General features: G+C 43.1%; 2 protein-coding genes and 3 long non-coding RNA genes across 8 annotated transcripts; 3 read left to right on the top strand and 2 right to left on the bottom strand.

Annotated features, from left to right (window-relative positions):
* Positions 1-3,017: 3,017 nt before the first annotated feature.
* LOC144391356 (nucleobindin-2-like) lies at positions 3,018-17,829 on the bottom strand. Its single transcript, XM_078097976.1, has 6 exons — positions 17,740-17,829; positions 15,821-16,009; positions 15,565-15,655; positions 7,293-7,333; positions 3,657-3,764; positions 3,018-3,128 (listed from the first exon to the last, which is right to left on the bottom strand). Exons 1-6 carry the CDS (start codon positions 17,827-17,829, stop codon positions 3,018-3,020), a joined length of 630 nt encoding a protein of 209 aa, XP_077954102.1.
* Positions 10,936-12,239, top strand: LOC144390966 (uncharacterized). The gene is made up of 2 exons (XR_013454813.1): positions 10,936-11,038; positions 11,625-12,239. It is a non-coding gene; the product is annotated as an uncharacterized LOC144390966 (long non-coding RNA).
* Positions 17,830-23,816: 5,987 nt separating the features above from the next.
* Positions 23,817-28,242, top strand: LOC144390961 (uncharacterized). Its single transcript, XR_013454801.1, has 2 exons — positions 23,817-24,114; positions 26,958-28,242. It is a non-coding gene; the product is annotated as an uncharacterized LOC144390961 (long non-coding RNA).
* A 24,690-nt stretch (positions 28,243-52,932) lies between these two features.
* Positions 52,933-56,034, bottom strand: LOC120812740 (ras-related protein Rab-8B-like). 3 transcript variants are annotated; one of them, XR_013454800.1, is made up of 8 exons: positions 55,772-55,974; positions 54,970-55,030; positions 54,642-54,878; positions 54,469-54,558; positions 54,303-54,368; positions 54,156-54,206; positions 53,592-53,773; positions 52,933-53,064 (listed from the first exon to the last, which is right to left on the bottom strand). XR_013454800.1 is itself a non-coding variant. In XM_078097459.1 (8 exons), exons 3-8 carry the CDS (start codon positions 54,818-54,820, stop codon positions 53,681-53,683), a joined length of 381 nt encoding a protein of 126 aa, XP_077953585.1. In that variant the 5' UTR covers positions 54,821-54,878; positions 54,970-55,030; positions 55,772-56,034; the 3' UTR covers positions 53,232-53,680. The 3 variants fall into 3 exon arrangements, 2 of the variants coding, with proteins under 2 accessions (XP_077953585.1, XP_040024845.1); XM_078097459.1 differs by lacking the exon at positions 52,933-53,064 and having other exon boundaries at positions 53,232-53,773; positions 54,642-54,719; positions 54,818-54,878; positions 55,772-56,034; XM_040168911.2 differs by lacking the exon at positions 52,933-53,064 and having other exon boundaries at positions 53,232-53,773.
* A 349-nt stretch (positions 56,035-56,383) lies between these two features.
* On the top strand, positions 56,384-57,515 carry LOC120812742 (uncharacterized). 2 transcript variants are annotated; one of them, XR_005710720.2, is made up of 4 exons: positions 56,384-56,467; positions 56,928-57,036; positions 57,115-57,172; positions 57,273-57,515. It is a non-coding gene; the product is annotated as an uncharacterized LOC120812742 (long non-coding RNA). The 2 variants fall into 2 exon arrangements; XR_005710721.2 differs by having other exon boundaries at positions 56,426-56,693.
* Positions 57,516-60,948: the final 3,433 nt, after the last annotated feature.

The raw sequence follows: 60,948 nt of genomic DNA, 5'->3' as shown, positions 1-60,948 counted from the left end.
TGCTGCAGCCGTAGTCTCAGCTGTTTTAAAATTACACCAAGTTTATTTCGGATTATTCCAACGGAAGATACAAGACGCAGGGAACGTAGAGGTGCGTAAACGCTATTTATAGGTGCGTAAACGCTATTTATAGGTGCGTAAACGCTATTTCCAAAATTCTAGAGGTGCGTAAACGCCGTTTACGTGCGTTTACCCTCCACTACAGCCCTGGTTGTTATTCTGTCTGTGGTTATCACGTTGTTTGTACTATTCATTTTTTGTTTCTACAGTTGTCCCAGGGAAAAGGGGACCGCACAATGGGAGTGTGTAGGTAAGAGACCCTGGGGTTTACATACTACTACTACTACTTCCGCTCAGCCCCTTTCCCCCCACTACCGTATTATAGGTCAAATAAACCTTGTTTAAACGGTACTTTGTTTTGTTGGTCCTGCTTGTGCGCCCACGCAATTTTTTCACCTCACCCACCTTTTGGCCAGCTCACGTGTGACGGCGAGTTACGCTATCCTCTCTTTAGAGGAGGGCGTAACAAGGAGAGAGAAGTTCACCATTTCATAGAATTATGCCTATTCAGACAATTACAGCATTGTCTCGGTTGAAAGACATATATCATAGTAAGAATTGAAAATAAGAATTGTTTTTAGGAGGCTAGAAGTTTTTGTATGTGCTGTTTCTATTTCACTCCAAACAGAGCTGAGATGAGAATGCAAGTGAATCCACACAACAAGTGGAGAGATTTTGTCCATTTATGGAGGGAGAGTAAACTATGAAGGGCAGGGTCTCAACCGTTGACCCACTGGTCATGTTCTTCTCCTTAACATGTGTTTTCAACCTGAAGCATCACTGTGGCACTGCCACATATAGAGCGGTTATTCTGTTTGATGACGTCAACCCTCCAGAAACAACCAGGGATGGGAACATTTTTTGAAAGTCACATCCAGAGCTGCCCCTGGGGCGGGGGGGGGGGGGGGTAAATTTTATGTCCTATAGTGTTTTTCCTTTAGTTTCAGATACCTTGTCCCTATGTAATGTGTTGATACGTGTTGAACTTTAAGCTACTGAGACCAAATTCACTAAGGGATCCAGAGGAACATCTTTAGGAGGTTTTCCCAACAGCAGCCAGGAGGGGAAAAGATTGAATAAGGAATTATTTGCAGGGATTGGTCGATACTGCACTTAGTGAGACTAGTACACAGGGAAATCAGTTCAAATCAGCAAATAAATGCTGGAGAAGGACAGTCACTGTTGGCGGATACGTCTGTGTGATGATGGTTCATGGGTTTATTCAAGTGATGCTCACAGTGAACTGTGAGCAAGGAAGGAATTGTTTGGGTTTTAAGTAGAAGTGAAAGCCTAGTCATGGAATTTATAGTATGTGTAATAATGTTTAGTGTTAGAATTGTAGTTTGTGTTATTAGATATTAGTTATTACATTAACATATTAGATGATACAATTTATAGTCATGTAAATCATATAAACACTGTACACGTTAACATTCTGTCACAATGTGATGTTAAAACCTGGGGACGAATGCTAATTGACGTTCTTTATGGATTTCTCCCAATTTTATCCCCAAAGAGTTTTTTGGGGGAGTTTTTTATCCTGTCAGGTAGTAAATGAACAACTTAATGCAAGGCAGCCGACTGAGGCAAATGTCTTGATAATTCAACCACATGAACTGTCTTAGATCTTATGATGAAGTGTGATGAACGGTGATCATTAATGATGTGTTGTAATTAAGGTGTACTAGTTATAAGATGAAGACTTAAACAATGTATGCTTTGTTATATTCACTGATTGAGGCATAAAGCCAACTGTATCCAGATTGAATGTGTTGGAATGTGAGGAACAGATAGGACAGAGAGATTTCAGGTTACAGCTGCAGCTTCACACCTCGACGTGAAGGGGACAATCCAGGAAGAGACACTCTGAAGAAGAAGCCAATGACATTGAAATGCACCGGCTTGCGTGTGTCGTTGTATCCCAACAGCCCGGCGGCGCAGCACCCTGTCAGACACAATTTAGTTATTAATATCCATCAAGAAGAATGAGTATCCCGGTGGTTGACTTTGTCACGTGCAGCCTGCGTGAGCGAGACGTCCCTGACAGACAGATGAACAACCTGTGCGAACAGCTGGAATCCGTGCTCACCCAAGTTGGTTTCGTGTTTCTGGAGAACACCAGGATGACTCAGAAGGAGGTGAGAAAAGGCAAATGAAGAGGGCCTCGGTTTAGTTTGTCCCACTCTGAAAAGTACTGCACAGCAGGCAAAGGTCATACATTCACATTCTTACATCAATTTGAGTGCTGCTTTCAAGGTTGTACTCATTAATCCTTCATATCGCGTTTTCAGATTTGTGGTGAAGCATTTTCCAGCTGATCCAGGACGCCCAGTAAAAAATGTATTTAGAATCGGAATGAAATAATCAGCTTAATGGAATAAATATTTATATTTTACAGTATTTTCTCTACCTGACCAGATCAGTGATAAGAAAATACAATGTGCTCTTAACAAAAAAATCACTTCTTCAGACACCCCACAACTCTTTCCCATAGAGAACAAAGTCCTCGCTGTGATGAAAGGACCAAAAAGACGAAAACAAAAGGGTTGAATGTTCACGAGGAACACTGGACCGGCTCCACATTTCTGATTTACGCTTCCCACATTGAGCATAATGGGCACTAAAGCCTGAAATCACATTTTCTCATGTGTTCCTAATATTTCGGCATATTCTTTGTCAACTAGTGTTCTGAAAATCCTAAAAACAAACAAACAAACAATTGGAATCATCACAAGACGTGCTCACGCTCACTGGCATTCACTTCAGAAGCACTAAGAGTGTCCCGGCACTGGTACATCTCTCTGCTTGTGAACCAGCGGGGGCGGGGAGGGCGACCGTCTCCTGGTACGACCGTTACCACAGGTGCACCTTCAGAGGTTACTGTGTGAAGGAAGTAATCCTGCGAATAATTGTTTGTTTTAGTTCACCTGCTGCAGCCCGATCTTCTGATTATTGAGTTATTTCTGCTTCCTCTCCAGCTCCTCCCTCTGCCTGTACAGCTCCTCAGGCTTCTTGTTGATGTCGTTCTCCTCGTTGACCAGATGCTGCTCATACTCCCTCATCTTCTCCTCCGTGTGTAGATGGGTTTTTGATCCAATGTCTGTGCGGGAAAGTGAGGAATAAAGTAAATAATAGGATGGATTTAAAAAGCCAAATTATTGTGTGACATGGTGGAATAAATTTGTTTTTACTTTTATTTAATCAAGTTCTAAGTAGCTCTGATACTACGTTTATTTAAACAAAAGGAACCGACTCGGCCCTTTTGTTCCACATTTGTGTCCGAATCCATCCAATGATTCTGTTAAATGTTTCACTTAACTCCCACTCGTCTTTTTCATGAATATACTTTCAGATTCATTCAGTAGAATTTGTCACATTAGGGTCAATTTCTCCATTAACTGCAGTTCAAGAGATATCTGACACACTCTCTTTTTGGTTATTGTAGTTTTTGCACTGGAGAAATGCATAGAATGCACTTGGAATATTCTAGGGCTGAATTTTTCCTGGAGTAAAAGTTTACTGCCTGATGACAGCTGACCATCACTGTGTCAACAACACACAACAGAGGGCTCTGCTCGGTTGTCATGGTGACTCACCTCATTCATGACGTGCTCTCTCATGCGCAGCCTCTCTTCCTCCATCTCAAACATGTTGTCTTCTTCATTGCTCGGGGTGTACACCTTCTCCATTTTTAAATACAAGGCAAAAGCACATTTGAACCCCAGGGGGCTTTTCCATTTCAATTTCACACCGTCTTAAATCTCAAGGTACATATAAAGTTGCAGAAGTAACCACGCACTGTGTGAAAGTGTGGTTAAAAGAGGACAAATTAAGTAATTGGATACATAAAACGCACTGCGCTCGCTCTATCCCGCCAACATGAAGAACCCTGGTTGAAGTCAGCAAAGACTTGTCCCTGCTGTCCAAAGAAGTACAGTCAGATTGTGTCAAACCCATTGTTCGTCCAGAAGAAGAGCCCGAGGAGGGGGACGAGCCCAGATATTGGTTAAGATCGAGGAATATAGAGTAAATGAGACTCAGAACGTTGGTGTCAGTAAACTAAGGAGCCGCTACTCCGTTTTTCGTTGCTGAAAGAGGGAGTCGTTTTCAGGCTCCCCATAAGGAAATAATCCCTTGAGGATTATTGAAATCATTGCCCTAATAGTAATCTACATCTCAATAAAAGTATCTTGCATTCTAAAAGTTAATCAAGCTCTGAAATCATGAGAATTCCTCTAGGATGTACTGGGGCTAATATGGGATTAGTACTCCTTTTCATTACTCTGATAGTGTTTCTGCCTTTTCTCTGGTGGGAATTACAGCTGAAAAACTTAGAACAAAATGTTAACAATCTGACCGCGCCTCAGGTAGAAGCAGAAGACCAAAATATCAGGGGACTCCAGCGGAGGGTTAGGGCAGTGGGTACATACCGCAAGGTGGACGGTGTTGTGACATTAGAATTGAATAAAACCTACAGAACCCAAGTGTTCCGAGTAGATCTGTGCTCACTGATTGGATGTGGACCAAATGAACAGAAGTGGAGGGGATATGATGTATACATGTGTCTGTTCCCCTGGGGGAGGCTCATAAAACATTGGTGTACATCCTGGGACATGGTAGGATGGAACACAGGCCCATATGGTTACACATCGCCTTCTTTCAAGAGACAATGGGGTATTAGAACTCCGGGGGTGGATTTACAAAAAGCCATTACACTGATTCGAGATCAATCGGGGGCTCGGGATAAGGGGCACAATCCTTTAATGATTTCTGTGACCGGATTAGCAGAGTCACCATTTGCTCCAAGAGCAGTGGGCACCTATTACGGTATGAGTCATGAGAAGAGTGATCCTACTCAGTGGTATATGGTTATAGGAGTAGATGTAGCCGATAAAGATCCATTGGCTTTGATTAAATTTAAATACGTGTCACCTGACATTGAGGGGAAACCCACTACTGCTGAGGCTGAAGAAGTCACTGAGAACCCCAAGGGCCAAAATATAGCAAAAGATCTAGCTGTGATCCACGACAAACTTTCTGCAGAGACGGGTTTCTCCCAGACAAATTACTGGGTGGACTGGATCACAACTGTGTCCCAGCGAATGCACTCCGCTGACTGTGTGGCCTGTGCAGGTGCAAGACCCAGCCTATGGACAGTGCCCTCGGTCCTTAGCCAGGCCGGTAACATTGACTGCCTGATAGAATTACATACTAAAGAGAATCCAAGTGAAGGTTGCAAGTTGTGGGTAACTATTTTTCCAGGATCACAACCACAAGCAATCCCTCCCATGTTCACTCCCATAATTGGTGATTATACCTGTTTCACTAAGCATCTTAAAGGGGGACTGAGGTTCCTTAACCGATTCATGGTGCAATGTGACAATTGATGTAACCACCTGGACAAATATGACCAAATTGACCCAGGCCCGCTCTGATATCTACAGGTACTGCGGTGGTAGGAGATTACTTATTGTACTGTCAGCTGAGTGGCAGGGGAAACGCACCTCAGTTTCCCTCATCGTTCCGCTTAAAATAGTTCCAATAACCGCTGAAACATTGAGTAACGAGGCAAAAAGGCGTAATTCATTCAGTCGCAGTAAAAGAGAATTTAGCCTAACAGAAGGATCCCCTGTTTATTTTTGATGCTATTGGGGTGCCGAGAGGGGTACCTGATGAATACAAGTTAACGGATCAGATAGCGGCCGGATGGGAATCATTGTTCCCTTTTATAACTGTAAACAAAAATGTCGATCGACTAAATTATGTACATTTCAATATCCAGCGCCTCACCAATATGACGAGAGATGCTCTGGAAGGGGTGCACAGCCAACTATCGGCCAACCGAATGGCTTTGGATATGTTATTAGCTGAGGAGGAGTGTGTGTGATGTTTGGCCAAGCGTGCTGCATTTTTATCCCCAATAACACCGCCCCAGATGGATCCTTTACTAGAGCATTACACGGACTAAGAGCCATGTCTACTGAATTAGCTGAACACTCTGGTATAGACGACACTGTTGGTAATTGGTTTGGTAAATACTTTGGACAATGGAAGGGCTTCTTCTTGTCAGTTTTTCTGACCTTAGTAATCGCAATAGTGGTTTTTGCCCTTTGTGGATGCTGCTGCATCCCCTGTATCAGACAACTATGTATCCGATGCATCACCTCTGCAATAGATGCTAAAATACCCCTGCCATACCAGATGGCTTTGTTACATGAGAGGATCCAATTGTAAGGGCCGGAGGAGATTGGAGAGGAGATAGGTATGGTAAGAACCGACTTCGAGGGACCTGAAGAAGAAATCCTTTTAGGTTCAACATTCCTGTCCGTGTGATTTGCTAACTGTTGCACACATCATATATAGTGGATGCATACACATAGATGGTTTGATATTTTTAGGCTAGGATGTATTCTGTGTCTATTTTTTAGTATTTTTTGTACTGTTTAGGGATTTCCATGACTGCTGCACCCGTATTCACTGATATAGATTTTTAGCGTTTAGATTAGTAGTTTCTTTTGATTTTTTTGGGTTTACATAATGAATTATGCAAAAAGGGGGAATTGATAATCAAAAGTTCTTTTTATGGGCTTAGTTGGGGGTTCGATGTCTTGTCTTGATTTAAGAGTTAGGTAAGGGGGGAAGCAGGATGTGCCGAGCAGGCAGACACGAGTCTGACAGGATGGGGAGTCAGTTTATGTCCTGGCTGAGGAATGCAAGATCTGCGGGTCAACTAGTAGATGTGCCAGCCTAAGGGGTTTAGAGACACACCAACACTATTCAACATACACACTCTGTTCGTCGATGTTTACGTTAAGTCAGGAGCCCGGACATTGGATGTGACCGGATCTTTAGATGCGGGGGGTGGAAGGTCCTCCTCTACGCCAGTTCAGGACCAATAGAAATCTTTCCTTCTCTGTCTTTCAAGGGTTATAAAACACAATGTTCTTGCTGATGTGAGTTAGTTGTTCTTCCGGCCTGTGTGCTGCCTGAACTGCTCCTGCTTTTGCAAACGCAGCGCTGATACTTAACCTGTGATCTGACAAATAAATATCCCAGAACGAGAGAAGTTGTTGCTGAATTTTTGAAACCCCGAATAGGCTCCAGTTCTTGAACACGTATTCTTACAGTTCAGACAAACTAGAGTCCGTCTGCACGGGGTCTGAAGCTCTCTTCACTAAAGAGGTGAAAAACGAACCCGGGTTCTGGCAAACTAGAGTCGGTCTGCATGGGGTCTCAAGCTTGCTCTCATCCAGGAAGCCGTCTCCCTTGCTGTCTGCAACACAAAACCAGTTGTTAAAGGAGCTCGGTCCTTTTACCTGGGCTACTGTGGTGCTGGATTGCCCCCGGATAGGTCTGTATGACACGCACCTTCTTCCAGCCTTGGTCACCCCTGCGTTCCCCTGCTTGCAGGAATAATCAACCGACACGTTCTTTGAGTGGTTGATCTTGTCAAATTCCAAGTTTATTTTGCCTTATAATGTTTGTTCCCAGCAGAACCCACACTCTCGTTTTGCGATAGCGGTCCAGACCCTTTCGCTCTCCGGGCCCAACACCTGATACCAATTGTTACCTAATCAATTATATAGGTCCACACAGGACCCAAGAACAGCGCCACCCTATGTACTGAATAAAATAGACGTTTTGGCTCTTACACACCGGCCCCTAATTGTTAATGCAGGCAGACATAACAATTCGAACAAAACACAAAAGGAGCAAAAATGTTTCCCAGTACAGACAAATCAATTTACACCCCCTGCAGCAAAGACAATTTTGTTACTGGTCTTACAATGATGCTAGATTTTGTCTGTAATCTCACAGAACGCAAAAGTCCCTTTGTGTCAGAAAATACTTTACCATAACCTTGCCAAGTGGCCAAGAACCACGGGGAGCTGATGGATCCATGATTACCACAATATCTCCAGTAACTAACTCTTTTTCTTCTGGTGAAAACATTTGTTGTTAAGAAACGGCCAATTAGTGATCTCTTCCGGTGTCATGATGTTATCAGTGGTGACTGGCATTTTCTTCTGTGCGAGCACATCGGGTAATGTATGAAACTGTTTGCTGTCCATGCCAGATATCTCCAACCCAGCCAACGTATATGCTGGCACACCAGCTTGCTGTCCCATAGTCTGCAACAAGATGTTGGTTATTTTGCCTGTAATATGCAGACTTTGCATTAGGTGTTCTGAGCAGAATATGGCAGAACTACCGGGATCCAGGAAGGCGTATGTTTGGATAATGTGATTTCCTTTTTTTGCAGCGTTCACCTTGACGGGGATGATTGATAGAACACAGCGGTCCTTACCGGCCCCTGTATGTCCACATGTTTCCAGTGAAGTCGGATGGTCATTATATGGTTCCTTAAACTGTTCCAGAGCGGATAACTGCCTCTCAATATGAAGCATAGTGGGGAGACCTTTACCACAAACTTTGCAAGACAAGCGCCTTTCGCAGTCCTGACTCATATGACCAACACTTAAACATGCAAAGCACACTCCTTGTTCCCTCAGGATGCTAAGTTTTTCCTTGTGGTTCCTTTCTTTGAATACTTTACACTCTTCCAATGGGTGATTATGAGCACAGCAAAGGCATAGAGTTTCCTCAGCCTTTCCACTTTCTGGTACGGATTCTGTAACTCTCTCAGGGCAGTCTTTGGAAGTTACTGTTGTGGCAACAATATTTCCCCAGCCTCTGTTACTGGGCTGGGAATTAAACCTGTTGAACAGCCTTGTCCCAGTAACACCGGTTGCTGGGTCCTGTATGTCACCAAAAAGAGGGTCAGAGAGAATTCTGACACGACGCTCAATAAATATGACTAGATCCACAAAGTGGGTTCTCTGATTGCTGGTTTCCATGATACCGTGAGCTGTGGCCCTCCATTGTTCTCTCATTTTGAATGGTAATTTTGACATAATGGCTCTCATGTTTACAGGCATATCCAATTCCTGCATGTACTGGAGCTCCTCCATGACATTGCAGTAGCCACGCAAGAATAAGGCATAGGCCTGAAGCACTTTAACATCCTCCGATTTTATCATTTGCCATGCTAAAGCCTATTCCATGTGTGCAGCTGCAATCTTATACTGGTTTCCAAAGTGTTCCTGTAGAAGTCCCTTAGCAACTGCATAGCCACGCTCCGGATCCATATGCTGGCAACTTCGCACCAACTCTTTGGGCTGTCCAGCTGTAAACTGTTGCAAATAGTAAATACAATCTGCTCTTCCTGCCTTTTCCTCAACTCCTTGTTCAAAAGCCTTGATAGATGCTCTGTACTGAAGAGGGTCTCCTTCAAATACAGGAAGAGGCAGAGATGATGAGCGCTTTTGATGCACAAGAGTAGAAGTTATTTCATTTTGCCTGTGCATGATGGCAAGTATGTCTCCAGATGCGTTTGGATTGTAGGTTGAATGCCTTTCTTCCTTCTTTAACTGCAGAGTCCCTGAATGGTATTGCCCATGCTGGATTCCCAATATATTGTTCTCCTGCTGTTGGCCATTGGGGCTGCACTGATGTGGCGAAGCAGGTTTCGCCCATTGCTCCGTTTCCGTTGGTCGGACATCCATGGACTGTGGTTTATCGGGAGGTACCGGCCATTTTGTCAAGTGGTGTTGTTTCTTATCCTCTTCTTCGGGCTGGTAGTCCTCTGCCTTGGGCTGTAGTCCTCTTCCATATAGGGTTTAAGCAGTCCAATGGTTGCCCTTCCCTTCCTTCAAAATAAGAAGCCATGCCATCTGTGGGTCCGCGTGAAACACTTCTTTGGTCTGAGGCCTGTAATACTGCCAACATAGCGGTTGAAGCGGCTAATTCGTTATCCAGATCGAGCTGCTCTCTTTTAATCCTCAGCTGCTCTCCTTTCATCCTCAGTTGTTGCTCCTGCTCCTCCAAAGCATGCCTTTCCTTTAAGGATGATGCACGTGCAACAAGTGCAGCTCTTTTTGCCTCCATCCTTAACTGTACAGAGGAGGTAATACTTGATTTACCACTTTTAGTGCTCCTTTGACTTGAGTGCTGACTACAAACATTAGAAACACTGTCATTTGGATTAATAACATCTTCAACATTACCATTGTTGGGAGCGGCTAGGGGGTCGTATTAGGTTACTAGCAAATGAGGAACTAACCTATGGACATTAATATAATTATTAATAATCACTAAGATACTTATCAGAATAAATAAATAGCGGGGCACCACCCTGAGCTAACAGTGACCAATAACCAATACTATAAATGAAGTCTCATAATTGATATTCACTCCTTGAGAGTGAAGATGTTGGAAGGATTTAAGTTTGAGCACTGGCAATGTATGTCAACTGTCACCACCATATGCACAAGTAAACACAGGAAAACGGTTATTTAAAGTATAACAGGGTTTATTAACTCACAGAAACACAGATCAAGATCACCTATAACTGCAATCAGCAATCCCCATAACACTTATTTTAAACCTACCCAGTGAGCACAAGACGTAATTTCAACGTTGAAATATGGTTGAAATCGGGTTGAAATGAGGTCTGAACGTCTAAGACCTCATTTCAACGTCTTTTCAACCGTCTAAAAATGGGATGAAACATCAACGTGCCAGAAAACGTTAATTTGTTGATAAATGTGTCATGTTGTAACGTAAGGTTGAAAGAGAGACGATATTAACGTTAAGATTTTCAGAATAATTAATGAACTGGTCGGCGAAATTTGGTCTACGCGAAGACGTAATTTCAACGTATTTACTATTTCGCTTAAAACGTCATAAATATGAAACTACGGACTGCGTGCTGTCAATAAGATGCGTTTAAGACATAATAATGCGGGCAGGTTCAAACATTACTTGTAAACACGTAACTCCGCTCACATCTGTAACGCGCATGCGCGAGTTCTTAGACGCCTGCAGAGCTCCGACCGGACGCAGCACGAAGCGAAGTTACGGCAGCAGAGCGACATGAACGGGCTGATAGAACCACGACTACCGGCTCCACTGCTCTGTAAGTACGGGAGTGTTTGAATGAAGCACACCTGGAACTATAACCGGGTGTTTTACTTGTGCTGCCGACTCGATACAGGAAAGACGGCCCTTTTTGTTAAGCTAGTTAGCGTTAGCGCAGGTAGTTTGCTAGTTAGCATGCTAGCTTGGAGCATGCTAGCGTGCAGCATGATGACCTGGACCAAAAGTAAACATTCCAGACATTTTTGTGCGTGTTTGGTGTTGCTAATGCGTTAGATTGTTGCTGTACCCATAAATATTATTGCATTTCACATTGAAAAAAATACGTTTTTAAAGCAATGGTGGCTAAGTTGCATTGCAAGGGTGAAGGGCTGAATTCAACAAGTTGTGCTCTGTAAACAAGAGGCCGAAACATTGTAAGTTACTGCTGCTTAAAGCATGATACTGTGTAATATACCTGGACATGTTACTCCAGAAATACCATAAGTTGCAGATGAATTGTTATCTTGTTTACAATGTAATAAGTAAACCATCTATAAATGAGTGTTCTAACGCACCTGCTAGTTTATTACTGTCATCATAAACCCAAATGACCAACTTTGCCTTTGTGCTTTCCCTCCTCACAGGTTTCTGCGGGTGGTGGTTGCATCTGATGGAGGTTACGTCTGATGATGGTTGTCCCTGCACTGGTCCTGCCTTACCCCTGGCTTAATAATCCACAATATTAGAATCATTTATGTTGTAGGAATCGGATGTACTGTACATCTTTTAAGTTGTTCACACCTTCTTCCCTACTGTTTTCCCCTCAGGTTTCTCCAGGTTGAAGGTTTTTTACATTTTGGGGTTTAGGGGAGAGGGTGTTGCATGTTTACAGATTGCAAAGCTGAACAAAATAAAATGATTTGAATTGAATAAACACGTTGACCAGAGGAATCTGCTTTGTGCACTCTGACTCCCTTTACACAAAGAATCCTCAAGTGAGGATGAGGGAGATGCAGCTGATTTCAGGTATACTATCCCAACTCAAGTGAGGCACATCTTGTTACAGAATCTATAATGAAGTTCCAATGATTCAGAAAAATGGTCTACAAACACAGAATTGTTGAACACAGAAATGTTGTTTCTGCACTTTTAATTCCATAGTTAATTTCCCTGAAATATATATTTTATTTTTGTATTTTTAATTAGGAAAAGTGTTATATGTATAGTGTTATATTTATAATAAATGCAAATGAATAAAATAATGTGTTTGTCCTTGTTAAGGGCTGTTAACATGACAACTGTGACTAAGTATGTAACTTGTAAGTTTCCAGCGAGCAATTTATCCGTTGAAACAACGTTTAAAAGACGTCTATGGCCCGACGTTGAAAAGAGGTTGCAAATTGGTTCAAAAGTGAAAGTTGTTTCAACGTCTATTCATAGACGTTGAAAAGACGTTTACGTTTAGACCACATTTCAACCAGCGAGCATTTCAACGTTGAAAAGACGTTTAAAAGACGTCTATGCCCGACGTTGAAAAGACGTTGCAAAATGGTTTAAAAGTGAAAGTTGTTTCAACGTCTATTCGTAGACGTTGAAAAGACGTTCGCGTATAGACCCGTTTTCAACGTGATTTATAATATCAGTGGGAAACTTACAAATGTGGACGTAGTTTCTTTTTAAACATCACAATGATATAGCACACAAGAGAGGACGAAATATTACCGTATTAAAAAATCACGTTGAAATGTGGTCTAAACATAGACGTCTTTTCAACGTCTACGAATAGACGTTGAAACAACTTTCACTTTTAAACCATTTTGCAACGTCTTTTCAACGTCGGGCCATAGACGTCTTTTAAACGTCTTTTCAACCAAAAAATGCTCACTCACTAAACAAACAATCAAAACAGAGTGTGTGTGTGTGTGTGTGTGTGTGTGTGTGTGTGTGTGTGTGTGTGTGTGTGTGTGAGCGCGAAGGGGGGTGCGAGAGTGAGAGGGGGAGAGAGAGGGGGACGCAGGGAAGAACGACGGTGGGGTTGCGCGCAACAATAAGCGGAGTGCCGATTATCACACTAGGGGGCGAGCGAGAGCAGCGGGGCGGAAGTGAGACCGTTAAATCAAACCACCGAGGAAGACGGGAATGTTAGGCGGTGTAATACGACTACTCGACGCGAGGGGCGAGCGAGAACGAAATGCACGACTGCCAGCGTGTGTTCCACGTAGTAAAGCAAAGAGGAAGACGATAATTGCACCACTATGGCACCGCTATCTGTTACTAGGGACCACGGCTTGGACGAAGGGTGGGGGGGGGGTACTTAGACGCGACGCGAGGAGATTCTGACGCGCAACCAGCGGAACGTAGATCAGCAATGTGAATCAGTATGGTCGGACTTATGTGTGTGCAGTTACGGGAACAAACGATGTGGCTCGCGATACGAAATAAAACCACAGGCAAGCGGATCTCGCGGCGGTGACCCGGGAAAAGCGATCTAAGATCGAAAGAAAAAAGGGGGAACTATTCTGACCATGAGATATCATTCAACAGCGTAATACAGTTGGCGCTTTCACTCCCTTGCAGAAAAGCGTATCACAGTATCAGATTAACAGGACATTACGAAATTTGCAGGTACACATTCAAACATAAATCAAAGGTAGCGGATTCGTTGATCCGGACTATATCGTACCACGTTATAACTGAACAAATCAAATAAACCTCAAGTTTATATAAACACGCTAAATTAATCTGCCCAGGAAACCAGTCTCTTACCAGTCTCTGTTTGATGGGCTCGATCGACGTAGCGAACGGTCGATGGTTGGTTATCAGCTTCCAGCTGACTGATGTGAGTTGAGCTCCGTTTAGGAAAAACTCAGTGGGCAAAGATGATTTGGAACTTCTCGTTCAAAGCTGTGTGTCCAGTCCTCCGGGTTGCAGTGGCAATAAAGTCCAAAAGGGGCGAAAGGAAGGCGGAGAGTCTTGAGTTCGTCCAGCAAGATTAAGACTGAAACTTGGGAATTGGAGGGAAAAGAAAAGAAAACGACGCTGTGGTGTCTCGATCTATTACTAACGGAAGGTCAGGCGAAAAAGATAGATTCTTTGGCTCAATCTCTTTTTATAAAGTTGAGGTCCATAAATAAATGTCACTGTCCTCGGCCAATGGGAGCGCTCTGTGTTCTTTCCTCCTCTTTTTATGGCCAGGTTATCAGCCCCTGGCATCAGGCCACGGGGGAACCCCTATATTTTTTTAGATTAGATTAGATTAGATTCAATTTTATTGTCATTGCACAGGGTACAAGTACTGAGGCAACAAAATGCAGTTTATCATCCAACCAGAAGTGCAAAATAGCAAAAAGTGCAGAGTATGTGCATATGTAAAGTGTAATAAGTGAATAAATAGATATGTACAGCAAAAAATAGTTGTGCAATATGAACAGTAAGAAATGGATATACAATAACAGTGCAAATGTTCAGTGGCTGGAGGACGGTGTGTGGCAGTCAAGCCAGGGTGGAGGGGGGAGTACAGTCACTGAGGGAGATGTGTGTGTGTGTGGGGTGGGGGGCAGAGTTCAGGGGGGGCAGAGTTCAATAGAGTGACGGCCGCAGGGATGAAGCTGTTCCTGAACCTGCTGGTCCGGGAACAGAGCACCCTCCTAGAGGGAAAGAGGGCAAACGGTCTGTGGCTGGGGTGAGAGCTGTCCTTTTCGATGCTGCGTGCCCTCCGCAGACATCTCTTGCTCTGGACAGCCTCAATGGTGGGGAGTGAGGAACCAGTGATGCGTTGGGCAGTTTTCATATGTAGTTTTCATATATATGTTTGTGTTTTTCCTTTGTCCTCAGTGAAGAAAAGCGGGGTGAGGTTTATTAGCAGGGTGGAGGGCCCAACACCATTTTTATACACATTTTCATTTGACGAAAGCCACAGTTTTGCATTAGCGATACAATCATCATTAGGTATCATTTTTGCGTTAAACCATACGTCATGTTTTTCCTTTTCATCAAATGGTAATAGATTCAACAAAGATTCATGCATGCATTTTGCTTGATCACACAGCTCAGTCAATTCTCCAAGTACACTTTGAACCTGTGTTTTATTATCACTACACATTGCATTTTGTATTAATTTTCTAGTGACATTTGCTTTACTTAACTTAGTTTTTCTACCGTTTTGCAACGTGTCCAATTTAGCAGCAAGTGCTTTTGCCGTTGGCTTAACTACCCGTTTCTGCGTTTGTCACTACTTTGTCCAACTGCGTCGCTAGTTTCGTCCGACACCGCTTCGCGCTGCTGCATAACAAATAGTCCATGCGCCGCTATAAACAGTCAAATGCCAAGTTTATTTTGCCTTATAATGTTTGTTCCAGCAGAACCCACTCTGATACCAATTGGGGTCGTCATGGCGAGGGGCTAGAGAAGGTGTGCTGGGAAGCACAAGGTTGGTGGTTCGAGTCCAGGCCGGCCGATGTTCCATGTCGAAGTGTCCCTGAGCAAGACACCTAACTCCTAATTGCTTCCCGGGCAAAAATGTGAAAAAGCCATGGGTTTAAAGTGTAATGTAAGTCACCGGAATCGGGGGGGTTTTCTGGTTACCGTGTATTTTCAAGAAGGTCTTGGGATCAAAGTTGTCTAGGTCCAACCCATCTGACTCCTGCCACACCTCCTTCAGCTGGTCTTCACTGCCCTGCACACAAACACAGCAGATGTCAGTTCACCCTGAAGCACAAACTTCCTTCAGGGCTCCAACTGTTTTAAGTTGCCTCCCGTTGCCATTTAAATAAAACCTGTTTTTATTTGCACCATAATGTTTCCGGTCAACAAATAACTTTTTAGTTCTTCTTACTCCTACTTTGAAAGGGTGGTTCACTTTGGGATGCTCGCCGTGCTTCTTTCTCATCTCCACGTAGCGCTGCTCCTCCGCCCTGCGCTCCTCCTCACTCATGGTGTTCAGCTGCTCCTTCCTCTCGTCCGCCTTCAGCATCTCGTACTTCTTGAACTTGTCGTGGCGGCTCTTGTTGTAGTGCAGGTCTTTGGTCGTTTACAGTTGGAGAACAAGTGGTTTTTTGTTCTGCATCCCTGGTGAAGCAAAAACTGAAAAAATAGCCAACAAAATGTGGAAACCGGTATCCAAGATACACAGAGTGTGTGCGGGTCGGCCACGTGTCTCTGCAGGGAGTCTGTGCTCCAAGTTTAATGTATTTGTTCTAATGGAGCAGTGGGGATGCTCTAAGTCAACAGCAGTTCTTCCTGGATTTGATATTGCCTGACGCAGATCTGTTCGATCAATACGTTGATTTTATTTTTTATCCAGCATCTGCTGAAGGGTTTATGGATTAACATGGACTGGACTATAGCAGTAAAATTACTTTTGTCTATTCAGTGAGCTCATCGCTGCCTTTTATCGACTGGAAGGAAGGGATTAATGAGGCCTTCACATTTCACTGTCTAACGGCCACAGCTGGAGGAAGTTAATATGTGAAACTGATCTTTTACTTATTTTGCATTCACAAAACGAGATTATGTCATTCAAATGGGGTGTGGGTTATTCTTTGGCATGAGTTTATCTGAGACATTTTGTGCTCCAGTTGCTCCATTTACATTGGGAAATGGTAAAGTAAGAGTTAAGCCTAGTTTATGCTTCTGCGTTTTCAGAGCGACGCAAGGGACACGCAAGAGCACCTTGCGTGTCCCTTGCGTGCCTTTTCACACCTCCTTGCGTGCCTCAATCCATTTTTCTAGGCTTGCGTCTGTAGCCAGTGAGGAAATGTCCCTCACGTGATACCATAGGTTTAAGCCCCTCCCACTTCCTGGTTCACCAATTAGTCTGGGTATAAAGGCCCGTTTGGAGCTGGTACGTAGTTTTTACCCTTGTTTTAGAAAGAATAAATTTTCCCTTAGTGACGCTCTGATTTTTTGCCCCAAGAACTGTGCCTGAACTCAGGTCTTTCTTAGGTTTTGCTAGTTATTATCAACGCTTTGTGGAAGGATTTGCTAAACTTGCTGGCCCTCTTCACAAAACAGTTGCTGATCTTATAGGCAAGAAAAATCGCAGAGGACGGGGAGTTGCGCCGAAGGAGGCCTGGACTCCCCAATGTGAACAAAGCTTCAAGGAGCTAAAAGCAAGGTTGGTGCCGTCACCTATTTTAGCTTATCCTAATTTTAACCTTCCTTTCATTCTAGAAGTGGATGTCAGTCATGATGGTCTGGGGCAGTCCTTTCACAGGAACAGGATGGCAAGGTTCGGCCCATCGCCTATGCCAGTCGTAGTCTTCACCCCGCAGAAAGAAATTACAGCTCCATGAAATTGGAATTTCTCGGGATGAAATGGTCTATGACGCAAAAGTTCCGTGAGTATTTGCTGGGTGTGTGGTGTGGACCGATAATACCCCCCTCAGCCATTTAAGCACCGCTAAGTTGGGGGCCACAGAACAGCGCTGGGTGGCCGAGCTGGCAGTCTTTGATTATACCGTTCGCTATCGACCAGGACACAGTAACCAAAACGCAGATGCTTTATCTCGGCAAAACCCATCTAAATGCGGGGAAGTTGGCGGCCCAGATCGCCCTGGGACTGTGATACCAGCGGCTGTACAACGTGCCGTCGAATCAGGATCGACTGTTCAACATTCTATCTCTGCGGTTCCCGAGCGATCAACTGAAGACCTGATGGCTTTGCAGGTAGAGAGACAACGCCTCCACCTTGCAGCACGAGGGTTACTACGCCAGTGGGGTTGCATCACAATCCAAAATGGACTCCTGTACAGGACCTACCAGCGGCCAGATGGTGGAGAGTTTGTTACCCAGCTGGTACTTCCTGAAGGCCTGAGAGAGGAAGTGTTCCAGCAGCTTCACACTAATCATGGTCACCAAGGTATTGAGCGCACTACAGACTTAATCCGTCAGCGGTGTTATTGGCCAGGAATGGGGAGAACAATCAAAGACTGGTGCCAAGCCTGTGAGAGGTGCAGTGTTGCTAAGAATACACTGCCCCAGGTTAGAGCCCCTATGGGCCACTTGTTAGCCTCCAGACCCAATGAAATACTAGCTCAGGGGTATTCAACTAAAATGTTAAGAGGTCCAGTTAGAGAAATTTTCTTGAAGCAAAGGTCCAGAAGATCATAATGTCTAACTATTTAGTGTGATATATATTTAAGTAGCCTGGTAGTTGTATAAACATCTGCATATAATCAATACCTTTCAAATCAAAGGAATTCGGTACGATTAAAACACTTTTTAACAATATTTATTATCATGTAACATAGAACTGAACTTATGTGTGACTGCAGATATGTATAATGCTCTCTCATGAACTAAATAAAAGTAGGGCTGCATTTTTAAAATAAAATAAATGCAAAATGAAAATGGTGCATGCAATAATAAATAATAATAATCAAATAAAGTGCTTAACTTCAGAAAAAAATAAATAAAGGGAGGAAAAGCTTAAATGTCCCCGTTTCTGTTTCAGTCTCAAACGATTTTACAGATAATAAATCTTAACACATCTTAACAATTTAACAGTTTTAGAGCATTAGTCTTGCATCCCACTTCCCCACTTTGTTGGTCAGTGGGAGAATTTGAGTCCTGCCAGGACTTTACACCTGGGCTTGAATGGAGTCAGGGCCATCCGCATGCACATGTGGAGGTGCTCATTGGTGAGCCTCGAACGATATTTATTTTTGATGATATTCATCGTGGAGAAAGCTGCCTTGCAGTTGTAGGTGGAGCCAAACATGGTCAAGATGTATATGGCAACATTCCTCAGACCTGGAAAAGCTGTCTCAGGGACCGTTTGGAGCCAGAAAGTGGAAGGGTCAGTTCTTAGAAACTGCTCTCTCAGGGACACATCTGCTTGGAGATCAACCAGTTGCATCCGGAGAGGCCCAGGATTTACCCATTTAAAGTGCTGTGTGACTTCCTCTGAGAACCCCCTGACATCCGTGATGATAAATGGGTTCTGAATGAACATGGTGAGTTGCTGTACAAAGCTGAAGCTGTCAAAACGGTTGCTGAAGTTTACGATCAGCTTATCAATGAAGTCAACAAAAGAAGACACATCTCTCTGTCCCTGTACCTGTTCCTGCACTGCTGGGAAGTGTGCACAGTCTCCCTGCAGGTCTTCCTTGAACAACTCAAGTTTCTTTTGAAAGGAGCGGACAGCGGTCATCAGTTCACAAATTGAATTGTCCTTGCCCTGTAGCCTCAAATTCAGTTCATTCAGATGTGTAGTGATATCAACCAAAAAGGCCACATTATCCATCTGTTTCTCATTTCTTAAAAAGAGAGAAAACTGCGTTGCCTTCTGATGTCTTAGCTCTGCCAAAAAAGATGCTACTTCCCTACTGATGGACCAAAAGCGTGCTAAGACCTTCCCTTTGCTGAGCCATCTCACATTATTGTGCAGCAAAAGATCATCAGCATTGGCATCAACTTCTCTGAGGAATTCCCTCAGCATGCGATGCTGGGTGGAAGAGGATGCCCTGAGAAAATTGATCATTTTCATCATTGTATTCATCACTTCAGCATGCTCATCTGACAGGAAGGCACAGAGGACAGATTGGTGAATGATGCAATGCTAAGCTATGAGCTCTGGATTGTCCTCTTTCAGTCTTGCTACAGCTCCTTTCTCTCTCCCTATCATAGCAAGGGCTCCATCTGTGGCTATTGAAACCACTTGTGTTGGCTCTATTCCTCTCTTCGTTAACATCTCCTTAATGGCCAGGTAGATATCTTCTCCTCTTGTACTGGTTTGAAGGGGAGTGACACCTAACAGGTCTTCACAGAATGCTTTCTGGTCTGTGTTGAAAAACCTGACATACACTAACAGCTGAGCATTGTCACAGATGTCAGTGGACTCATCCACAGCTAAGCCTACACATGGTGCCTTATGTATGGCTTCATTTAGCTGGGTTAGCACATCATGAGTTAATATTTCACCTTTCTTTGTGGCAGATGATGCTGACATGGGTATTTGCTTTATCTTATCACAAAGCTCTTGTTTTGGTTTTCCGTCAAGTAATGTTTCAGCGACGACACTCATGCATTCTTTGACAAGCCCTCCATCAGTAAATGGCTTTTTGTGTTGCCGCAAAATCCAAGCAACTCTGAGGGAACACTCATGAGCACGTTGTTGGGCAGTGAACGTGTGGCTCAGGATCCTGGTTGACTGTTCATATTGGGCTGTGAGGCCACTTATTTTCTGTGATCTCACTTCGGATTTGAGTGGGTATGTTTGTTCAAAACCTTTATGTTTTGTCTCATAATGGCGTTTCACATTGCCACTTTTAATAAGTGCCACGGTTTCTGAACATATAAGACACACTGGTTTTGTGCTCCCTGTGGGAAGTATGAACAGAAATGAGTCTGTCCATTCCGGATTAAATGCTCTATTTTCGCTGTCAACTTTTCTTTTTTTGGAGAGCGACATTTGTTCTTTATGTTTCTCTCCCTTTCTCTGTCTCACTCGCCTTTTCCTCAACTTTCTCCGGCGCAGTTGTCCGTTTCTCTCCCTTTGCTGTCTCAATCGACTTGTCCTCAACTTTCTCCGGCACAGTCGTCCGTTTCTCTCCCTTTGTTTTCTAAATGTGTCGCTATCTTTCTTTTTCTTTCTCTAACTTTCTCATCTCTCAGCGCAGCCGCAGCGCTGTCTTGAGACGTAATGTTTACCGCCGAGAATGCATAGATTTGATTGGCTGAGTGGTATCACGTGGGATGGCTTAACTCGCATGCAATTGGTCTGTGCGTTTCCTCATCCGCTAAACCACTACCGTAAATACTGCAAAAGCCGCGCCGCGCCGCCGGGTAAAAATAAATAAAAACGCCGTCAGGTTTTAAATCACAACCTTCTGTTTTGGCTGGCGGTCCGGGTCCGGATGGGACGGCCTCTGGGTCCGGACCCGGACCGCGGTCCGCCAGTTAGTGACCTATGTACTAGCTATTGACTTTTCATTTTTAGAACCTGCTAGAGATGGAAGGGAACAGGTTTTGGTGCTGACTGATGTATTTTCAAAGTTTACCCAGGCGATCCCTACCAGAGATCAGCGGGCTGCTACGGTGGCAGATGTGCTGACCAAGGAGTGGTTCTACAAATTTGGTGTCCCGGCCCGACTGCACTCTGACCAAGGTCGCAGTTTCGAAAGCACAATAATCCAACAATTGTGTAGCGTGTATGGGATCCAGAAGTCTAGAACCACACCGTACCACCCGCAAGGAAATTGTCAATGTGAACGCTTTAACAGAACCCTTCATGACCTTCTGCGTACCTTGTCAGCTGAACAAAAACCCAAATGGCCAGAATATCTTCAACAAATTCTTTTCAACTATAACACCACACCGCACCAAGCTACAGGACAGTCCCCCTTCCTTTTAATGTTTGGTCGTGAACCTCTGCTGCCTATAGACTTCTTGCTTGGCAGTGTGGAAGAGCCAACCGCAGGAGAGGTTTGCAACTGGGTCCGAGAGCACCAGCGGCGACTACAAGTGGCGGTTGGAAATGCCCGGGAAAGGATGAAGTGGACAGCAGCCCAGAGGAAGACAAGATCCGACCCGCAAGCACAGGAGAAGTGCTGCCCTTAGGACAACATGTCTACCTTCGAGATTACTCCATTAGAGGAAGAAATAAAATCCAGGATGCTTGGGCACCTGAGGTTTTTCAGGTGGTGAAACCTCCGGAGCCAGCGGGTGCAGTGTACGCTGTTGCCCCACAAAGACGGCCAACAGATGTACGACATGTTAACCGTGCCATGTTAAAACCTGTACCTGTTATGTGACCCTACCCCTATAGATGCTCCATACCCCACTGCAACAAATCCTAACATTGAGGACCATGACCTGTGGGCAGTGGTTGGGCCTGCAGCTAGACCAAAGAACTCCCGGCCTAGTAGAGGACAGACCCCACCTCTGGGAGCCCAGCACCCCACAGGATCAGGTGCAACTTTGCAGGAGCCACTCGCAGGCCCTAGTTCCTCTCCAACCACTGTTCCTGAGGGGGTAAGAAAGTCTACACGTGAGACAGCTGGCAGACATTCAAACCCATATCATTTACCAGTGAGGGTAAGGAGCAGTGCGGACAGGGCTACAACTTCCCAGATAGTAGGCGGTCGTACCACCAGTGGCGGATTTAAGAAATTTGGGGCCCAAGGCTAAGGCAGGCATGAGGCCCTCTGAAATGAGAAGACAACACACAAAGCAGAAGATCCATTATACAGATATATACATTTTAACAGAATACACATGTATTATTTTTACCAGCAGGTTCTCTGATAGAATACTTAGGATGGATCACATACATCAAATTCATTTTTTTTTGCCCAAAGACACTACGAAGGGAGATACCGGGATTCGAACTGGCAAACCATTGATTATTGGACGACCCGCTCCACTTCCTGAGCCACTGCTGCCCACTGATTTCACTGGATAAGTTTAATTTCATGACTGTGTATGTGAGAGATGATTTACCTTTACACAGCTGAAAGGTGGATAGCAGCAAGCCAGTAGAAGCTGTCCTCTATGTTGTGGCGCTGACATGAGAAGACAACACACAATAGAGGTCAATTATACAGATACATTTTAAAATTATTCATCGTGGAGAAAGCGATTATTATTATTATTATTTGTTTTACCTGTTCTCCCTCTCTTCCTGCCCTTTTTTCACATCATGTCTCTCCCTTTTTCTCTTTTTCTTTGTATTTTCTCCCTTTTGTCCTTAAATTCTTATTTTGCGAGCCTTGGCCTCAGCAAATCTTGCAATGAGGAGATCCATATCCACTAACTTCCTGACTTCTTGCTCAATGGAGAGAACAGCCAGTGTAGACAGCCTCTCCTGTGACATGATGTTGATCTCAAATATGTTTTAATTAGCTTCAGTTTTTAGGGATCATTTTTTAATGCAGAGTGATAGTTTTTAATAACTTCAATAACTTACATAGTTTCTGATGTTTTTAATGCATAACTTTACACATTCAGGACTAAATCACCCTTGGACAGTTTTAATACTCGTTAATTTGCACACGACGGACCCTCCTCAACAGGTGTTGACGTCGGGTGAGCAGGTTGTGGGTTGCTGCTGCTGCTGGCCGCTGCCGCAGGAGCAGTGAAGAAACTTTCTGCAACTTTGACGTAAATCTTTTGTTTTCTTCCTTCTTCCTCCTATTTTCAGCACCGCCGGCGTAGCTTCGCTTCATCCTTGTGATACTCTCCTCTTACTCTCTTTCGCCACTTTGCGACGTTTGGTTTTGGTTTTGGTTTTCTTGGTTTTCTTGGTTTTGGTTTTCTTGGATCCGTTCTGCACATGCGCAGTAAAGATGGACTGATCCAATGTAGTGGACACATGCAACTGAAGGGGGGGCCCGACACACACATAATACGATACGCATTCTGCTGGCATTTTAGCGAGAGAATTTTAATCATAAATATAATTAATATGCGCAAATAAGTGATTTAAGGCTTTAAGCCCCTCCCACTTCCTGGTTCCACAATTAGTCTGGGTATAAAGGCTCCATTTTAGGACACTACAGGAGCATGCTGTCTTCCTGTGTCAGAGTCTGGTTTTGACAACCCGTTTGGAGCTGGTACCTAGTTTTTACCCGTGTTTTAGAAAGAATAAAATTTCCCTTAGTGACGCTCTGGTTTTTGCCCCAGACCCAGTGCCTCAAGGAGGCCCAAACCAGGTGGGAGCCGGCGAATGCAGCCCAGGCCGTGAAGCACTGCTGTTTTGCTTGGTTTTGTTTTGTTTTGTTTGTTGTCATTTTGTTCAGTTAGATTACGCTGTGGTAGTTTTTGCTGTGTTTTGAACAAATCGTGATTTGTCCCCCAGAAGTTAATTTATACACTTTGTATTTTTTTCTGTTTAGGAGTGCGTGGGGCTGGCAGCAGCGTGGTGTAATGACTCTGTTTTATCAGACAAATCATTCTCTTCTACCGAGCTTTTATTGAAATATTCCACAACAATTTGGCGTCACGAACAGGATACGCTGACCGTCCGTCAGGCTCCAGGGGACCGTCCGGGGAAAAGGCCTTTTCCAGGATCACCAACTGATGATCCTGCCTCATACCTCCTTAGACAAGAGAGAAAGGATCGGCGGAAACCAGAGGAGTCCTGATTGACGTCACGTGTATCCAGCGAAAAATAATTAATTTCTACAAACTCGGGTAAGAAGTTGAAATTCCAATTATAAAGTAACAGTAAGAGTTGAACATAACGGAAATGAATGACTGATCAAATGGTTGTGATATTGTTGTGGTATTTATTTTTGAGTAGCCTACATGATTCCGGGATATTTCTAATGCATCATTTTATGCGGAGGTAGATAGGATTGTGTACGATAGAGATTTCACTCTGAACAAATTCTCCAATATCGTAACATCGCTAGACTACAAGTAGAAGACAGGATTGCTTACGGTAAAGATTTCACTCGGAACAAATTCTTCGAGATCGTAACGCAGATCGTTTGACTACCCGGGTAAAATAAGACGTTGCTATTGACCAAACGTGAATTCCACCTGTGGAATAAGATCGTGGAAATAGCCTATACGTGAATTTTATGCTGAAGCAGGTAAAGCGATATCACTGTTATTGTTAACCAAACGTGAGTTCTACTGAAATACCTTTATAATAAAATCGAAGCGTGAGTTGTGAGTGGGGTTTTTGCAAAGTTTTTCCTTGAGTAAAGAAACTACGCCTTACGGTGACGACTGTATTGTAATAAGTAAACCGGTAGGGTCCACACCAGTAAAAGATGGATGGCCTGTCCGCAAAACACACGGAACCGTCGGGTCCGATTGTGGCTATGATGCAGCAGAAATACGGGAAAACATGTATGGGAGTGTCTCCCATACTGGACAAAAGAGTTTGGTTTCCCAGAAAACGGCTCGTTGAGTGCCGCTAAACTTAAAATGTTAAGGGGGGATTGGGAAGCAAGGTTGAAAGAATTTAAAAGTGCTAATAAGGTCAAAGTGAAAGACTTGGAAATAATGGAGAAAAACCAGACATGTCTGGCACAACGGGAAATGGAATGTGAATGCAGGGAGAGAAAACAAATGATGGATATTGCATGTGTGAAGGGATGACTACTGCTGCCTCTCCAAAACAGGGAAGTGAAACACACCACACACACATAATGCTGCAACGAAGACCTGCTTCCTCGCACGCACACTGCAGAACAACATGCTGTTTTGCTCAGCATCATTTCTCACTACAGCAACAGCAACAGAATACATCCACACCACCACCACTCACGTATGCGATGTTTTCATCAGATGCATACAAAGATATGCCAACTACAAGAGTAACTGAGTAATTGTAGAAGGGAAAGAATTTACATTTTTAGTAGACTCCGGAGCTACTCATTCAGTAATTCAAGAAAAACATTTTACAAATCAAAAATGAGTGGGCGGTATGTATATTCTCAAGGGGCTTCAGGTTTGACTGTGACAAAAAAATGTATTACACCTATGACGAGTGTACACTCTGACGAGAAGTAAAACATTCTTTTTTACTCTCTTCACTCTGTCCCATAAATCTGATGGGCAGAGACTTGATGTGTACATATGATATTTGTTTGACGTCATCTCCAGATGGCCTTAAAGTGGTTTCCTACGTCATGACATATCTGGAGAAGGAAAAACCCTCTCCCCAAAAAGAAATCAAATCAATACCGAAGCCAAACACCAAAAAACAGATGATGTACTTTTTGGGCATGTGCTCATACTGTCGATGATTTATTCCAAACTACTCACAAATGGAACAACCGTTATCAAACTTAATCCATGGGAAAAATCTTACAGCACACGACAAAATAATCTGGATCGAAGAGGGTCTTGCGACCTTCAAACAAATGAAATGTGCTTTGCAAACTCCTCCGACTCTTGGACTGCCGAATCCGAATAAGCCATTTACTCAAACAGTAGATGAAAGACAGGGCTGCATGACTTCTGTGCTGCTACAACCCCATGGTGATAAACTCCGCCCGGTGGCGTATTTCTCCGCAAAACTCGACCCTGTCGCTGCAGGACTGCCACAATGTTTGCGCGCTGTGGCCGCGGCTGAAAAAGCGCTCACTGCCTCACGTGACATAGTGGGTTACGCACCACTCACTCTGCTAGTTTCGCACACGGTTTCTTTGATTCTCCTCGAACAGAAATCATCTCACCTCTCTGCGGCTCGCTATTTGCGGTACCACACATGTCTCCCAGACATGCCGAATGTCACTATAAAACGTTGTACTAACCTTAACCCTGCATCCTTACTTCCTATTCCTGGCGATGGGGAGGAGCACAACTGTTTGGCTGAGCTCCAAGCTCAGTGCACTCCTCGCCCTGACCTAGTGGACACCCCATTGCCTAACAGCGACATTGTAATGTATGTGGATGGATCCGCCTCCCGTGATCCTCAGTCTGGTGAAAATCGTGTTGGTTTTGCTGTTGTTTCTGACTCTGGTGTGCTGTGTTCGGGTCCTCTGCCATGTCACCTCTCAGCCCAGGCAGCCGAGCTCATCGCTCTGACCTGTAAACTGGCTAAGGGTAAAACAGTCACAGTTCACACTGACTCTCGCTATGCGTTTGGTGTAGTACATGATTTTGGGGCGCTGTGGAAACACAGGAACTTCCTTAAATCGGACGGTAAGCCCATCCTACATCATAGCATATCTATTGATGTCTATTGTATTGATGATACCTATTGGTATTGATTTAAAAACACAATGCGCATACATATCCAGCCAGTGGAGGGGCTGTGGAACGAGAAAATGGCACACTCAAAACCAAATTGTCAAAATGCTGTGCAGACACAGGTCTGCCCTGGACAAAAGCCCTGCCTCTAGTGTTGATGTACATGCGCATGAGAAAACGAACACAAAGCAACCTGAGTCCCTTCGAGATATTGTTTGGTCTCACGTAGGAACCGAGGCACCGACGGCACCACTCCCTTCAACCGCATTATGCGAACATGAAATGTTAAAATATTGTGCACAACTCTCTTCTGCTCTGTCTAACAGACAACAGGTTGCAGCCGCCCTCCCAAAACCAGCTGAAGGCCCACTCCACAAACTGAAACCTGGTGACTTTGTGGTGGTGAAAGACTTCAGAAGAAAGAACTAGAAAGCACGACGTTGGCAGGGACCATTCCAGATCCTCCTTGTCACTCAAACAGCTGTCAAAATAGCTGAAAGGGCAACTCGGGTCCACGCATCCCATTGCAAAGAAGGTTCCAGATCCAGTACCAGCAGTGGGCTCAGGCGACCCTACCCCCACAACAAGTGTCAATCAACCGACACCACCGTTGCAGTGACCACGGACGGGTTCACAACAGGCAGTTGACCGACAGACACACAGTGCGTTGTGATCTGTGTTGACTGTCTACAACGCGGATGCCTCACAAGAAAGAAGGTTGGCAGACTCCACATCCCAACGTGTACCTGCGGACCAACACAAGAAGAAGAACACGGCCAGGACCCCTCCACATAGACACAGTAGTCGTTTGTGTCTCCACGGTTTTATTCATATTATTGCTTGCTTCAGTTTCATTATCTAAGTATATTTCTGTGATTCTGTAGTCAGCTACCTGAGTGTTTTTCTCTTATCATGGAGCGACAACGCCCATGGAACCCTCTCCCAAGGCCAGAGGGAACTCGTTTCGACTATTTTTATATTCTCATGTTTCGGTGTTCATTCCCAGTGTTCTAAAAAAAAAATTCACATTTGCTTGCTAAACAACCCGAGACTTGGTCTCACAAAAACATTTTTTTTTTGCAATATTATGTGTGATTAAAGAATAATCAAAAGAGTGGAATTTAATGGTAAAAATATGTTATAACATTGTTTTGTGCTAAAGCCGTGTCTCAAGTGTCCTGTATTTGACCCTGATGTGCAAAGAGCAGCATGATACAAATATTAGTTTGCAGCTGTGCCCTGAGAAGGGAGGACAGTCGACTCAATCTCATAGAAGCTTCAAAACAAAGGACTTCTGTTCATGGACTTGGTTCATATCTTATTCGGTACGAAAGTTCCCCATCCACGTTTTACTTTATGTCAATTAATTATGATTTGCACCGGCCACTGAGGAGGATCTTGTGTGTGTGTGCTACCCTCAGCTTCACCTGGGTTCTTATCTCAACCTGCTTTGCAGCTTCTCGTAACTAGCACGTAGAATGTCCTTCACATGTGTATAAAAACTCAGCGTTTTTACTGCTCGGGGACGCCATTTCCACAGAGCACCGTGATACGTGCCTGTGTATTTCACCTCCTGCTTGCAAGCAATAAATGGACTTTTTGCAACTTTGATCATTCATCAAGACTCTGTTTTATCAGACAAATCATTCTCTTCTACCAAGCTTTTATTTAAATATTCCACAACAGTGGCTACCCGGATGGTGGTGGGGCTGGTTGGACTGGGCCTCTCACTTTCTCCTCCCCTTTTTCTTAATTGCATGTTTTTGGTTTACATTGTTTTGCGTGAGAGTGGATGTGGCACTGGAGGGAGTGAGGGCCTTGTCCTAGAGCTGGTCCCCCCTCTTTTCCCCTTCTTAGCCCGCTGCAGCCTATACGGCCCCAATAGAATCAAATTTTGTTTAATAAAACCTTTCTTTTTATTTGACGACATTCCCAGAGCTGACTGGAATTATTGAAATGAATTGTTTCGTACCTTTTTGATGATATTTTAAGAAACTTAAATAAATATTGTACTCTGGGGGAATATTGTTGCTTTGGTCTGTTTACACTGGTCATCTGTGGGTCCGTGGTGGATTAATTAAACCTACAGGACGATAACCGCCCCTCCGTATCTACCGCCGGTTACCCGTCGAAAGCAAAAAACAGACGGAGACGCAAAGAAAAGGCCGCCGCATGTTTCTGCGTCTTTACGCACCGTCGTGTCGACGCACTCGTTTCAATTCATGATTCTAAAGTCTTGCGTGTGTTGCAGAGCAATTCACCTCCAGAACAACAGATGGAATAACATGTTTTGTTGAAGACAACCTGGAGAGTCATGTCTTTGTGTGGAAGTCGTTGGTTGGTTTATTTATTTATCATAGACTTTATTGCCCCGTGCATCGACACTGCTGCTTTTCATCAAGGACACATTTGTCCCATATTTTCCTCCAAAACTTTTTTCCCCTCATTTGTGGAGATCTCCCTCCATGAATCAGAGGCCATCCGCGCGTCCTTATAGTCCGCCAATGACGGCTGTATAAGCGGTGTTACATGCCAGACAGGGACGGGCTGCATGTGTTCTTGTCGTTCTCCCTCCTGCTCATTGTTGCCTCCTGTGTACCGTTTTCCTTTAGTCCTTTTTAGAGAAGCAGGTAAGGTATTTTGTTTGACTTGTTTTGGATGAAGAGCCAGTGGTGAGCTAGGCCTCGTTTTGTTATATTCATTTAATTTGTTTGGTACAACCTGTAGGTGCCATCTTCCACCATCTCCCTCCCTCCTGTTGGGAGCCATCTTTGTTTGTAATAAAAACCAGAAAGACCCATTTTACCCTGACTCTGTCGCCTGTCGTTGATTGTTGTATTACTGTCCTGGATTCAACAAAAGGGTCGTAACAAGCGGTCATATTTACGCATTTCTTCCCGCAAAAGTTCTTCCGGCCATATCGCCCCCCCTGCCGCCGTAATGTCTGTGCGGACGCAGAGCATATAACAGGGAAATAAACTATGCAATTAAAAGTGCAGAAACAACATGGACAAGTTGGTTTAGAATTCTTTGTTTTTAGCCCATTCTTCTGATTCATTGGAAGGTCATTTTAAGATTCTGTAACAACGATCTGGCTCCAAGCCACTGGAATTGGGAGAGTATACCTGAAATCAGCTGCATCTCCCTCATCCTCAGTCAGAATGCGCAGAACAACCCACAGTTGCAGATTCCTCTGGTCAACGTGTTTATTCAATTCAAATCATGTTATTTTGTTCAGCTTTACTATCTGTAAACATGCAACATCCACTTAGTACCCAGTAGGGGGAGCTGTTGAATTTATAATACGTCTGACTCTGGACTTACATTTGAATCTTATTCCAGCTGCTTTTTGTTTGAAGAGAAAATCAAATGTACACAACAGTTTAATTTGTTCCCTTCCTTGTATGCATAATCTACTATGAGGAAACAGATCAATTCGATTCGTATATTGCGATACTTCAATATCACGTGATTTATTCAGCTAAACATTCATAATGTCACAATGACATTACAGGTTTAATTTGGCCGGTAAGTGATGACATCGGAATTCAAGCGCTACAATTCCTTATTGCCAATATTCTTCACATTCTAGCTGTGTGAATATATAAAAACATTTTCTCTTATCTGTCAGCGTAGGTCAAATAATGCAATGTGGTAGTAAGCCTTCAGCCTTTTAAGCCTTTTTGTAAATCACCTTTGTTGGTGTTATATAACAGTTCAAACTCTACAATAATTAACTTCAAGCTGCTCTAAATCTGACGTTACTTTAAATGGAGAAAAAAAAATACATGTGAAATGCCAATCAAGTGAGATCCGAAGAGGCTTTACAACGTTTGCAGGTAGCAGGTGTGCACTTTGAGTAATTGTCACTCTGCATCTGTGCACACATTTCCATGTGTCCCGGGAGGGGACATCCCTCCGACACATTGAGCCTCCTCAAGTGGGACAACATTCGGCTAACTTCAGCCTCGCAGCTTGCATGGTCTCTCTAAGCCTGTTTTGCGCCGTGCCAAAGTAGATTTACCTTCAATAACCATTTATTAAATCTCTATCCATTAGACTGCAGAGGCTTCGTAACAGCCGGATGCGTTAAGCCTGATTATGGGATGCCCGGCCCGAGGAAAAGGGTCTATGTGTCAAGTGTGTCATCGAGCAATTTATATCCCTGGCTTGTATCTCTATCTTGTCAGTCTGGAGTAAGCTGCACAGAGGAGGGGGACGCACTGAAGCCTTGAATAATGTAAAACTTATTTTTTTTTAGGTGTGAATCCTGAGGTGGCAGTCATGCCTTGGTTCTGTAGTTGGTGTCTAAGATTGGTTCTGACTGAACCCTGACCTGTGGCCATTCCTCAAAGGGTACCCGTCTAAGTCCACTTGACGGTCTTCAGTATGGACACCAAAGGCCAGAGTAGCACCTTCAGACGGGCCTCCCTCAAATGCACTCCATCTGGCTCGCAGAAGGTAAGAAGACGCCTGTTTAGTCCAGAATCCAACTGGACTCTGCACATCTACTGAGTCGGATCTGACCTGCAGTGTTTCCATTTTTGTTGGAAAAATGCATTAATTCTGAAAGTTAATGTTTGGTGTCCATAAGTTATCTGCAATATAAGTTCATATTTCTCTCTTTTTTTTGTAACGTTTTGTATGCAGAAACAATGACTGCTTTGACTGAGAATGACCTGCATTGACAGTATGTCACATGAAACTGTATTTTCCGGCCACATTAGTTCCTCGCTGACCGTTTCGCTGCCCCTGTGTCCCAGCGACGTGCACCCTTCGCTACAGACGGTCATACATTGGTTTGCACATAGTCTGCACTGCACGCACTGTTAAATAGTGTTTACGGGTGAGCATGTTTCAAGAGATGCTCGCCCCAGTTTATTCCTTTATAATAGACCAATATGGATGAGCTCAAACATGACAGATCAAGGACATTTATATATTTCTGAGTGATAATTCTGCTTTCATGCGATTAAAATACTCCTGTTATCGTGTCCTTGAAAGCAAAAAAAGATGCAATTTTCATATGCGTGCTTCTGCTTTAAATCCAACATGCTGGGATTTAACGGATGCACGCTGCAAACTAACGCACCAAGTTTCTGTTGCTTCATATTAGGCCAGGACAATGAAGAAAAATAACTACTAGACTTTCCTATTTAAATAGTTTCAAAGTAACTATTAGTAGAAGATAAAGATGGAAAATATACTAAAATATTAAACATACTGTAAAGTGTTTTGAGTTTATTCTTACTAGATTACACATCAATATTCAACTTCACAATGACCATTGGAAATGTTTCACCCTGTGGTTAAATCAACCCAACGCCTGATGCAAAAACTCACCAGTAGGGTAAATCTGACACAGACATCATACAAATAATTTAGTGTGATGGGTTTCTATGAAGTGGTGCGATCAATATTCTTCTATTATCCTTAACCTTTTTATAAGGTTTTACTCTGTAAGGAAATCAGCAATGTCGTGACTCGCTGCACAGGTCCAACTGCAGGGTGTTTGCAGTCGGCTTTATTCAAATTATACATATTTACTTTATCATTGAGAGGGGGTTATGGTATGAAGATGAAGGACTTATTTTTCACACACGGTAAATTGCATCAGAAAGAGGGTGAATGCATTATCTCTCTTTCATCGTTGTGGATGACACTCCACAACAAAGAGGACATTCAGTTAAATGTGTTCACATGATATCACCTTGTTACCGTGCGTGATCTTTTCTGTCTACTGACTGAATACTGTGTTGTTTTGCAAATAAGCGGTCTCTTCTGACGTTGTACCTCTTTTACAGCGAAAGGCAAAATAAATAAGGCATCATAAGATCATATGACTGTGTGATGTAAGCATCAAGTGAGGGTCAGGTGAGGGCCAAGAATCCCCAAAAGGCTTTTGAGGCTCAAGGCCAGCGGCTCGACCGTGGCCGACACCAATGTGAAAGGTCAGAGTTAGCAAAGCTTATAAAGAGAAAAAGTTTCACCAGTAAATTCTTAAGATGTGTCTTTTTTTTGGTGAGAAGGGAAACTAATCAACATTTCTGCACATACATTTCCTTTAATTTCAAATAGTTTGTTGCAGAATGATATAGTCAACATCATGTCTGCTTTTTTGCAGTGGTAATTCTATTTTTATTTAAAAGAAATGTCACTTCAGTATCAAAACCTTTAAACGACCTTTAAAACTGTGACGAGTGACCCGTTATACTTATTAGAATAATTGAACAGGATCTCACACAGACCTATTTCCATGCATGGAAATGCTTATCTTCTACTAAAGAAAATGTTTATGGTGCGCTATTTGTAGGTTCTATCTTCATTTTGAATCCCTGATTTAATGTTCAAATGTAATTTACTCTCTTTTTCAGTCCGACCCTCCTTTGGGGCAAACGGGTTCCTTTAAAACATGTCTTATGACTCCCTAACTCTTGGCAATAATCAGTGACATGTTGGACTCATGTGATGGTTAACTAGATTTTCAGACCCAGGAGGAACAATGGGTGCATTTACAAACAGGGTTTGCTTCACAGTCAATGCAAATTTGCCTATCCAGAGGCTATAACTCAAGTGTGTAATTTTGTCTAAATATTGTTGCGCCTCAGGTTGAAATATATAAAAGGCAGCTTTTTAGTCAGCCCACGTGGGATCGACCATGAGTCTAAAATTTTTTAGACAGTAAAGGGGGTCTTATGTAGACTACATGGGCTCCCCTGTCACACTGCATCAGGATCGGACCACACTGCCATTCAAAACCAAAGCCCAGCAATTAGTTGCTTTATTTTCAACCCTGGTGACATTCCATTTGGAACCCCAAGTCCTTCCTGATCCATTTCACTTGTGCCGATGAGGCTTTTGTTACGTGAAGTCTGTTGGTACTGAAATATTCAGAAAAAAAATCCAAAGTATAGTTTTTATAAATTACATTATATTACAAGTCATTTAGCAGACGCTTTTATCCAAAGCGACTTACATTACACTTTAAACCCATGGCTTTTTCACATTTTAAATCAGATGTAAACAATTGTGTGTTCAAAATGCTCCGAAACCGACCAGGTCAGACGTCCAAGTACGGAGATACGGCCATCGTCATACCTTTTCCTTGTGACGGTCGGCAGCTGAATAGTCCGTGTAATTGTTGCAGCACTGGAACAAATTTTCTGTGATGTGGTTGCTCACTAAACTGAGGGTCAGGAGACCAGGACCATGTGATTCTGGTGCAAAAGGGCATGAATGTATGGCATGTTGACTGACACCAACACTGTGTCTAATGCCAACTGAGAGAAGCTCTTATTCTTAAGAGCACTGCTCTTAAGAATAAGCACTGCTTTTATATATTTTATTCATTTTCTATGTCTATGTCTGCAATCAAGCAGTTATTATTTCTCTTCCACACAATTGCCTTTTTGTTTCACACAGTCCTTCCCTCAAAAAATTCTGCACATTGGAATTAGTGTTGTTTATTGTTCAGAGGCTTGTCGTAAGTCTTGTTAATTTGCCTGGTGTGACACAATCTGATCCTGCAGTATCTACTTCTTCAGCGTTATTTGTCGTCAAGTGCTCAAAAGCTGTTCGTAACGAGGAAGCTGGTTGCTGAATGGATTTTGGTTTTAATTGTTGTGTGTTGTGTTATTGAGTTTAAGTAAGCTGAAAGGAGTGTGACATGCTCACTAAACCCTATAGTTTAGGTCTTCCTTTGCTCCACAATAACACGGTGGATGGAAATAGAGATTAACTGCAACTAGAAAATGCGTTGGAATGCAAAAAGCTGAAATTAACTTCAGAAAATTGCTGAAATTACAGAAAGTTGAAGGGAATTTTAATACATTTGCTGAAATTACAGACATAAGAAAAGCTCAAATTAATTTGAAATTGCTGAAAATACAGAAATGGGTGAAGCTGAAAGGATTTAATAGATTTGCTGAAAAAGCAGAAATGAAAACAGCTGAAATGAATGTGAAATATTGCCAAAAATTAAAGAAATCAATATTAAAACATTGCTGTTAATACAGGCATAATAAAAGATGAAATTATTTGAAAGAACTGCTGAAAATACAGAAATGGGAGAAGCTGAATTTCAATAGATTTTCTAAAAAAAAGTTAAGCTTAAGTTAATTTTAAAAAATACAGAAATGACAAAAGCTGAGATGAATAAACAGAGGTTTTAAATTGTTTATAGTAATATTAGTAGTAGTATTAGTTATAGTTGTAATTGTGGTATTAGTAGTACTAGCAGTAGAAGTAGTAATAGTAGGATAAGTATCAATAGCAGTAGAAACAGCTGGAATACAAATATTATTAGTCATAGTATTTGTAGTAACATTAGTAGTAATTGTAGTATTAATACCAGTATAAATAGTAGTAGTACTTTTCCCTAGTAGTGTCAGTTGCAGAGTCACTACTAGAAGAAGTATTTTAGTACAACTACCAGGAGTCATTTTAATAGCAGTAGAAATACTAGTAGTAGTGATAGTAATAGTATCATTTGTAGTACTACCACTAGTTGTAGTAGTAAAGTTAGTAGTTGTTGAAGTATTAATAGCAGTAGAAATGCGGTAGTATTATGTCTGCATGAGTCAGTGCCACGAAGGCAATCAAAGACAGCCTAGCTATCTATAGACATGAGAGATTTTCACTGGCTGTTTGAGCCACTTGTCAGCCGTTTGGTACTGTTATTGATTGTGCAATGCTAGCTGGCGCCATGTTAGCGTTATAGCGCCATGTTCCCTCCCACGTAGGCCTGTGTGTCTGTCAGACTATGTAGGGGAGGGAGAATGAGTGCTGGAACGCTGTTTTAGCCACTTGTCAGCCGTTTGGATCTGTTATTGCTGGTGAAATGCTCGCTAATGCCATGTTAGCTAGCATAGCGTCATGTTAGCGCTATGTTAGCTAGTGCCGTGTTAGCTAGCGCCATGTTCTCCCCACGTAGGTCTGTGTGTCTGTCAGACTACGTAGGGGAGGGAGAGTGAGTGCTGGAACGAGCCTGTATGGTCGTCATGGAGACGGTGCAGCTGCTGTTTTCGCGAGCTGATCACAGAGTAAACGGATTTTACCAAGAAACCACACCTCAAACAAGTGTCCTCTAGCGCAAAACTATAACAGCTATCTAAAAAATAAGAAGTTTGCGCGAGACCCAAGACTGTACCGAACGCATGATGTGATTTTCATGTCTGTCTGGTAATAAATACGGCTCCTGTCGCAGTTTACAAAACGTGTACCTTCTGGATTTTTTGAGAAATATGTCGGCAGATTTGTATTGGAGCTTTTGGCAGAGGTTGTGTCACTTTAACACTCGTTAAGCCAAAACTAAAGAAGTCTGGGATTCCGTGAACACATAATCCAATCAGCACAACCTTGGCATCATTAATCCAAAGAAATGAAGCCTCAAAAATGTACAGAAGTTCCATATTTTTTTAACCAGATTCTGACGCTGCCCCACACTCTAGCCCTTCAGGTCTCATTCTAAGAGACGCAATACACACTCATGTAAAACTCAGAAACGGAGCGAAGAACTAGTGAAACATAATCAGTGATTTTGAAAAAAGTAGAATAGATATCAACAAGCAGTTTTTTTCATAAAATAGTTGAGACTTGTGTCAACATTTGAAACTTTAAATGGTGTCTGTAGCTGAAAGATTGGCGAAGCTGAAAAGTCTGAAAGTTGAAGAAGTTTAAGAGGATTTGAAAACGATCTCCATTGGAAAACCATGTTAAAATATTGATGATTATTGATTTATATAAATTCAAGCATAAGAGGTAACCCGGAAAGTTGAATATTTTAATATTTGAACGGTTTTAATAGCTGAAAGTGTGAAGGAGTTGAAAGGTGCCACGGAAGAAATAGGAGAAGAAGAAGCTGAAGAAATAAAGATTCAAAGAACAATACTTGGAATGCTTAATGCATTCCAACAATAAAAAGATGTTGGAATAAAGATTCGAAGAACAATACTTGGAATGCTTAATGCATTCCAACAATTAGCATTGGCTGACCTTGCCCCAACTGGAGACCAGTCGTGTGCGAGGTGCCTTCCAAAAGAATGCCCGCAACCAATTCTCTCAATTATGCAAATTTGGTTGAAATCAAAGTAGTGGGTGGGGGGTGAAAGTGTTTCAAATGAAAAGTTGGGGAGCCCCCGAACGAGGCTGCCGTGCTTTCAGGTTGGCCAGTCTGCAGCGTCTTCTCTCGCAAGCTAAGATCTTCCACGCTGCGAAGTGAACACAAAGAAAGGAGTTTCAACAAATTGGGAGATTAGGGGCCGGTCATCAAAGTAGATTTATTGTGCCTTGTTCAAGCGGAGGATGAAAATACCCTGCATGGGGAAGGGGTCATGGGACTCCCAAAGGGATTACCTCGATTTGGAGTCATGAGACTTGGGCGAACAAAGACCCTGCTCACATGCTCATCATATTAGCCGGTCCTCATAAAGTGAAGAAGTTTCATGTCTTGTGGGACTCAATGAGAGCACTTGACTGGGAGTGCAGCACCAGGAGAAAGCACTGCCCGAGCAGCAGCAGCCCCTAGACTTCCTCCCGACTCGCTAGGCGTAGCCGTCAGAAGCAGATTCTCCAGCTCGGACAGAAGATTGTGTGTAAGTGTATCTATTTTCTGTAAATGCAACTCTTTTTAATTGAACAAATTACAGATCATGGGAAGTTCATTCAGATGTGTGAGAGATAAGAAGGCAGAGATTTAGGAGTTCTGGATGTTTAATGACATAATAATGGCGACATGGACGACACAGGGTTTTTTTTCTTCCAAAAGATGCCATGTAAAGATATTTATTATTATTTAAATAGTCTTCATGCAAAAATAATATTAATAAAATAGAATATTTCTAGAAAAAAATGTTGCGTGCCGATTTGACCTATTCAACCAGTAGCAGTCTATTGAGTGAAATCAGGTCATTACAGTAGCAAACATTATAGGGAAACATTTATTTTTTATTTATATAACTATGAGGCGGATGATGAAAAGTGTGGATCAAATAATAAAACACTATGACTATGACTATGGGAAGAAAGGTTGTAAAAGAACGTAAGGGATAGTTTGGGGTTTTGCAGCAGGCCTGTTGGCCGAGACCAATGTGCTGATCAAGAGAGAACAGTTACTGTACTGTGTTGTTGGACAAAACTCATTTACAGTCTTTCATTCATAGTCCTCTGACTTGAGACTAATAGGTGACGTTGAAATTTGTGTGACGCTTTTCACTGGCAGCTTATGAAGCTCGAGCAGACAATTAAAGGTGTTAATCACCTACTGAATATGATGTTACTACCTGTTAAAACCAGTCAACACGCACGCCCTATTTCTGTGGAAACATTTTCATTTTGATTCATCCAAGCCCACTGCGTTTCTTGGCAGGAATAAAAGATTACTACCAAGAGGATTGTAATAGTGAAATTTAAATACAGATATCTGCAATGATGATCTTCCTGTGAGTGTGGTATGACACCGTGTGAACTAACACCTTTTCCCATCTTATATCTCCTCTTTACAGGCACAGAAAGCTTGGATTGAGAGGACCTTTGTGAAAAGAGAATGTGTTCGCAAATTTCCCACAAAGGACCCTGCCAGGTACTTCCACTCCTCACACCGCCTTTGAAGTGCTTATATATTACTTGTGGTAAATATGGACTGAGCCACTAACAGCAGTTATCTCATTTTCATTTAAATATAACTCAAAATCACAAAAAAACAAATCTAACTCAGCATCAAATCATTTAATTTGCTAATTCTTACGGATACATGAACAATTTGAAGAAAAATGTTACTCTCTAAAATTGCAAAGCTTTATTTAAAAAAAATTACAATAAGCAGGCTGGTGAAAACTGATTAGATCTTACATTACTGAAGACTATATAATGACATAAATAAATGAAATATCTTTTACATTTACTGCATGTATGACAGTGCTGACTACAGGTCATGAGACATTTATCAGGATTATATTTCCCAGTGTATTGTGGGACATGCATACTGTCCGGGTCTCTGGGAGCCGCCAGGCGCTGCAGGCTGGATAGATGGGATGCTGCTGAAGGGATTTCTATGAACGGTCGACGCGCGTTTTTAAGTCTACGTCCCCGCAGGGGCCCCCCAGACCGACCGGTCTGTTCTGTGTGTCTACGTAGATGTTCCTGTGATCAGCTGACGTCGCAGCACGTGGCCATCCCCGCCGGTGCCAACTCCCTAGAGGAAGCGAACCAGCTGGTGCAGATTGACACCCCGAAGGATAAATGGAGTGTGATCAAGCACACCAGGACCTACCTGACAGATGCCTACGGCCTGATTGAGTTCCAGAGCGGCGGATTCATCAACAAGGCCATGGTGAGTCAAAGCCCACGGAAAAAGAATCTACACTGACTAGAAATAACTCACCGCACGGTTCCCTTCCCCAATTTTCCACAGTATATTAGAGTCTCCTATGACACCAAACCTGACAACCTCCTGCATTTGATGGTGAAGGACTGGCAGCTGGAACTGCCAACCTTGCTCACCTCCGTCCATGGAGGTCTCCAGAACTTCGACCTGCAGCCCAAACTCAAGCAAGTGTTTGGCAAAGGCCTGATCAAAGCTGCCGTCACCACAGGAGCTTGGATTTTCACCGGTGGGGTCAACACAGGTAGGACGCTGGCAGTTTAGGGTAACGCTTTTATCGTTCCCTTCACAACATAACAATTTGTGTGATTTGACTGACCCATTATCACGGGTTTAAACCCTAAAATTAGAGATTTGCTTGGGTTTTGCGTGTCAGTAACAGCGCTGTGTCCCATGATCCAGCAACATCACAAAGAGTTACAGTTCATGTTTGCGACATTCTGCTCTTTACACCTCAGGGGTGATCCGTCACGTAGGAGAGGCCCTAAGCCTAAAGGCTAGGCCTAAAAGCTCCTCTGGTACCTATGGGCTTCCCTTTGTCATCCTATGCCTGGAGCTCGGATAAGGCAGGGACAGCAAAGAGATGCTCAACTGTCACCACCGACTTCACTCGCTCCCGCGGCTTCGTCCGTTGGCCCATCAAATCAAGACGTTCCCCTTCAACATTTCATTTCCAACGTTTTGTTATCATGAGGGGACACTCACACATGGTTGGACGGAAGAACTAGAAGTATTTCTGGCTTTTTTTTCCAGGTCTGGGTCAGGGGGTTCCTCTAGTGTGCATGATAGTGGAGGGAGGCCCCAACGTGATCTCCATCGCTCTGGAGAGACTGAGAGACGATCCGCCCGTCCCCGTGGTGGTGTGCGACGGCAGCGGCCCAGCTTCCGACATAATATCCTTTGCACACAAGTTCTCAGAGGACGGAGGGTGCGCTTTTCTGTCATTTTCCCTTTTGTGTACGTTGATTGTCGATCCTCCGGTAAAAACAAATAAAGCTGATGTATTCTCCTCGAATCTCCTTTTTGCAGGATGATCAATGATGATGTCAGAGAGCAACTTTTGGTAACTATTCAGAAGACCTTCAACTATATTAAAAGCCAGTCCCGGCAGATACTGCTCATGGTTATGGAGTGCATGAAGAAAAGGGAACTGGTGAGTAGGAGAGTAAACTGAAGGTGTTGATATCTTCAAGCTATTCCAAGTCATTTTTCTAAATAACACGTCTGTGTCAATAAATAAATATCTCTGAGTTGTGAGGCATCTGGTCTCCAGCGTCATTTATCCACTGCACTCATCTGTGTATGTCCATTAACATATTGAATAAACATAATCCCCACAGCATGCTCGTCATCTCTCCTTGTGGTCATGTGCCATATGTTCATGTAATCTAGGGCATTCGCATCTTCACGACATCATCAATCCTCATCTATAAGCAGCATGCTGCTGTTAAGTGGTGCCAGGTGTCTGATTCTGCAGAGATGAACTGGGTTTCAAATGAAATAATGCAGAGAAGTTGTGGGTGACTTCAGCACGCACTTCAGCGGCAGATACTTAGTTTGTAATAGTCAGTGTATATTTAATCTGCAGACTCCATATATTTGGGTGTAACAGATCAGGTCACACTGCCACCTGCTTAGCAGAGACTCTTACTTCATCCATCCACAGTAAGCATGAAGTACACAGATGGAGGAGAGGATCCATCTCCCTAATCCTCATCCAGGTTCTCTTTCCACTCCCCATGTTTTTGAGTGATATCACCTCCCCAGCGACTCTGCATCGCCTATCCCCAACGTATTAGACCGCCTAATGCGCTAACACACTCAGATAAGCAACTTAAGCTGCTTTTTCAAAGATCATTCCACTCTGGGCATTTGGTTTTCACTGATACTCAACCCAGACAATCTGACTGAGCCATCAGGTTGTTTGAGGTCTTCATGAGCAACTAAAAGGCCCCACGGCCAACTGTTCTTAATCTAAAGTGCCATGACTAACCTACAGGTGAATCAGTTTCACAGTCTGGTCCCCAAGTAATCCTTTCATCCTAAATGCAATCCATATGAACAGCTGGGTTTAACAATCACTGATTTAGTAGGCTGAGATTTGCTGTGATGTAACATCTGGCTGCAATACATAAACAAGTCAGGAGTTCACTAATTTAATAGTCTCCCTATTTGTGAGAAAAAAGCACAACTGTCTGAAAGAGCCGCAGAGTTTATCGGCCTTCATTGTCGACGCATCCCGAGACCGGCACAGACATCCCTATCGCCGCGCCACATGCGCATGCCAACTTAATCCCATTCAGCATGGCTGCACATGTGACAGCCCCGTCTGTGTAATTTCATTAGATAAAGTTGAGTCCATAAACAAAGGAAAACACAATCATGCTGTCTGACCGGCAAAAAGAGTTCAGCCTGCAGCGAGAGGTCTATCTGAAAACAATCTCCCACCAGTTCATCACCACATGTTTACATCTGCAGTTAGATCGTTCCTCCATTTGTTTTGGTGGTTTGTTATCAACCGATTCAATCACTGCAGGGTACGGCTCCACATCTGCGGCAGTTTCTTCTCTTTACGTTTTGTTTTTTTTCACACGCAGATCACAGTTTTTCGAATGGGTTCTGAGGGACAACAAGATATTGAAATGGCCATTCTTACCGGCCTGTTAAAAGTTACGATCGGGCTGCATTGCAACCGGCATATCATTACATTACGTTACATTACATGTCATTTAGCGGACGCTTTTATCCAAAGCGACGTACAATAAGTGCATTCAACCATAGGGTACAAACTCAGGAGAACAAGAAACAAGAAAGTGCAATTTCCTCAAATAAGCCAATTTACAATTTGCTATAGATGAGTGACGTTACAAGTACAATTTAAGTGCTACAATTTGTTAGTCTTTAGTCGAGGTAGAGTCTGAAGAGGTGTGTCTTTAGTTTGCGGCGGAAGATGTGAAGGCTCTCTGCGGTCCTGGTGTCTTCAGAGAGCTCGTTCCACCATTTTGGCGCAAGGACAGCAAAGAGTCGAGATATATCAGTGTGTGTTACTTTCTTTTGTCATCTACTACATGCGCGGTATTCTCTCTCTTCCCGTCCTTACATTTCTATGGCATCAGGCACAAATGCAGCAGCAGCCGATCAGCTTAGTTTGGCCCTGGCGTGGAACAGAGTGGACATTGCTCGCAATCATTTGCTTACTGACACAATTTACCAGTAAGTGGGGCTCGCATGTGAATCGTGTCCATAAATCATTTCACATGAGTGCAGTACATTTGGTAAATGTATTTAGTACAGGAGGAAAATCAGTTGCTTTTGACTTGGAGTTCCTCAAAATCCCCTTCCACTGAAAATGTATGTAGCTTATTGTTACTTCACTTGGTGGGAAAAAACATAGTAGTTTTATATGCCTTCAACTATATCTGGTGGGAATCTTTAAACAACAGAGTATCCTTAGTAGATGTCTCCTGTAAACTGCGTTGTCTCAGATTCACACAAATTCCAATGACAACTAATACTAGCGGCAGACATTTCATTTCCATTTGTATTCTTGCGATTCCCTACGTTTCCTTGGTAAGCCGGCCGGCGCCATCGCCAACGCTACGACCTCTGGAGCACCAGCTCAAGAGAAGCAAAAGAGTCCTGCCCGTGCTCCTCAAAATAAAGGCCGAGGAAAGAAGGGAATGGGGAAGGGAAAGACAAAGCCTGAACCCCCGGAGGAAACAGACCCCAGGAAGTTGGGAGTTGATGCGTTGGGTGAGAGTGGAGTTTATGGAAACAATTCTCACTTTAGTTAGAAGTATAAATATATAATAAAAGCTGTGAACGTGTAAATGTCAAGTCACCTATCTGGCTCTAGGTGAACTTTCTGGAGCAGGCCATGATGGATGCTCTCGTGCTTGACCGAGTCGACTTTGTCAAACTGCTCCTGGAGAATGGGGTCAATATTCACCACTTCCTCACCATTCCCAGACTGGAGGAGTTATACAACACGGGCCTGACACACTTCAAATGAAATAAAAAATGAGACTGAATCCATTTAATATACAGATCTGACAAATATGTTTGCTTGAGACTAATTACACAACCTGTTTCTTTTTTTCTTTACTCTTCCATCAGAAACTTGGTCCTGCTAATTCACTCAATACTGTGGTGAGGGATGTCAAAAGTGTACAAAATCTCTCCAATTACATGCTATTTTCTGCATAATGTACATTGACAGGACTGTTTCTGGTTGTATATCATCTTGAGGCACTTGCTATAATATATATTGCTCTGGTGGTTTTGCAGGGGAACCTTCCTCCAGATTATCAGATCCCTGTGATTGATATTGGTCATGTGCTGGAGTGCTTCATGGGGGGAGCTTACAGGAGCAATTACACCAGGAATGCTTTCCGCAACCTCTACAATAATTTGTATGGACTAAAAAGGGTACGACTGGTTGGGGGTGGAATGATAACAGCTTGTTCATTATATTAAGTAACGCTTAACGGTGTTAATGATGTTTTGCTCTCTTTCTGCAGCCGAAGGTGGAAATTGACGTGGAGGATTCAAGTTTCCCTTCCATGAGCTGATGCTGTGGACGGTGCTGATGAAGCGCCAGAAGATGGCACTGTTTCTGTGGAAGCGTGGAGAAGAAGCCATGGCGAAGGCCCTGGTGGCCTGTAAACTGTATAAAGCCATGGCACATGAGTGCTTTGACAGTGAATTGGTGGATGACATCTCCCAAGACCTGGAGAACAACTCAAAGTGAGAACATTTAATATCTCTCACACTTGTTTCAGTTTTTCGTTTTCACAAGGCATTAATAGTAATATAATTGTCCAATTATTGTCATTGCTTTTTATCATCTTATTTTGCATGTCTTTTAATCTCTGTGATCTCAAACTCTTTTGAGTGTAATTGCAATAAACAAATGAATAATATAGCTTCCACTCTTTCGTAGAGAATTTGGTCAGCTTGCCTATGAGCTGTTGGACCAGTCCTACAAGCATGACGAACAGGTCGCTATGAAACATACGAGCTGGTCAACTGGAGTAACTCCACCTGTCTGAAGCTGGCTGTGGCTGCTAAGCAACGCAACTTCATTGCCTACACCTGCAGCCAGATGTTGCTCACTGACATGTGGATGGGCTGCTTAAGGATGGGCAAAAATCCCGGCCTCAAGGTTGACAGGTTGACGTGTATGTAATATTGCCTGAAAGTAAGAATAAAATAACAAACTGTGTCTTATGAAAACGTTTTTCTCCTCAAGGTTATTCTTGGAATTGTCTTTCCTCCTCTGATCCTACTTTTGGATTTCCGTCTCAAAGAGGGTGCATCTTATCGTACAGCTGAAAACAAAGAACAAGGAAACGACAAGGATGACGACTCAAAATCCGGCAAAGTAATTTTACACAAACGTTTTGAATACCGTTATTTGTTAGAGGTGAAAATTATGAGCTTAAAGAGTTTGCTGTTATGTTGTTATAATTATAATTATATATGTATATGTAGGAGAGCAGCACTAATGTCCGCAAAATCCCGATTGGCAAAAGGTTCTTTGAGTTTTATAATGTGCCATTCACCAAATTCTGGTTCAATACTGTAACTTTTCCCACATTTATTTGGTATTTTTTTCACTTGAGAGTGTAGCGACTAAAATACAATGGTATTTTGTTATTTTAGATTTGCTATCTGGGATATTTGATGTTGTACAACTACATAATCCTGGTAAGAATGAAGCGATTGCCATGTTTATAAGAATGGACCGTCATTGCATACATCCTCACGCTTGGATCAGAAAAAGTCAGACAGGTAAAAGCCATTAAATATGATCAATCTGCTCTTGCATGAGTCTTTATATGTGTATACATATATGTAGCGGCTTATACACAACAAAACTATCCAAAAGCCGCAGCAGGCTAAGACATGAGGAGAATATACTATCGCACTGAAGTATTTCATCTGATGTTTATTACTCCGTTTCACCAGCAGAAAGAATACACGCCAATCACTTACATTGATAGATGCCTTTCATCAGTCAAGAGAGGATCAACAGCGTATAAAACTTCGTAGTGACGTTAGTGACAATAATTACTACAGTAATTGATGGTGACGATGACGATGACGATGACAATGACGGTCAAAAGAAAGTTTGTTCCCCATGCTCACCCTGCAGCCTATAATATACATGTAAAAATTGTAGACATTTTGTTACATCTGCATAACCTTTAAATATGTAGATTCTGATGTCCGAGCCGGGGAAGCTGAAACAGAAGATAAGTGTGTGGCTGGAGGAGTACTGGAACATCACAGACCTGGCGGCCATTTGCACCTTCCTCCTTGGTCTGATGCTCCGTCTGCAGCACGAGCCTTACATGGGCTACGGCAGAGTCATCTACTGCATAGACCAGGGGTATTCAACTAAAATGTCCAGAGGTAGAGGTCCAGTTGGAGAAATTTTCTTGAAGCAAAGGTCCAGAAGATCATAATGTCTAACTATTTAGTGTGATATATATTTAGGTAGCCTGGTAGTTGTATAAACATCTGCATATAATCAATACCTTTCAAATCAAAGGAATTCGGTACGATTAAAACACTTTTTAACAATATTTATTATCATGTAACATAGAACTGGACTTTTGTGTGACTGCAGATATGTATAATGCTCTCTCATGAACTAAATAAAAGTAGGGCTGCATTTTTAAAATAAAATAAATGCAAAATGAAAATGGTGCATGTAATAATAAATAATAATAATCAAATAAAGTCCTTAACTTCAGAAAAAATAAATAAAGGGAGGAAAAGCTTAAATGTCCCCGTTTCTGTTTCAGTCCCAAACGATTTTACAGATAATAAATCTTAACACATCTTAACAATTTAACAGTTTTAGAGCATTAGTCTTGCATCCCACTTCCCCACTTTGTTGGTCAGTGGGAGAATTGAGCTCTAGCTTGTGCTGCCAGGACTTTAAACCTGGGCTTGAATGGAGTCAGGGCCATCCGCATGCACATGTGGAGGTGCTCATTGGTGAGCCTCGAACGATATTTATTTTTGATGATATTCATCGTGGAGAAAGCTGCCTTGCAGTTGTAGGTGGAGCCAAACATGGTCAAGATGTATATGGCAACATTCCTCAGACCTGGAAAAGCTGTCCGACCGTTTGGAGACAGAAAGTGGAAGGGTCAGTTCTTAGAAACTGCTCTCTCAGGGACACATCTGCTTGGAGATCAACCAGTTGCATCCGGAGAGGCCCAGGATTTACCCATTTAAAGTGCTGTGTGACTTCCTCTGAGAACCCCCTGACATCCGTGATGAAAAATGGGTTCTGAATGAACATGGTGAGCTGCTGTCCAAAGCTGAAGCTGTCAAAACGGTTGCTGAAGTTTACGATCAGCTTATCGATGAAGTCAACAAAAGAAGACACATCTCTCTGTCCCTGTACCTGTTCCTGCACTGCTGGGAAGTGTGCACAGTCTCCCTGCAGGTCTTCCTTGAACAACTCAAGTTTCTTTTGAAAGGAGCGGACAGCGGTCATCAGTTCACAAATTGAATTGTCCTTGCCCTGTAGCCTCAAATTCAGTTCATTCAGATGTGCAGTGATATCAACCAAAAAGGCCACATTATCCATCTGTTTCTCATTTCTTAAAAAGAGAGAAAACTGCGTTGCCTTCTGATGTCTTAGCTCTGCCAAAAAAGATGCTACTTCCCTGCTGATGGACCAAAAGCGCGCTAAGACTTTCCCTTTGCTGAGCCATCTCACATTATTGTGCAGCAAAAGATCATCAGCATTGGCATCAACTTCTCTGAGGAATTCCCTCAGCATGCGATGCTGGGTGGAAGAGGATGCCCTGAGAAAATTGATCATTTTCATCATTGTATTCATCACTTCAGCATGCTCATCTGACAGGGAGGCACAGAGGACAGATTGGTGAATGATGCAATGCTAAGCTATGAGCTCTGGATTGTCCTCTTTCAGTCTTGCTACAGCTCCTTTCTCTCTCCCTATCATAGCAGGGGCTCCATCTGTGGCTATTGAAACCACTTGTGTTGGCTCTATTCCTCTCTTCGTTAACATCTCCTTAATGGCCAGGTAGATATCTTCTCCTCTTGTACTGGTTTGAAGGGGAGTGACACCTAACAGGTCTTCACAGAATGCTTTCTGGTCTGTGTTGAAAAACCTGACATACACTAACAGCTGAGCATTGTCACAGATGTCAGTGGACTCATCCACAGCTAAGCCTACACATGGTGCCTTATGTATGGCTTCATTTAGCTGGGTCAGCACATCCTGAGTTAATATTTCACCTTTCTTTGTGGCAGATGATGCTGACATGGGTATTTGCTTTATCTTATCACAAAGCTCTTGTTTTGGTTTTCCGTCAAGTAATGTTTCAGCGACGACACTCATGCATTCTTTGACAAGCCCTCCATCAGTAAATGGCTTTTTGTGTTGCCCCAAAATCCAAGCAACTCTGAGGGAACACTCATGAGCACGTTGTTGGGCAGTGAACGTGTGGCTCAGGATCCTGGTTGACTGTTCATATTGGGCTGTGAGGCCACTTATTTTCTGTGATCTCACTTCGGATTTGAGTGGGTATGTTTGTTCAAAACCTTTATGTTTTGTCTCATAATGGCGTTTCACATTGCCACTTTTAATAAGTGCCACGGTTTCTGAACATATAAGACACACTGGTTTTGTGCTCCCTGTGGGAAGTATGAACAGAAATGAGTCTGTCCATTCCGGATTAAATGCTCTATTTTCGCTGTCAACTTTTCTTTTTTTGGAGAGCGACATTTGTTCCTTATGTTTCTCTCCCTTTCTCTGTCTCACTCGCCTTTTCCTCAACTTTCTCCGGCGCAGTTGTCCGTTTCTCTCCCTTTGCTGTCTCAATCGACTTGTCCTCAACTTTCTCCGGCACAGTCGTCCGTTTCTCTCCCTTTGTTTTCTAAATGTGTCGCTATCTTTCTTTTTCTTTCTCTAACTTTCTCATCTCTCAGCGCGGCCGCAGCGCTGTCTTGAGACGTAATGTTTACCGCCGAGAATGCATAGATTTGATTGGCTGAATGGTATCACGTGGGATGGCTTAACTCGCATGCAATTGGTCTGTTCGTTTCCTCATCCGCTAAACCACTACCGTAAGTACTGCAAAAGCCGCGCCGCGCCGCCGGGTAAAAAAAATAAAAACGCGTCAGGTTTTAAATCACAACCTTCTGTTTTGGCTGGCGGTCCGGGTCCGGATGGGACGGCCTCTGGGTCCGGACCCGGACCGCGGTCCGCCAGTTAGTGACCTATGGCATAGACATAATCTTCTGGTACATCCGTGTGTTGGACATCTTTGGATGATGATAGGGAAGATGGTAACAACATTTACTGTTTTGCAAATCATGTAGAAACCACATGGCATGCGACACAAACACAATGCACAGAGGTTCACACCGAGTCCAAATTTGCGTTTGCTTCTCGTCTTTCAGATGATAGATATGATGTACTTTGTGGTGATCATGCCTTGCCTCAGGCAAGCCATCCTTCACCCCGATCAGGAGCCGACGTGGCGCCTGGCCAGAAACATTTTCTACATGCCCTACTGGATGATCTACGGAGAGGTTTTTGCGGACTCGATAGACCGTAAGACGCGAGTTCATAGTAAGATTCTGTTTTCTGATTCTTGGCAGATGATCAATGTTACAGTACTTTTCCTGTCTCATATTCCCTCATTCCCTGATCCTTTGTGAGTAACATAGCACAGTGTTACCCCTTTCATATTTATCTCCCTCTGCTGGAAAATCTATATTATTCTTCAATACATGGTAATCATTTTGCATTGAGGAGGAGCGGAATAGTATTATTATGTCATTTTCGGAATCATGATCATCTGCCTTTAAATATTTTTCTGCCAGTGTTTCTTCTGTCAGGGTGAAAGCAATAACCAGCAATTGGTTATTAAATAGTAACACAGTTGTTTTCTGAGGAAGTTGCTGATCCTTGTGTTTGCTTTAATCTACTAAAACAGAAGCGAGAGATACAAATCTTTGAACTTTTTTTATTACTGGAAGTTGGGGAAACATTTTTTAGAAAACCAGTCTGGTCTTTCACGGACATCCGCTTGACCTTGACAGAAGGGCAATACATGAAACAAACTGGCACTATTGATTCTCATGCCTTTTCAATGTTCTCCCAAGTCTACGCGATGGAAATCAACCGTGAGTAGTCTTCAAACCAAGAACGCATTTCAAATCAGTTCAGCCAAACAGCTCAATTTCTACAGCTAGATCTCTTTGTTTGCTGCAGCTCCATGTGGTGACCATTTATTTGATGAGGACGGTAAGAAACTGCCTCCGTGTATCCCCGGTGCCTGGCTCACACCTGCCATCATGGCCTGTTACCTCCTCGTGGCAAACATTCTTCTGGTCAACTTGCTGATCGCCGTGTTCAAGTAAGTATCTGCTTGCATGTCTAACTGCTCTACCGTGTTTCAAGGAACATCTGCCAGTAAAGTGCGTGCTCACTGGTCCTGGTTTCCTGTCCCACAGCAACACTTTCTGTGAAATCAAGTCCATTTCCAACCAGGTGTGGAAGTTCCAGAGATATCAGCTGACCATGACGTTCCATTACTGCCCCATCCTGCCGCCACCTCTCATTATTTTTAGCCACATCTACATCCTCTTCAACCGGCTGTTTCGCCGATGTTCCAGAAAGAAACAAGATGGAGAGCTGGATGAGAAGGATCGCGGACTCAGTAAGTTATCTAATGATACAAAAACAAAAGCATGCACACATTAATACAGCCTCAATTATAGGAGAGTATAGATTCTGATCATGATTTCTTTCTATCAGAGCTCAGGCTGAATCCAGAGGAGCTCAAATGTCTGTATGAGTTTGAAGAGCAGTGTGTGGAGGAATATTTCTGCGAGGAAGAGGATGAGCAGCAGTCTTCCAGTGACGAACGCATCAAGGTTACCTCAGAAAAGTGAAAACCCCTCTGAATCACATCTCACACGTCTGTAACCATGTTGATCGCATAGACTATTTCTCTCTGGTCTTCTCGGCAGTGTTGAGAATATGTCCATGCGCCTGGAGGAGGTAAACAAGAGGGAGAACACCATAAAGGCCTCCCTGCAGACAGTGGATCTGCGCTTGGCACAGCTCGAAGAGATCCACGGAAGGATGGTGGTCACCCTGGAAAAGCTTGCGGGCATGGACAAACTGGAACTGACCAGAAGCCATTCACGAACCTCGTCCGCCTGTGAGCCTTAACAGTGCTGATTGCTATAGTCTGTACCGCTTCCACATGGACATGGAGGAATTTGCGAAGCAGAAGGACACAGATGAGACAACGAAAACTGGCGTAGAGAGACAGAGGAGCCTGAGGGAAGCCTCCAGTATTCGCAACCCTGGTCTGTCCGCAAGAAAAGCGGACAGACCTTAGAGGTCGGTGGTCTGGACAGATCACGACCAGGTTCTTGCGTGGGCATTCTCATATCGCCATGTGAACCGAAGCTTGCCTCTGCTGCATCGAGTCAAGAGACCTTATCCAACCTAAAAAACGGCAGCACGATGCTGCTGGACAGACTAAAGCATTGTTCTGCACCGAAAAGAACCAAATCCTTGAGATACTCTCCAGTTGAAGACCAAGCCACTTCTCCTTTGACAAAGAGGAGGGCTATGAGCACCATAATTGTCAGCCCGCCTGATGAGCCCAAGGAAGCAGATGAGACTTCAAAGAAGTCTGTAACTTCCTCTTCCCGAAAGAGGACTAAATCGTTGAAATATTTCCATGGTAAAATCCAAAGTCAGACGTCTCCCGTGACAAAGAGGAGAGCCATGAGCGGCATCCTCCACCAACCAGCGGAGGCAGGTGATGATGTGCAAACGGATGACTTTAAGTCGGTAGTGGAGCAGCTCACTAAAACACAGAACCAGCGGCCAGAGAACTTGGAGAACAAGATGCACCCGAGCACTACCGGTCCCATGACGAAAGTTTCAACGGTCAGAACTCTCTCCCAGCAGTTTCAAGCCTGTGCTGCACCCACAGAACTTAAAACAGGGGAGTACCAGACGGAAAGCAAAGGAGCTCGTCCAGCAGAGGAACCCGCAGGAGGCCACACAAAGATGAAGGCCAAGCGGAATCTCTCAGACGCTACTGAATATCTGACTGGCTGATGAAAAGTGATTTCCATTGCACAGATCGCAGAGCTTCAACACCCGTGAGAGGAAAGCAAAGGTGGTGAGTAAGGATCCCGGGGCCTCGAGCAGCGAGAGGGACCTGGTTGAAGCCTGCAGAGTAGCAGGCGACGGTGCAGGGAAGAAGATGGAGGCAGAGCAGAGAGAAGATATTCTGCCTGGAAATTAGATACGAGCCATAAAGAGAGGTGGGATGAAACAAAATTAGGAATTAATTATTTATGGAGGACGAATTGAATGGTTACAGCAATGCAGAGAACTATCCTTCCTTTGGTCGGATAGATAGATAGAAAATAGAATGGCAGTAATTCATTCCCACACTTTCTTTTCTTTCCGTCATGCATTAAATGTTAGTTCAGTTCAGTACAAAGTAGTGAAAAAAACCCATAGCTTTCTCTTTTACATATTCACTTTCTTTACTCTTTCATTGGTTTAACAAACAGTAATTCCAAATCATTCACATAACAGCTTTCCTCAAATATTGTGTTTTCGTGTTTAATGTCTACATTTTATGGTGAAAATAAAGTAAACACACATCAGTTAGTTAGGCCCAAATCAAAACACTATTTGAACATCACAAACATTTTCAGATATGATTGACACTTTTGAATAATCTTTAAACATATTCTTCTCAGATACTTTTAAATGTGCTTAATACTTTTCCACCTTATAGCTTTCATGAAAATACTGACAATGGCACAACTATATGTAGTTATCAGGAATCAGGAATCAGGAAACATTTATTACCAAAATATGCCAAACATACAAGGAATTTGTCTTGGCAGTTGGTGCGCGACAGTAGACAGACAAGACAGCAGTAAGTAATAAAATAAATATATAAAGTAAAATGAAATGCTAATGCAATGGGTTAGTAGAATAAGGCTATTGGTTAGTATAAAACAAGGGAATAAAGTTAACAATTTTAAATATTAAAAAAGTTTTTAAAAAAATTTAAAAAAATTAAGCATAAAGTGCACTAACGAACAAGTAACAAAGTGACGAGTGACGACAAAGTGATGAATTACAGTTAAAGTAACACCTCTCTGCAGAGCGGATGACACGCTGCAGCCTGCCCTTGTCCTTGGCTGTGGCTGCAGCGTACCGGACGGTGATGGAGGAGCAGAGGATGGACTCGATGATGGCCGTGTAGAAGTGGACCATCGACGTCTTTGGCAGGTTGAATTTCTTCAGCTGCCTCAAGAAGAACAACCTCTGCTGAGCCTTTTTGGTGATGGAGCTGATGTTCAGCTCCCACTTGAGGTCCTGGGTGATGATGGAGCCCAGGAAACGGAAGGAATCCACAATAGTGACAGGGGAGTCACACAGGGTGATGGGGGAGGTTGGGGCTCTGTTCCGCCGGAAATCCACAACCATCTCCACTGTCTTTAGAGCGTTGAGCTCCAGGTTGTTCTGACTGCACCAGGACACCAGATGGTCAGACTCCCACCTGTAGGCGGACTCATCCCCACCAGAGATCAGTTCAATGAGGGTGGTGTCATCCGCAAACTTCAGGAGCTTGACGGACTGGTGACTGGAGGTGCAGCTGTTGGTGTACACGGAGAAGAGCAGAGGGGAAAGAACGCAGCCTTGGGGGGAACCGGTGCTGATGGACCGAGAGGCAGAGACATGTTTCCCCAGCTCCACGTGCTGCTTCCTGTCAGACAGGAAGTCTGTGATCCATTTGCAGGTGGAGTTGGGCATGTGCAGCTGAGTTCGTCCTGCAGCAGAGACGGGATGATGGTGTTGAAGGCAGAGCTGAAGTCCACAAACAGGATCCTGGCGTAGGTTCCTGGGGAGTCCAGATGCTGGAGAATGTAGTGGAGGGCTCTTGTTTCTTGTACAGCTCCCAAGAAACAAACCACCTTTCGCAGTTTCATTTTGACACACAAACCTGTTAAAATGAAGGTTTCCTTCAGTACGGTAGGTTATATTCATACTTTTTTTTAAATCACAAAACGATAGCTCCTTAGAGGCACGTAATAACAATTATAAATGGTGCCAGTGCAACAGGAGACTGTAGGCATATACGAATACATGAATTCACAGAGACAAGAACAATCAATACTGCATAGATTTAATAGTATATTGAGTGTATAAAATGATGCTACAATTTATGAAATAATCTGCATTTTTGTTTTTTTCCCCCCTATTTATAAGACAACTAGGTGGAATTGTATTATATTAGATAAAGACAATGCTCTGGACATCCAACAGAGGTATTATCTCTGCCTCCTGTGAGCAGACTCCGCAGAACCCGTTAAAAACTAATTCTGACAATCACACACAGGTCTTTTGAATGAGAGGATATACAGTATCAGGCCTGAGTCCTTATTGATCCTCTCAAAGCCGATCAGGATGGCATCACGACCGCCGGTGAACCCGTGAGCTTCAGCTGGCGGTGAGGAACTCTCATATTACCACTGCGCTCGCTGCTGGGAGGACGCCCGGGAGGCGGGTCAGAAACGGCAAAAGTCCCTCTAGAGCTGTGAACACTAGAGATGATCCGCTTAGAGGAGTGTACACTTGAAGAATTTTATCCTCGTCGACTTCTTCTCGGTGATCTTGACAGGTTTGCCTGATCCTCCGGCGTTGTTGTCAGTCTATGAATGAAAAAAAGTGGTGGAGAAAAAGTTATAAATAAAGCTTCACATTAATCGTAGCACCTGTCAAGGTTATAGATTTGAATTATATTCCCATCAATCGAGCGAATAAACATTATGATGAAACTGGTTGTCAGGGTTGGAAAAATATAGAAATGTTATGCTTGTAACAGTACTATCAATAAACTGGAGGCAGTTTGTAGCCCGAGAGGCGGAATACATGCACCCACTAATGCTCATTTGCTGAGGCAACCTAGATAAGCATTTTATATATATATTTTTTATTATCTGAAAAATGGCAGCTGGACAATAAGAAGAAAGTGACAAGAGATTTCAGTGAATTGGTCTGACTCCATATATTGTAAAAGTATCAATCACTTACTGTCTTTGAGCTCAGATTATGTAATATGTCTCTTCCCATGTTATAAAAAGCCTGGAATGACAAATAGAAATTAAAAAAACATGTTGAATGTACATCTTCGTTGGCTGTGTTACTTGGTTCTTTCAGGGTTAACAAAAATTAACTCACCTCTTGGACATTTAGACTAGACTTTTCACTTGTTTCCAAGAACTTAACTCCATAATCAATAGCCAGCTAAATGAGAGAGAAATACATTGTTAGAGTGTCACTCAACCTTACCAGCATTGTCATTTGTTTCTGACTGATTCTTAATGATTTGGCTGCGAAAACGGACTTTTCCCCCTCTGTCTTTGGACACCTGTCGCCTGTCGGACATGTCGCATTTATTACCCAGTATCATCTTCTCCACGTCAGACGAGGCGTGCTGGAAATCCAGGAGAGTCATTATGCAAAGTTGTGCTTATAATATTAGACAGCTACTAATACTAGTTTCAATTCAGTGCTCACCTCTTCAATATTTCTGATCCAGTTTTTTATGTTTTCAAAAGACTTCTCATTGCTGATGTCATAGACCAACATGATGCCCTGTGAAGAAAAACAGTCCTCCTTGTAAATAACAATTCCAACCCTTAAATACATGAAATAAACCAATAGGGAGGATGTGCAGGGTGATGTACAAACACCATTGCTCATCTGTAGTAAGCTGTGGTGATGGTGCGAAACCGCTCCTTTCCTGCAGTGTCCCTAAAAAACATTCAGTCAGAAGTACACAGTAGGATCACATTCAGATTCTTTAAAGAAAAAAACAAAACTTAAATAGTGAAATATCCTTTACCATATTTGAAGATTGACTCTCTTTCCATCCAGCTCTATTGTTCGGATTTTGAAGTCTATTCCTTTTTTTCAATAAACAACCACAGACAAAGGCGTATGGTTACTGCATTGATTAGTTACATGTAAGTATTAAACATTTTTGCTAATCTTCTTCCCCTATGTGAGTAAATAACATTTCAATGAACTGTTAATCCTATGTCAAGTTTTGGGATGGCATCATTTCATGTCTCAGGCCAGAGCTCTGCTGGAGTGTACTGTAGAGCTTAATGGGGGACATAACTATATTTTAACAATTCTGAATACAAGAATGAAAGCCTTGTGTTTCAATGAGGTTTCCAAAGGTTATCCATCATCACTATAGTATTTCATTTCATTCCACATTTAACCTCTAGTGCCTAAACATGAGCCATCAAGGACAGGTGATCACTACAATGATATGGAATGCCGTTTTAGTCAAAATTAAATAAATGAATAAATACGTAAATACATGAAATATGCATTTGAAATACATCATGAAATAAATAAATGATGCAATAAATACATAAATATTAAATACATTTAATTATTTCATGGTACTTTTATTTCATAATGCCACTTATCATTTCCAGAGTCTTTTATTTCATAATGCCGTTTTTTATTTCCAGAGACTTATTTCATAATGCCGTTAAAATAACAATAAAATATGAAAAGTGTCATATGTCTATATATAGTACCACGACATGCCTGCAATGCTAGGATGCATCGGCTGATAAAGGCATGCATTCTGTCAGATAGATCTTTAGGTGCGGCAGCGCGCTGCTCACCTATTGCGGATATGAAGGTGGTATTGAAGGAGTCCTTGCTGAACCTGAACAGCAGACATGTCTTGCCGACTCCGCTGTCTCCGATGAGCAGCAGCTTGAATAAATAATCGTACGTTTTTGCCATTTCAAAACACCGTAGACTCCGACGCTTCGCTAGTAATTCACCGTATTGGGCCGGGGTCCCTACGCCTGGAAATCCTCAGCTGTTTTGGGGAGATTAGGGAAACTGACTGGTGCCGAAGGGGAGTGTCGTTACTTGCCGAACTGCATTATGGTATATGACGTTTAAAGAGATAAGGGGCGAGGCATAACTTTTGGAATATACATTTTGTTTTTTTACAATGAATGTCATATGAATCGGTTAAAATACAATATTAGTGGCTGGTCGAATAAATCCCTTAATTTGGATACTTTTTGATAAATGTGATGATGAGTAACGTTAAACCATATTTTTTTTCTTAGGTGTCCAACGTCCCTTATTGATAGGCTTGTCTGTCCTGAGATTAATTTCGTCAAACAAAATTGCATTGAAAGACAATGCTCGTGTATTATATGTTAATAATATATCGTGTTCACAATATCCAAAGATATTTCAGGTCTGGCAACAACAATTCCTGGCAGCGCCAGTGCGCACCGTTCCGCTGCCTCCAGCCGACGCATGCGCAGTACAGCGAGCCTCACACGGTGAAAATGCCTGTAAGTTACGCTGTTCTTCTTCGGTGATTTATTTTCTTTGTTATTGAACAATGTAGTCATCTGTCAGTATTTCCTTTACCCATCGAGTTCCCATCGTCCTACTGGGCGGTTGTTTGCGCGTCCCGGACCCTCGGAGATTGTGGTGGCTGTACGTAGCAGCAGAAGCACATGGCGATGGTTAGCCGGTGCTAATTTAGCGTTAACCTGTACTGTACTGAACTGTACCGTAAGTTGTCGTTAATTCTGTTCATCGGCGGTTTGTCAACGTCCGCAGTAAAATGTTGCATTAATGTTAGCAAAGAAAACTGGGGACATATTTGCCATATTGCGTTACGTTAGATCGGGTTATGTATTGGAAAGACAACGCACTGGCTTTTAGCTTCGTCCTATCTGACTTAACCTGGCTCGGGTTGACTTGTCTACAACTTGTCTAACTATAGTGAATGTACTTTCCCTGTAGCTCGCCAGAGACCTCCTCCACCCTTCTATTGAACTTCAAAGAAGAGAGCACAAAAAGAAAATACTCGTCCAAAGTCCCAACTCCTACTTTATGGACGTCAAGTGTCCAGGTACAGCGTCACACGTTCACTCAGCACATCATGGAAACGTTGACTGTTGATCATAAGGGTGCGTTGGTTTCTGTGCAGGCTGCGCAGACCGTGGTGCTGTGCCTGTCAAGTGGAGGAAAGGCCAGACTGACTGAGGGTAAAACCCATCAACGCTTTATCACTGCTAGTTGACCTTTAAAAAGGTGTACACATGTCAAGTAGAAGGCTGCCTTCGCTCACTTTTCTTTGTTTTACAGGTTGCTCTTTCAGGAGGAAGCAACCCTAAAGAGGGATTCCCCACTTTGTAATCAAGCCATGCTGTTGATAAATCCCTTTATTTCCATCAATTACAAAACTGTTGTTCACTGACTAATTGGCAGGTTCTGCTACTGTATGTCCAACTTTTATTAAAAAGATGAATGAACTGGAATAAACAAGTTTTTCTAAATGAACAATAACATCTTGTAAAGGAAATAAATTAATCGGTTATAAAATGTGAAGCAATCTGGAACTTTTATTGAAGAACAACAACAGTTTGTCACAATTTGAAAATTACCTTCACAGAAGGCATAGAAGTAATTGTTTTGGGCCTTTTGACAATATGTGCCATAGATTTCTTAGGAAAAACACACATATATAAAAAGATGTGAATTTTGAGTAGAGACATAGCACAGTTAAAAAATACAGTTCTGCCAACTTGGTGAAATGAAACAATGCAATGAATACTCCACTTGCATATCTGTGAACCAGGAGAGTTGCTCAAAATTGCGTTGTCAAATATTTTACACCTAATGCTACCTATTTCCATTATATTACTCTGAAAGGCAGACCTCTAAAAGCATGTTCACCAAAGAAAGAATCAAAAAAACAGAAAAACCACATGCTCTACAACAGCTTTTGTTTGATTACTGCGTCTGACATTGCACTCCACTTCTTGGACCCTCCTCGTCTTCCTCTTAAGGTTCCCCACTGGTACTTTGCTGATGTGTCCGCACATCCACCTCACAAAGTTGAACCTCCGCCATGTCGTCAGTAATCATCACGTCGTCCCTGGGAGGAAGCAGTCTTTCCAGCTGGAACATGAGATGATCTGGTAGCCAGCCTTTCTCTGGAAAGTCCACCTGCCGAATGCATTGCAATGACCGTGTATTTAAAGTTCTCTAAAGCATAAGAGTTTTCACAGTGGGGAAAAGTGTTCAGTGTAGCTCACCTGAAAATGAATGAAAAGCTGTCCCTTCTCAAAAGGTTCCCTGTAGACTGGCACGCCCTCGTTCTGAACACATTTAATGTCACCGTGCTTGATTACTTCACTTTGAAAAAAAAAGCAAAAGACGTCTTGGTTACATTTATTACATTACGATCTACCAGAAAGGGCAGTACTCGAGTACATCGGTCATCCATTACCTGGGTGTGAGCTAATGATGAGCATTCTGTCGTCTAATGTTTGGATCGTCTTCTTGAAACCACACAGAGCCTCGGCGAGTTTGATGTTCATCTTCATTGTCAAATCATTGTCTTTTCTCTGGAACAAAGGGTGCTCCTTCTGATCCAGAACTATTATTACATCCCCAGGCTCCAACCCGAGTTCCTGGTCGCCTTCTCCAGTGAATGTAATTTTCTGACCATCTCTCATACCTGTACAGCACATGCATCTTCAGTTTAGTTTGCAGTGCAAAACATGTGTACTCAACCAATACAGGGTAAAATATGACCATCTCATAGGAGGGGGGGGGGCGTCTTACCTTTATCAACGTGAACTTCAAGAATTTTCTTCTGCCGTTCCACTTTGCGTCCATTGCAGTTCTTGCAGTGGTCTTTGGAGTTGAATTTCTCGTTGAAAGAACTTTATTCTTTCATCAAACAACAAAAACATGAACGTTGAATAAAAAAATCACCACCCCCAACCCCAATTTTTTTTTGTGTTTTTCCCTGAATCCTTTCAGGTCTAAATGCTTTCTTCCTGGACCTCATCAATGTACTCCTCACTGTCCACTTCCTCAACATCTGACTCGTCGTCATCTGCGGTGTCACTGTCCAAGCTCGTTGAGGATGGCTCTGTGTCAGGCTCAAAGAGCCTTAGGTTTGCCCGGATGGCCACCAGTTTTTCGACCCTTGCATTGGTGAGCCTGTTGCGAACTTTTGTGTGCGTGTTGCCAAACAGTGACCAGTTGCGCTCAGAGGCGGCTGATGTTGGTGGGATTTGGAGGATGATGAGGCTAGAGGTGCAAGGGCCTCAGATCCACAAAGTCCCTTCCACAAGGTGGATGCTGAAATGTGCTGGCGCGACTGCCATATTCCATCTCCTTCCCAAAGGCCTTGCTTCGTACGGTACTTTGCCAGACTGCCGAGAACTTTGCCTTCATCAAGACCCAGGTGAAGAGACAAAGTAGTTATAACTGTAAGCTCTGTTAATCTCTTCACCAGAGATACCTCTTTGGGTCCAGCATGTATGCTGCTGCGTGCACTGGCTTTATGCAGAACTCTTTGCGCTTCTCCATTGAATTGACCACTGTGGTTTCCTCTACTGGGAGCAGCAGGGAAGTGGGCAAAGCAGTTTGGATCTCAGCAAACAGACATTGGACATCTGACAAGATGGCATCATCGCTTTCAATCTGGATAATAGCTGCTGCTACGGGTTTGAGAATGTTCAGGCTGCTAGTCACTCTTTCCCAAAACACATCATCCAGCAAGATTCTCTTGATGGCACTTTCCATGGCTGCAGATATGGCCATCTCTTGCAGAGACTCCTTCCCCTCTATTAAACTGTTGTACATGTATTTGAAAAAGGATTTCTGTTCCCTGCTGGCACTCAAAATGCAGCCCATACCATATTTTACCAGTCTATATAGGCCTACTGCTTATAATAATCAGCTACCTCTATTTTTGTGACGGTGACATGACGTCATACAAAATTGCCCCACCAGAAATTTCAGCCTAAAATCGCCACTGGTTTACGTGTATGTTTCTGGCAGACAATGTTCCCAACCAGCTGCATCCAGGGTCAAGCTAAGCGAGGCGTGCATAGTCTTGTTCTCAACTACATTTAAGTTCCATGTTATATGCTTTTGCAAAAAAACTTAGGCACATTATTTTTTTCAAAATTCCCCAAATTCCCAAGCCAAAATTCCTGTGGAAACTTTCCGGAAATTTACAGGACACTTTCCGCCCCTTTGCAACCCTACGTGTTATGTAGGATTAAAAACAAAAATCTGCACTACATACCTTCACAACTGTCTCAAATCACACTCTTCTGAAGTCCAAGCTTTCTGCTGCCGCCCTTGTATATCTCCTCCAGCGAAACACTAAGCTGGTGAACAACATATTTCCCTACAGCAGAAGGCAGACATATTGTTACGTTCCCCAGTTTTCTGTGTTTGGTGGCTTTGTTTTGTGCCTTGACAGGTGATTGATTCCAGGAGCAGCAGTCCCCAGACTGGAGATCTGGCCCCACCCACTCGTCAGTGGCTGCACCTGGATTCCTTCCCTCGCAACACATAAAGTGGTGCCATTTTGTTATGAAGCTCTCGCTCGTTGGGTGTGGGTTGTAGAGCAGAGAGTGACTTGGAGTCTCTGTTAAATCTTGTTCTGTGTGCTTGTGAAAGCGCTCTTCTCATTTGTGTTTAATCCTGTTTTTTTTGTCTTTTGTTCCCAGGGAAAAGGGGAAGCACCTTGGGAGTGCGTAGGCAAGCTGCCCATGGGTCTACACCACCCGTAGTCATCCTCCTGTCTAGAAACACTAGGCAAGACCTGGGCGGACCACCCCCTGTATTTGGTTAGTGAGCCTTGCTAGTGCTCAAGCTAGGTTAGGGGGGGGTGTTTCAGGTCAGATAGGCAAGAGGGACTATTTTGTTTTGTTCATTGTTTTGGTTCCGCCCAGCCCCTTTTCCCAAGCAACCCGTATATATATATATATATATATATATATTTACGGGT

This window comes from Gasterosteus aculeatus, chromosome Y (assembly GCF_964276395.1).
Source record: "Gasterosteus aculeatus chromosome Y, fGasAcu3.hap1.1, whole genome shotgun sequence".
Lineage (NCBI taxonomy): Eukaryota > Metazoa > Chordata > Actinopteri > Perciformes > Gasterosteidae > Gasterosteus > Gasterosteus aculeatus.
This window is presented reverse-complemented; position numbering and strand designations above follow the sequence as displayed.

Excerpts from the sequence above, each read along its gene's own strand:
- LOC144391356 (XM_078097976.1), bottom strand. The coding sequence starts at position 17,829 with ATGATTAGTGTGAAGCTGCTGGAACACTTCCTCTCTCAGGCCTTCAGG. Across the intron at positions 16,010-17,739 it reads TCTCCACCATCTGGCCGCTG|ACGACCAAAGACCTGCACTA; the intron begins GTAGGTCCTGTA and ends CTCCAACTGTAA. Across the intron at positions 3,129-3,656 it reads GAGAGCACGTCATGAATGAG|GAGAAGATGAGGGAGTATGA; the intron begins GTGAGTCACCAT and ends CTACACACGGAG.
- LOC120812740 (XM_040168911.2), bottom strand. The coding sequence starts at position 55,830 with ATGTCTGCTGTTCAGGTTCAGCAAGGACTCCTTCAATACCACCTTCAT. Across the intron at positions 54,559-54,641 it reads GGATCAGAAATATTGAAGAG|CACGCCTCGTCTGACGTGGA; the intron begins GTGAGCACTGAA and ends CTGGATTTCCAG. Across the intron at positions 54,207-54,302 it reads CTAGTCTAAATGTCCAAGAG|GCTTTTTATAACATGGGAAG; the intron begins GTGAGTTAATTT and ends TTGTCATTCCAG.